Genomic DNA, 72089 nt, shown 5'->3' with positions numbered 1-72089 from the left:
GAGGAGAAGGTGAGAAGAATAATAATAAAGGAAAGGAACCAATGACTCTAGAAGATGAAGAAAGTGTGGCCTCTGAAAGCTACAATTGTGAACTTCCCGTGCTAGAGGATAGGCTAAATGAATATATGCAGGGATCACCGACGACTCTAGTGCCATCCTTGAATGAAAGTGAATATTATGTGGACCCTTTTTTCTGGATGAATGATGAAGATCTCCATTATTTGAATGAAAATGATTTCTCTTCCATTTTTTCAGAGAAAAACATGGAACCCTAATGAAGATTTGTCGTGGAGAAAATGTAGCAAAGCAGAACTGATCATGGGAGTGGAATAAGCTTGCATTCTTGCTACAACATATTGGTCAAATTTGTATGTTGCAATTAGTATTTCGTTTTAACTTGGATGTTTGTTTGGGAAGGATAAATAATTTTAGACGTTTTATTTATAGCTTCATGTGGAACTTTTCATGACCCTAATATGTTTTTTTTTTCACTCTTTTATTAAGAAACTACAAAATTTAAATCGTATTTTTTATATTTTTTTTTGTCTATAGGAAATATATTTTAGATATACACAAGCCCATATCTATTGAAGGTTGCACTAGATTTAAGTTCATCTATTTTTTTTATTACTTACTAAGTAGGTGTATGTCCAAATCTTTTTAAGATAATAATATTAATTTATTAGTTATTTAATGGTTAATTTGTTAAAACAATCTTTTATTGATCGTCTCAAACAAATAAAAAGTACATTAGTAGAATTGTAATGTAAAAATTACATATTATATCATAATATTATATATTGGGAGGATAAAAAAGAAAAATTATATAATTTTATTAAAGGCACACTACAATATTTTTTTCTCGAATTGCATAAAGGGCAATTTTTTTCATTAAAAATCATCTTTAACAATTTTTCTTAACAATATTTTCAACATTCACAACTAAATTTGCAACTAATCGTCAAACATTACAAATAGCACAGTTACAAATTTACAATATCTAATACAATACTTGTTTCATACTAAATTCAAATGTAATGCAAAAAAATTACTTTTATTTGAAATTCTAATTAACCATGGTTAATATAAGTATGAATTAAGTTTTGCAATTTTTTCTAAATAAACCAACTATTTTACCATAGAAATTATAATACGATAAATATTAAATAATAAAAATATATTCAATATAAATTGTAATACCTTATAAAATTACGTAATACAAGTACCTAATATAATGAATATATATGTAAATGAAGCAATAAAATTTGTAATTATTTATTCAACCATATCTACACTATCTATAATAAAAATATATTTAACATAAACTTATAAAATTAAGTAATACAATATTGTTTGTAATACCTTATAAAATTACATAAGTAATACAATTCACATTACTTATATTTATAATTTGCATTATTATTTGTAAATTTATCTGCAAATTTATTTGTAGTATTTGTTTTAAAATTTTATTTAAAATACCCAATATATTTTCGTATATTACAATAACTTTTACAATTATCTATTTTTAATCTTTGTAAGATATATCGCAATATTTATAATATTTATGTTATTGATCTGAAACCCTTTTCGCAATGTCACACGTAAAATTATATTATTGATAATACTGCAATATATTCATTGAATAATTATACAACTATGACTCCAATTATCTTATGATTCCCAAAATTATTGTATGATGTTGGACAACTATTTGGATCATATTGGATCAAAATCAAAATTTTTAAAAATAATAAAAAATTTTGAGTTCTTGAATTGGTCAAAACGAACAGTATGTTTTCTTGTTTTGTTACTAATAGTGTATATGTAGTATTAGTAATCTATTGAATAACTCCTTACACTTCAAAGCAACTTTAAAATCAAAAACCCAATTTTTAATCACAAATTATTTTAAACAAATTGATCATCATCAAGGTCGATTGATACATTAAGATGATGATTAACATGTTTCCGGGAGCTTTGTGAAGCTACCCAAACTCTTAGATCAAAGAATCCAAGCTAAAAAAATGAATTAAAAAATGAACCTTTGATGTTCTTGAGGACCAAGGCTTGTTAGCTTAGGACCAAGAGATCTGACCGAGGATCCTCAGTCCGGAAAAAAACCTAGGACCGATAATTTCAATAAGACCAAGAGATCCGACCGATGTTCTTGAGCTAAGAGCGTAAAATTTGACCGAGGATTTTTTCCTAAGACCGAGAGGTCCAACCTAGGACCAAGAATTCAAAGACCTAGAACTGAGGATTCTAAACTCAGGACCGAGACTTCTGAACCTTAGGAGTGAGAGGTCTAACTTTGGGACCGAGAATTCCAAACTTGGGACCGAGAGCTCCCAAACCCAAGCACCGAGGGACATAGCCCAAAGCTAGCCTAAGATCGAGAGGTTTATACACCTCGACCGAGGGACATATCCCAGAGCTAGCCCAATATTGATATTATTATACACCTAGACTGATAATCTCAGCCAAGGACCGAGAGTCCTTAGCACCCAGACCGAGTGTCTTCGGACCCCAACCGATAAAAACGAACCCAAGGCTTAGGACTCCATTCCTAAGGCCTGTTTGGTTCCACTTTTCAAAACCCAAAATTATGTTTATAATTTTGGGAACTCAAACCATTTTTTAAAAATACCGAAAAATTAGAAAATGATTCCAAAATATTTTGGGATATTTCCACAAAAATATTTTGACTAATGACTATTTGGTGTTTATTTTAAATCTTAACATCCTTAAAATGACTGATGTTCTTTATGTATAATCCTCCCTAATTATCATCAAAATAGGTACCAACATTTTAAATATTATTGTTACAATATTTTAAATAACGCTAAAACCTAAAAGCATGACTAGGATTGGAAGAATAATTGATTAAAATTCAAACGTTATTGTAAGCATGAAAATTTGACATACCATAATTTACAAATAATATTATTGTTTATAATAAAATTAAAATAATATTTTTAATTTTTTAAATTCCAAATAACTCAAAAAGAGATTAAAGATCAAATAAGGGTTAATTATTGTGATAATTAAACCCTAACTATGAAAATTAAATAAAAATGTAAAAATAATTTGAGGTTAAAATATTGTATTTATTTTACGCAAATTAAACCAAAGAAGGGGTTGAAATTATTTAATTATGACCCTAAACATAATTTATGGTTTAAAACAATTAAATAAATACCCAAAAATAAAATAATGGACATAATTTTTATTATGTATCTAGAAATAATTTTTGTGGAATTTTTTGGTGAAGAAAAACGCAAGAAAAGTATTAAGATTTGACTTCAAATAACCCTTTTATAATAAAATAAAACTGATAATCCTATGTATCCAAAATTATGTTTAATTGATGCAGTAGGATTATGACCATCGAATCAGCTCTGATTTTCATCCAGCGCTCAGGAATCAGCCACGCATACCCGTTGTAACAAAGCACACGCGCGCCTGATCCACACAGAAGAAAATAATGGGACATCACGCCTGTTAGTCCAGCCACTCAAACACAAACGAAATGCCACGAAACGCCTACCGACACATTTTGGTGGATCAAAACGACATTGTTTTGATCATCGTCGCGAGCTCCTACAAGCTACGACGATATCCGACGTTTGACTTCTGAACCTTAGGAGTGAGAGGTCTAACTTTGGGACCGAGAATTCCAAACTTGGGACCGAGAGCTCCCAAACCCAAGCACCGAGGGACATAGCCCAAAGCTAGCCTAAGATCGAGAGGTTTATACACCTCGACCGAGGGACATATCCCAGAGCTAGCCCAATATTGATATTATTATACACCTAGACTGATAATCTCAGCCAAGGACCGAGAGTCCTTAGCACCCAGACCGAGTGTCTTCGGACCCCAACCGATAAAAACGAACCCAAGGCTTAGGACTCCATTCCTAAGGCCTGTTTGGTTCCACTTTTCAAAACCCAAAATTATGTTTATAATTTTGGGAACTCAAACCATTTTTTAAAAATACCGAAAAATTAGAAAATGATTCCAAAATATTTTGGGATATTTCCACAAAAATATTTTGACTAATGACTATTTGGTGTTTATTTTAAATCTTAACATCCTTAAAATGACTGATGTTCTTTATGTATAATCCTCCCTAGTTATCATCAAAATAGGTACCAACATTTTAAATATTATTGTTACAATATTTTAAATAACGCTAAAACCTAAAAGCATGACTAGGATTGGAAGAATAATTGATTAAAATTCAAACGTTATTGTAAGCATGAAAATTTGACATACCATAATTTACAAATAATATTATTGTTTATAATAAAATTAAAATAATATTTTTAATTTTTTAAATTCCAAATAACTCAAAAAGAGATTAAAGATCAAATAAGGGTTAATTATTGTGATAATTAAACCCTAACTATGAAAATTAAATAAAAATGTAAAAATAATTTGAGGTTAAAATATTGTATTTATTTTACGCAAATTAAACCAAAGAAGGGGTTGAAATTATTTAATTATGACCCTAAACATAATTTATGGTTTAAAACAATTAAATAAATACCCAAAAATAAAATAATGGACATAATTTTTATTATGTATCTAGAAATAATTTTTGTGGAATTTTTGGTGAAGAAAAACGCAAGAAAAGTATTAAGATTTGACTTCAAATAACCCTTTTATAATAAAATAAAACTGATAATCCTATGTATCCAAAATTATGTTTAATTGATGCAGTAGGATTATGGACCATCGAATCAGCTCTGATTTTCATCCAGCGCTCAGGAATCAGCCACGCATACCCGTTGTAACAAAGCACACGCGCGCCTGATCCACACAGAAGAAAATAATGGGACATCACGCCTGTTAGTCCAGCCACTCAAACACAAACGAAATGCCACGAAACGCCTACCGACACATTTTGGTGGATCAAAACGACATTGTTTTGATCATCGTCGCGAGCTCCTACAAGCTACGACGATCTCCGACGTTTCTTCCAGAACTAGGCTGCCACAAATGAGGATATAATTAGGGATAGAACTTCCAATGATCAAGTTGGAATTGAAAAAGTTACTATAAATACTCCTTAGATGTTTCTATATCAATCCATTAAACAAACATCTCATATTATAATCGAAATCAAAGAATTCTAATTCCGGCCAAAACTAGTTTTTGTGAAAACCATCTCCGACAATCAAACCTTTGATCCAGGATTTTAGAAAGCTTCTAATACATCCAAGGAGTGTTCTACAATTGTTTGTAAGTATCAGATCCTTTGAAAATTAGTTTTTTTACCATGTTTGATCGGTTTGATCTGTTTTAGTTTTTAATTATGTGATTTCTTTGTTTAGAATCAATCCCTAGATGTTACATGAACTTTATGTTGAAATAGATTTGATCAAATTAACCTTAAACTAAAAAATTTGAATTGAAAATCTGGATTTTTTTTAAAATTCATGTTCTTGAGTTTTAATCTTAATTTTTTCATTCAAATAGTTGCTAAACATGTTAGGATGAATTCTAGATCACTGTAACATCATCCCGATCATGTTTGATCAAATTGTATTTTCGAAATATTTGAGTTTGAATTTCATCTTAAAAATTGTTACAGTGATGCTTTAATGTTCTTGTTTTGGTTGTGTTCAACTATATTAATCATTTCAAAGCTAATTGAGTAAAAATCACCTTGAAATGGACTAATATAAAAGATCCCAAATTTTGATCTAAAAATGGTTTTAAAATATTAATCTTTGTAAAGATCGAATGATTGTGATTAGGGTTATAACTTTTGTTCTCCATAATTATATGAATCATTTAAAACTTACAGATCATGATTCCATGATCTGTATCAAAAGTTATAGCTTTTTTAATTCATGACCAAATCAAGAACACTCGGTCCCCGACGACCGAGTCCTGTAGGACCGAGACTGAGAAACAAGACCGAGGATCTTCGGTCTGGACCAAGACCAAGGACCGATATTCTTGAGTTAGGACCTATACCGAGGACCGATGTTCTTGAGCTATGACCGATACTTAAGACTGGTGTTCATGAGCAAGGAACGAGAAATCTAACCGAAGTATCTAACCTCGGACCGAGAGGTCTGACCTGAGACTGAACCTCCCAAGTTATCGACCGAGAAAGCCTAGATTTGGGACCAAGCCTTCCAGACCTAGGACAGAACAAGCCTGAGTTTAGGACCGAGCCTCCTAAACCCTAGGACCGATCCCTCTGGTCCCTCGAACAAGTAGTCTAAGTTTGGGACCGAGCCTCCCGAATCCAGGACCTAGCCCTCCGGTATCTTGACCCATACTCCCGAACCCTCGTCCAGACCACTCCCATCTAGACCGAGCCTATCCGATCCCATATATTCCAAACTGGATCTAGACCCTAGGACTCCGGTCCTAAGGTCTGTTTGGTTTGCCTTTTAAAAACCCAAAATTATTTTTGTAATTTTGGGAAACCAATCCATTTTCAAAATTTTCCCGAAAGGTTAGAAAATGATATTTAAATATTTTCGGGATATTTCCTAAACAAATATTTTGGCTAAGGCCCCAATTGTAATTTATTTTTAAATTTTAACACTTTTGATAGATTAAAGTTGTTAATTAACTTAGGATAATTAATCAACATTATTAAAGTACCAGGTTTTGAATATTTATTTTAAATAATCAAAAATGAAGAAATTGTTGGATTAAAGTATGATAGGATGGGTGTAATCAATAAAGACGAGGGTCTAACTATTGATGACAACTTCTGGAAAATGGTATGATAGAAATCCTGTTAGGGATTAATATCACTTTTTATTCTTCACAAACCCTTGCAAACTCTTGAAGGTATTCAAATGCGGAAATGTTTGCTCAAGTTTGAAGCTAAGAATCAGTTCGAAAAGAGAAGACATAATATAAATAACACAACAAGTTGTTTATGGATGTTCAGAGCAAACTCTCATACGCCACCCATTATTCCAACCACTGGAAGGATTCACTATACTTCTTTGAATCAAATACAGTTTACTGGCTAGCTAATTGTATGAAAATCAGAACACACGTAAAACTTGTTGCTCTAGTGATAACTCTTGTAAAACTGGTACGTCGACCATTGTCCTTGAAGATCTATATACAGAAGACAAAAACCAATAGTCAAATATTCTAGATGTACACGTGGAAAACTCCCATTGGAGAGCTTCCATAGTACACGAGTACAACAGGCTCTGTGCACAAGGATCATGGCCGTACCGAACTGGTAGTGCGCCAGATATTCTTCTGAAAGTATCCTTTACTGAAAAAGTAGTGGGAGGAATATTCGCGTACGTGGTATTCTTTCATTGGGTGAAACTTGTTGTCGTACTGGACTGCAAAGATGAGTGGAGCAGGAGTAGCGTACACCTAGTTGATCGTGGGTAGACAGATGCTAACTTCAAGAAACTACTGAAGCGAGACATTAGACGTGCTTTGTTAAACTACCAAATCTAAGGAAGTTAGACGCCCACGTCTAATAGAGTGATCCATTAGACCACTAAGCCTAATGGAGTTAGACTGCACATCTAACTACGTATCTTTTAGACTGCACGTCTAACTACGTATCTGTTAGACTGCACGTCTAATTACGTATCTGTTAGACTGCACATCTAACTACGTATCTGTTAGACTGCACGTCTAACTACGTATCTGTTAGAATGCACGTCTAACTACGTATCTGTTAGAATGCACGTCTAACTACATATCTATTAGAAGGCACGTCGAACTACGTATCTGTTAGACTGCACGTCTAACTACGTATCTGTTAGACTGCACGTCTAACTACGTATCTGAACTACGTATCTGTTAGACTGCACGTCTAACTACGTATCTGTTAGATTGCACGTCTAACTAACAAGACGTCTAATTAGCCTGTTTCAAACTAAGTCTAACTTAGCATATTTTTGATGCACCTGCACAAAAATAATTAGACGACTTAACTTCATTCTTAATCAAAGTTTTACTAATACATCATTAAAACAACGTTAGTAAAATAATTTGACCCAACAAAGTATTTGATCAAATTTCAGTGTACAATAAAACTATTTTGTGTTATTGATTATGTTTAGTATCAAAGTGAAGAAAACCGAAACGGAAAGCTATCTGGTAACTGATCAAATTCGGTATTTGATCAACTTCGGTATTCTGCTAAGTGCATCCGGTATTATATCGAGATCGATTTTATATCAAAATCGGTATTGTGAAGATGCGCGCCCGGTTTTATATGGAGATTGGTTTTATATTGAGATCGGTTTTATATCGAGGTCGGTTTTATATGACTTCGATATTTTATAAGAGGTATTTCCGGTTTTATATTGAGTTCGGTATTTAGGAAGCGCATCCGATTTTAAAGAGAGATCAGTTTTATATCGAGATCGATTTTATATGACTTCGGTATTTTATAAGGAGCGCTTCTAGTTTTATATGACTTCGATAGTATATTGAAGAGCATTCGGTTTTATATTAAGTTCAGTTTTATCAGGCATTCCGGTATTTTACCAATTCGGAATTATATCAATATTCCGGTATTTTACCAGTTCTGTATTATATCAGTACACTTTATACCGAATTTGATGAAGTACCTAAAAAACTTCATAAAGCCGAACTCTTGTAAATACCAGAAGCGTGAGCAAGCATAAAGCCTGATAAGACCGAACTTAATATAAAACCGAATTTGATTAAGTACCGAAAAAACTTCATAAAGCCGAACTCTTGTAAATACCAGAAGCGTACTGTTATAATACCGAATTGGTAAAATACCGGAATGTTGATATAATAACGAACTGGTAAAATACTGGAACGCCTGATAAAACCGAACTTAATATAAAACCGGACGCGCTTCAATATAATACCGAAGTCATATAAAACTGGAAGTGCTCCTTATAAAATACCGAAGTCATATAAAACCGATCTCGATATAAAACCGATCTCTCTTTAATACCGGATGTGCTTCCTAAATACCGAACTTGATATAAAACCGAAAGCGCCTCTTATAAAATACATAAGTCATATAAAATTGATCTCGATATAAAATCGGACGCGCATCTTCATTATACTAATTATATAAAACCGATCTCGATATAAAACAGATCTCAATATAATACCGAATGCGATTAGCAGAATACCAAATTTGATCAACTAATGGACAACTTTCCGTTTCGGTTGTCTTCACTTTGATCCTACACATAATCAATAACACAAATCAGTTTTATTGATACACTGAAAATTGATAAAATACTTTAATCCAATTGTTAGGATCTAGGTAGCCGCTGGAGGACTGGGGTTGGGCCGATTAGCAGGTCTCACTCGAAGGGTGGTGATTAATCCTGTTAAAGATTAACACTGGGGTTTCAATACTACACAAACTGTCACAAACCCTTGAACTAGGTTCAAGCGCGGAAGAGGTTTGTTTCAGTTTGAAGCGGCACACTTGTATGATAGGCAGAACCGGTTTCGGATAATGAAGGTTTGAAAATTGATGGGTCGGTTTTTGTAACTTGGTGATCCGGTTTGGATAGAGTTAGGTAGATTAGAGCGGTGTAGGTAAGTTAGTGTAGGTCGGTTGGAGAATGGAACCGGCAGAAAGTAAATAACAAGACAGATTTTATGGATGTTCGGAGATAAAACTCCTACGTCACCCCTTCCTCTCGAAACCGCGAGAAGGCTATTCACTAAGGAATACAAATACAATCCGATCGAGGCTTATTTTCTGCTCGATAATACCCTTACAATTTACACCGAAATTGTAAAATACACACTTCAACTTTAGCCCTTAGGCTTTTTCTTAGAGATAGAATACAATCTTATCACTTGTGAATTAAATGCTCGCTGTATCACTTATGTCTCGCTGTGTGTCACGTATATCTCACTTGTCCCACGTATGTCCCCTGTTTACTCTTCCTCAGCTGCTCCTTTTATAGGTGAAATATGCCAACGGTCATATTTCACTTCCTTGAATCTGATTGGCTGAGCAGAGATTCAGTGATTCAGACCCTGCGGTCACTTTTTCAGACCTGTCGGTCATCTGTTCAGACCTGGCGGTCAACTCTGCAGGCTTTGCAGTCTGTTCTTCCGGTGTGTAAGACAAACCTGCTAGGTTTGTCTTTTACTCAATGTGGTAACTGTTGGCTAGACAGTTGTCTGTACTTGGAAGATTGCCTCTGATTTATCCTAAAAGTGGAAAGATCTTGTAGGCCTGTCTTTTGCAGCCTGCATACTTTCCTCAGACTTGTATGAATATGGAATGTTCAGTCTGTTCCTTTGGTATCATTCTCAACAGATACCCGAAATAACTTCTTGTACTGGTCGGTCATTTAACCGAATGGCTTCCGGTGTGATTGGTTTAACCGGACAGCTTCCGGTTATTCCTTTGCCTTGTAGCTGATCGGCTGTCTGATGTTTCCGTTTTTTTTTTGTTTTGGCCGATCCTTTCTTTGTGCGGTCATGTTCCGAATGTCCTGGTCGGTTTAATAACTTGACCGGTTTGTCTTCTTAGCCGGTTCATATGTTTGACCGGTCCAGTTCCTGCATGAAAGGTTTATTTGTTAAGTTCTGTGAACCGGTCCAATTTTATCTAACAATTTCTCCCTTTTTGATTATTTTATTTAAAATTATCAAAACTATGTAAGTTTGCAAATGTAGGCCGGTTCCGGATTTTTTTTTTGAAACTGACTTGGGAGAATTTTTCGAAAAATTTGAAGAAATTTTTTTGTAAAAGTCTTATCTTTTATCTTATCAATTTCTCCCTTTTTGATTATTTTATTTAAAATTATCAAAACCATGTAAAGATGCAAGTATATGCCAGTTTCAAAAATAACTTTATATATATATATATAGAAATAACCGAAAGAAAGGAAAATATTATGTAAACACTGAAATAAACATAGTTAAGGAAGGTAGGCCCCTAATCCGAGTCGGAGAAGTTGAAGGCGACCATCATGTCCTTGCTCCGTTTTCTCTTAACCGGTTGCGGTTGACTGGCCGTAGTGGAGACTCGTTGTCTTGTGGAACGGCCCACCAGATGTTCTTCATCTTCATCTTCGGTGTGAGTAGCCTGGTCCGGTTGACTTTCTATAACCGTGTCGGTGATCTCATCCAACAGCCCGACCATTTGAGCCTTTTTTGATGTTTTCCTTTTCCTTTTCGCCGGAACCGAAGGGGGAGGGGCCGCCGTTGTCTTCTTCTTGTGAGCGTTAGCAAAGTCTTCAAGTCTTTGTCTTTCATTATTTAGCCGCTTTGCATCCTTGGCCGCTTGAACCGCTATGGACTTTGCAAGGTTCGGATACTTAGCCGCTGTCCTTCGTTCGCGCTCGGCTCTTTCTTCTTCGGTGAGTTACGATGGCTCCTTTTCTCTTCTTGCTTCTTCGTCCAACGCATCCTGGACCTCCTTAGCCGCTCGTTTGTTTTCTTCCACAACCGCAATATCCGCATTCATTTTAGCCTTGAGTAATTCATCAACTTGTGCGGTAAGCGCCTTGAGGTCGGCCTCGAGTTTGTCGTTGCGGTCTTCAAGACCCGCATTCTTCTTTTCCAGTTCGGAGACCCTGTCAAGTGTTGTGCCGACCAGATCCTCAGTGACCTCTGTTAGTCGTTGATCGGTTTGCCTTTCCAACCGCTCCAAGTCATCCTTAATCTCTGAGGTCTCTTCTTCCAAGTCCTCGGTTCGCCGAAGAAGGTTGCTGCGCAAAACTGCTTCTTCCCGGTAGTCAGCTTCGACTTGTGAGATCCGGTCATCTTCCCTTAACAGAGTATGCCTTGTATTGTTGGCGAACCGGAGTGCCAGGTTTACGGTTTTCTTCATTTTCTCCTCTAGTGGGTGAACCGTTGAGTCTGCAAACTCTTGAAGGAGGACTTAACTCTTTCTTCTGTAATACCCGGTTCTGAAGCCCCAGTTTGCCCGGCGAGAGGAGTCGCCGTTCCTTCATTGGTTTCGTTTATCACCGAATCTGCCCGAGGAGGGGTTGCCCCATGATCGGTCTCAGAAGCTAGAGAGTGCTGTTTTCCTCGCTGTCCGCACACCGCTTCCAGCCGCATTATTTCTTCATCTAATTCTCCTCTCGCTTTCTCAAGTCTTTCTAACACCAAGAGCGTTAAGTTGGCCTCCGGTGTTCCCTCTTCGTACTTTTCCTTAATCTTCCGGATCCGTAAGGTCAACTTCTGTAGCCGGGCCCGCGGTCTTATGATGGCGGTTCGGCCCAAGGCTTCGTGAATAGTTTCGGCGTTTGTGAGGCTCATGACTATGTCCTCTATTTCCTTCAGCCTTTGGAAACATTCTTCGTCGGTCAGTTCCAGTAACATGTGTTTGTAAAATCTGTCGAATTGGTGCTCGTGCCACTCCTGGTATAATTCGCCAACCTTTTCAGCTCGCAGTGCAATGGTCTCCAGGATATTGCGCGCTATGATATCGGCCTTTTTCTGATCGTCCTCCTCCTCCTCTTCTTCACTGCCTTCTTCACCGGCTTCGGTGTTCTCAGGATTTGCGCACGTACCGGTATTATCGGGACTTGTACCCGAATGTTCTTCATCATTCGGTCTTTCTTCATCGGTTTTCTCCGAATCGGTTCGTTCAGACGTGGAAGCCGACTCTTCCTCATCCCTTGTCTGTGATGGCGGTTCCGAGAAGACTATCTTCTTCTTGCCCTTGCTTCCGGTCTTTTCTTTTGCCGGGGCCGATTTCTTGGCGGATTTCTTCTTTCGGCCACCTGTGGAACCGGGGGCCGGCTGCTTCCTCTCCAGGAAGTGTTTGGATCTTTTTAACCTTCCTGATCGGATAACAACACCGGGACCGGTGTTGATGTTGTGATGAACCAGGATTTTTCCAATAGGGATGGTGTATCCCCATGACCGGGTTGAATCCGGTTTCACGATATCCTTCAGGTTGTTGAATATTTCCTTCGCCCAATTTACTCTCGTACCTTCTATCAGGCCGACTAGCATTCCGATTTTGGCCTTGGTGAGGCTGTTGTATTTTCCACCTCTCGCCTGAACCGCCTTTGTGAAGATGTCACAAAGCGGTATGTACTCCGGTCGTAGTGTCGCTTTGTTACCGGATACTTTTACCGGTTCCTTGGTAGCTGAGAGAATCTGGCATGCTGCCTCGAACGTTGCTAGTTCTAGATCTGAAGTTGCATCTTGGACGTTTGTTGGAAGGCGTAGATTTTCCGCAACCGATTCTTCGGTTAATTCAAATTCAGTACCGCTGACAGTCGCGGTAATCTTGTCGCCGGATAGAGTTGCGGTGTTGAAGAATTCTTCAACCGCCTCTTTGTATAGGACATGGGGACCGCCGAGGAAATACTCAAGACCGGCTCCGGTTACCCGGTCAATGACTCCCTTTGCTGCAGGCGTGCCCTTCTGTCGGATTTCCTCGAAATCCACTTGAGTCATATGTTTGAACAAAGTCGAATCGCGCCCCATTTTAGATGATTGAGAGAGTTTGGAAGAACAAGAGTAAATAACCGCTGAGAGAATTTGAGAGCTTAGAGAGAGAAAGCTGTCTCGCGTGAGAGTAGAATGAAATGGTTAAGAGTCCCTTTTATAAGTGCGGTTTGGAAACCCAACCGTCCCATCATGATTTGGCGGAAGTTTTCCCTCCAAGCCGAAAGGGCGGCAAACCGTGGGCGGGAAGCCAAAGGGCGGTAATCAAAACGGCGGCAATTGAAAAGGCGGTAATTGAATGGGCGGTAAGCCAAGAGGTGGGAAGTTTGAGCGGGAGTTTTGGGCGGGAATTTTCCCTCCAAATTTATTGATTTCGACTTTGATGACGTAGTCTTTCTTTTGAAACAGTTTGATTCCGCGGTTTTCTTAACTTAACCGGATAGTATGGTTATCGAGAGTTAATCGGTTATTTTGAACAAGCAGACTATTTCCAATCTTTTTGAGTTTAAGCTGTTTTCTTTGAGACCGGATAGTAGTGCGGTTATTTGACAATGTTAACCGGTTACTCAAATAGATGTTTAAAACATTAAGAGTACTCGGTCATTTGGACTTAGAATAGAATTATATCAAAAGAACATTACAAGATAGAAACCGAAAAGAAGATCGGTGTGAAAAATAGACATACATAGGATGAGAAAATACGACTTATGTAATAACCATTTTAGAAAACTTGTCTTCCACCGCATCCTTGTCAAGAATGTTCGAGGGGGATGCCGATGTGCCCGGTCCAAATTTTGGCCGGTATTTGAGGATGAGCTTACTGATGTGAGGTGCATAACCGAGACCTTTCTTGGTTATCACCATGTTTTTCAGGCTTTGAAAGATGACCGTGGACCAGTTGATGGCCGTGTTGCTAACAATATGGGTCATCATGTTGTAAGTGTTCTTGGAGTACCGCTGATTTGGAGATTGACAGAGGATAGACCGAGTCACAATCTCAAGAAGGAGTTGGGTGTGACGACCGAGGCGGGTTTTTAACACATAGTTTTCCACCAGAACAATGGTTCCTGAGAAGTATAGTGAGTGATAATCTGCCGCACTTCCCTCCTGGGTTGGGAAGTAAGAAACCCCTTTGTGGGCAAATTGAATAGGGAGGCAAATTCGGCTTCATCAAGCCAGAAAGTGTGGTCTCTCACCGTAGAGACGATGTAATTACCCCTGATGCAAGCGCTTTGAAAGAAGGTCTTAACATCCTCAATCAGAATAGGACCGGATTCTTCGAGGAATGTTTGAAGTCCGGTGTCAATTAGAGATTCAAACATGATTTTCTTTGCATGATTTCCGTCCCATTGTTCCATACATGAGCCGAAGTTGATGCTCAAGAAATTTCCTAAGGTTCGGCTCGGCATGATTATGGCTTTTGCTAAGATGGGGAGGAAGGTTCAAGAGATTTCAAGAGACTTATGCGTTTCAGGATGTGTTGATTTGATTAGAGGATGGCCCTTTTTATAGGGTCGATTTTGGAGGGAAAATATGAGCATTGAATGTCAGTTTTGTCTCATTAAGGAAGAGAATATTTATGTTTCCAAAACGCATTGGGAAGGAGTTACTTTTAATTTATTGCGGAGCTCGAGGTAGGATTTGGTTAAAAGGTAACCAAGTTAGTTGGGTATTGATTACTTAGGTGGTTGGGGGTTACTTCATTAATTAAATATTACTTTTCATTAATGACACATTGAAAAGTTACCGATACACACCGAGGGTGACTAAAACCGCAAATAACATAGATAAAGCCGAATTATCATAAAGATGTTGAGCAAATATACACTCGGTGCGTGAAGCAAAATGACAAGGTGTAGGAAGGAGTGACCTAATGACCGCTGGAGGTGACCGCACCGTTGGGGTTGTTGCGACGGTTCCTCCTCCTCCAGTCCTTCTCGAACCGTTCATAGAAGGAGTCGGTTATTTCCTTTGTTAGCACTTGAGCTTGATTCAGACCTTCACTTGGACAGGTCGGTATGCCAAGCTCAAAAATCAGACAGCTCAGTTGGGGGATGAGTCCGACTGTTCGAACGCTAATCATCCAGATTAGAACGTCAAACAGTACTCTAGACCAGTTAACCGGGGTCCCGGTGGTGATGGCAGCCATCATATTGAAGGAGGCGGTGCAGTAAGTATTCGTCACGTTCCTTCCTAAGATGCTTCGACCTATGACATTATTGAGAAGCTGATATTCAGCCCTCAATAGTGATTTTGTCCCATGGTCATTGACAGGTTGGTCAGACCGGGCAAAGGTCAGAGAGATCTCAGCCTTTAGGTCGGCCGGAACGTTAAGATCTGTCAAACCTTGCTTTGGCAAGCCAAAGCACCTCCCAAAGTCGTTCTCCGTGAAGTCGAATACTATACCGCCCACCTTAGATTGGATATGGGTGTCCAAGTGCGGTGTGCCTCTGAAAACCCTTGCATTGTACAAGAATTCTAGAACAGATTCTGGATAGATGACATGTTTGTCATCCAAGAAGTATTGAAGACCTGTGTCTTCGAGTGATTTGATCATTTTGAACACATCATAGTGGTCAGTTCTCTTCGCAGATCTGAAGTCCACTTGGAAAATGTTTGAAAACTGAGCCATTTTTGTCTTAGTGAGAGAAGAGGTTATGACTTGTGATAGTTTTGATTAAGGTTTGTTCATCTTATATACTAGTGGAGAGAGAACCCTATTATCCAGGTATCACAGGAGGTGATGTCTATTATCCAGAGGGTAAAATGTTTTGCATAAAATAAGCATGTCTACAACCTAGGGGTGTTGGTCATAGACCTGGACCATGAAAGATATCAAATCTTCACGTCTTTTTAGGTGTGACCATTTTACTTTGAAAAGGAAATGTTGCAGAACAGATAAGCTTAAACATAGATAATTATTCCACTTTAGTTTGAAATTCAAATAATCTAAGATAACCTACTTCCGAACCGGTCAGTTATCAGTTGTTCGTTCCGAGGCGGTTATTTAGTGCATGCACTAAATAACCGGTCGGTTTACTTTCTCTGATATACCAGGCGGTTCTTCCATAGTTACCAAGAAAATTTGAAATCCAACAGTTTAGGAGGAACTACCAGTTTTGTCTGTCCGAGCCGGTTTCCTTTAAGCATCCTTAGGAAGGATCTGACTAACATCGGTTAAACCGAGAGTAAGTCTGAATTGAGAGAACTTAGCTTCCTGTAGAGGCTTGGTGAAGATATCGGCTACTTCTTGATCTGTAGGTACGTATTCCAGCCGGATATGCTTCAGCATGACATGTTCCCGAATGAAGTGGTGCCTTATGTCAATGTGCTTGGTTCTGGAGTGTAGAACCGGATTGTAGGTGATTGCTATGGCACTGGTGTTGTCACAAAAGATCGGAGACTCTTCGGCTATTACACCGAAGTCCGTTAGTTGTTGTTGGAGCCAAAGGAGTTGTGAGCAACAACTTTCGGCCGCCAGGTACTCAGCTTCTGCGGTGGATGTGGCCATTGATGTTTGTTTCTTGCTATGCCATGAAACAAGTCGGTCACCTAGGAACTGACATGTTCCGCTGGTACTTTTTCTATCAATCTTGCAACCTGCGTAATCTGCATCTGAATAGTTCGTTAGATTAAAGGATGAGTCCTTTGGATACCACAGGCCGACGTCAGGTGTTCCCTTTAGATATTTCAAGATCCTCTTTGCGGCTGTGTAGTGGGATTGTTTTGGATTTGCTTGGAATCTTCCACACACACCGACTGCAAATAGAATATTCGGTCTACTTGCTGTCAGGTATAGAAGAGAGCCGATGATGCCCCGGTAAGCTATCTGGTCTACCGATTGACCCTCATCATCCTTGTCTAATTTGACCGATGAGCTCATTGGAGTAGCCGCCGAGGAGCATGTGTCCATCCCAAACTTCTTTAGAAGCTCCTTGGTGTACTTGGGTTGACTAATGAACGTTCCTTCTTCGAGTTGTTTAACCTGAAGACCTAGGAAGAAACTTAGTTCTCCCATATACTCATTTCAAACTTGTTAGTCATTAGGTTTGAAAATTTGTCACACAACTTAGGATCGGTTGATCTGAAAATGATATCATCTACATAGATTTGAACAAATAAGATATGTCCCTTTTTCTCAAACTTGAAGAGTGTTTTGTCCACTGAACCGATGGTGAAGTCATGTTCTAGCAAAAATACGGTTAGTGTGTCATACCAGGCTCTAGGTGCTTGCTTTAGACCGTATAAAGCTTTGTTGAGCCGATACACATGGTTTGGGAATTCAACATTTTTGAAACCAGGTGGTTGTTCAACATACACTTCTTCACGTAGGTCAGCATTCAAAAATGCACTTTTGACATCCATTTGAAAAACCTTAAAGTTTTTGAAAGCAGCAAAAGCTAGAAAAATCCTAATAGCTTCAATTCTAGCTACAGGGGCAAATGATTCTTCAAAATCAATGCCTTCTTCCTATTTGTAACCTTGTGCCACTAATCTGACTTTGTTCCTTGTGACCAAACCGTCTTCATTGAGCTTATTTCTAAATACCCATCTTGTTCCTATAACCGGTTAATCTTTCGGTCTAGGGACTAGGTACCAGACTTTGTTACTCTCGAACTGGTTTAGCTCTTCTTGCATTCCTAAGATCCAATCCGGATCTGACAATGTTTCATCTATTCTTTTCGGCTCAATCTGGGATATATAAGCGGAATTAAAGTATTCCTCCAGAATTTGACGCCTAGTTCGAACAGGTTCCGAAGGGTCACCTATAATTTGCTTAGGAGGATGCTTAGTGTTCCTTTTGAAATTTGGTTCAGGGGTGTCTACCAAATTACCGTTTGCTTGTTCAGGGCTAGACATATCGGTAGGCTGAACAATATGGTCAGACCGACCGATTTCCTCGGTTTAGACCGAAGTGTCAGCTTCCTGTTGTGGAACAGCTTGATCCGGTTGGATTTCAATATTACCCATTTGGTCATTGACAAACCGCCTGAAAACCGGAGCTTCATCTTCACTATCAAAATGGATATTGGTATTTTCCAATCTGTTATGCAGATCAAAGTATGATGCAGTGTTACTTTCAACCGATTCATCGAAAACCACGTGAAATGATTCCTCCATGGTTAAAATTATATTATTATACACTTTATATGCTTTACTTACTGCTGAGTAACCTAACATGATTCCAGTATCGATTTTTGCATCAAAAGCAGAAAGATAGGTTTTACCATTTATATGAATGTAGCATTTACAGCCGAAAATCTTGAGATGTTTAAGGTTGGGAATTCTGTTAAAATAAACTTCATATGGTGTTTTGTTGTGAAATTTGTTAATCAAAGACCGGTTTTGTGTGTAACATGCAGTATTGATAGCCTCAGCCCAAAATTTCTGAGCAATACCCGAATCAGCTATCATAGACTGTACGACTTCCTTGAGAGTCCGATTTCTTCTCTCGGCCAGACCATTTTGTTGAGGAGTCCTAGCACTAGACAACTCGTGTCTAATACCAGATTCATCAAGAAATGCGGTTAAGGTACTATTGGTAAATTCGGTACTTCGATCACTTCTAATGCTATTGATGCGAGTTGATTTTTCATTTTGCAAACGTTTAAGTAGTGTGATCAAGTTTGATGTGGTTTCACGTTTGGATGGTAAGAATATTACCCATGTAAATCTAGAGTAATCATCAATAACTACCATGGTGTAAAGCATACCACCTAGGCTAATGACCTGAATCGGTCCAAATAAATCCATGTGAAGGAGATCTAAGCATCGACTAGATTGGATATTTCCTTTACTCTTAAAGGTTGACTTAGTCTGCTTACCCATTTGACATGCTGAACAAACCTTATCCTTGTTAAATACTATGTCAGGAATACCTTCAACTAGCTTTTTACCGCGAATGTAGTTTAAGGTTTTCATGTTTAGATGATTTAGTCTCTTATGCCATAACCAGGTTTGATCAGTCTTAGCTATCATGCATACAGGATATTCTACCTTAGTTTTCCAGTCTACCTTGTAGATGTTTCCTAGCCTATTTCCGGTTAGTAGTATGGTACCTTGGGAGTTCTTAACTAAGCATGCATGTTTAAGAAATTCTACCGTGTATCCAGCATCACACATTTGACTAATACTTAGTAAGTTAAAACGTAGGTTTTCTACTAAAAGCACATTATATTACCATGGACAATCTTACCCTTGCCCACAGTTCTACCTTTTGAGTTGTCACCGAAAGTGATTAGAGCACCGGTTTCTATTCTGATGTCGGTTAGCAGGTTGTTGTTCCCGGTCATATGCCTAGAGCAACCGCTATCCAAGTACCATTCAGAGTTTCCTAGCCGCTTCTTTAAATCCTGTAAAATGTACATATTTACAACTACTTAGTACCCACATTCACTTGGGTCCACATGCGATTAGTCCCTTGGGTATCCAAACCTTGACAAACCGGGCAGCCTTCTTTGCTAAGGTTTTAGCCGTTCTTTTGGCACTTGGTTTTGGGTGATTCAGTTTTTCTACAAAATTCTTAAATGAGGGTGATCTTTGTTTTGACCTATGCGGTTGACGATTGGCTTTCTTATTTTTGAGCAGGTCGGCTTTTCTTTTCTCAGGGTCTAGCCACTTCTCAGAGTCGGTTGGACCAACATAATTGTAGTTTAATCTTTCTTCCGTATAATATGCAGTCAACTCTTCTTCAGCGGTTAAGGAGCTTTTAATGAATCTTATAAGAGGAAGGTTACTCTTTGTAAACTTTAATTTCTCTACGGGTTTTTGGTCTTTGGATCCATCCTTTGTGTATCCTAGGCCGAACATGCAAAAAGGGTGTATGTAGTGACTACACATTTTCTTTACCATGTCACTGGATCTCTTATATGCGGCTATCTTATACTGGATTCGGGCATTTTCCTCCTCGGTCAGTTTTCTAGCTGGTTCACTAGACTGTTCGGTCTTAAGTGGTGGTTCAGATTCTAATTCGGTTTCTATGGTAGGAATTTCACCAGGTTCTATGATCTCTGGTTTGGATAGGACAGATATTTCTGGTTCTGTCGGAATGGGTATTATAGGGTCGGTTCTAAGGTTGAGTTGCTTAGGTAGTAAGGCTAACAGGTTCTTATACTCTTCTACCATATTATTTAATGCATTATATAAATTATCTTTAGTAAATTCTTCACAAGGAGAGTCAAATACCTGTTCCTCATTTGTCATGAGACATGTGAGTTCATCATCACTGTCACTGTGAGCCCATAGACTTCCTCCATCATCGGCTATCAGTGCTTTCTGAACCTCACTTCCTTCACCGGTTTGTTAATAGTTGTTTCGGTTATTTTGGTAATCCGGTTTCCGGTCATCCCTCCTCGGTTTTCTGCATTCCCACTTGAAATGTCCCAAATAGTTGCAGTTATAACACCTTATATTGGATTTATCACCATAGTTGTAGTTTGTCGGTTGGCTTCTTTTCATAAACCTTCCAAACTTTTGTGCAAGCATTGCCATGGCATCCTCGGTGAACTGTTCGGCGGTTCTGATCGGTGCAGGTGCTGGAGCAGGTGCAGCCGGTTCTGTGGACGTGATCAGTGCTTTGGTTGAGGTTGAGGCCGAGACTTCTTCTTTAGTCCTAGATCTCATTTCGAACTCATATGCCTTAAGATCTTCGAATACATCGTGTAGCTTCATCTTACCTAGGCAGTTTGATTCCCTCATCACCATTGTCTTTATGTCCCATGCACTTGGAAGAGATCTTAAAGCTTTCATGATAACCTCCTTGTTTTCATACCTCTTGCCAAGAGTTGCTAGCTCATCTAACACACCAGTGAACCGGTCACTATACTCCTTCATTGTTTCTCCTGGTTTCATCTTGATGCTTTCAAATTTCTGAGTAGCTACCATCACTTTGTTTTCCTTTGTTCTTTCATTTCCCTCAAATATCTGAATAACCGTGTCCCATGTCTACTTCGCGGTTTTGCAGTCTCTAATCTTGTAGTATGTGTTTCTATCCACACTGTTGGAGATCCGGTTTCTAGCATGGTTATCCAGGTTATTTCTTCTCCTATCTTCAGTTGTTCATTCCTTTCTGTCCTTATCAATGATAATCGGTCCTTCGGCCAGAATGGACTCCATCTCATCATCTAAGGTGATTAGGTGTAGGTGCATGCGTGCCTTCTAGTTGACGAAGTCATCACCTTCTAGCATTGGAGGCCTATCGAAAGACATGCTTGCTTGAGTATTGAAACTAAATGCTCTGATACCAATTGTTAGGATCTAGGTAGCCACTGGAGGACCGGGGTTGGGCCGGTTAGCGGGTCTCACTCGAAGGGTGGTGATTAATCCTGTTAGAGATTAACACCGGGGTTTCAATACTACACAAACTGTCACAAACCCTTGAACTAGGTTCAAGCGCGGAAGAGGTTTCTTTCAGTTTGAAGCGGCACACTTGTATGAAAGGCAGAACCGGTTTCGGATAATGAAGGTTTGAAAATCGATGGGTCGGTTTTTGTAACTTGGTGATCCGGTTTGGATAGAGTTAGGTAGATTAGAGCGGTGTAGGTAAGTTAGTGTAGGTCGGTTGGAGAATGGAACCGACAGAAAGTAAATAACAAGACAGATTTTATGGATGTTCGGAGATAAAACTCCTACGTCACCCATTCCTCTCGAAACCGCGAGAAGGCTATTCACTAAGGAATACAAATACAATCCGATCGAGGCTTATTTTCTGCTCGATAATACCCTTACAATTTACACCGAAATTGTAAAATACACACTTCAACTTTAGCCCTTAGGCTTTTTCTTAGAGATAGAATACAATCTTATCACTTGTGAATTAAATGCTCGCTGTATCACTTATGTCTCGCTGTGTGTCACGTATATCTCACTTGTCCCACGTATGTCCCCTGTTTACTCTTCCTCAGCTGCTCCTTTTATAGGTGAAATATGCCAACGGTCATATTTCACTTCCTTGAATCTGATTGGCTGAGCAGAGATTCAGTGATTCAGTGATTCAGACCCTACGGTCACTTTTTCAGACCTGCCGGTCAACTCTACAGGCTTTACAGACTGTTCTTCCGGTGTGTAAGACAAACCTGCTAGGTTTGTCTTTTACTCAATGTGGTAACTGTTGGCTAGACAGTTGTCTGTACTTGGAAGATTGCCTCTGATTTATCCTGAAAGTGGAAAGATCCTGTAGGACTGTCTTCTGCAGCCTGTATACTTTCCTCAGACTTGTATGAATATGGAATGTTCAGTCTGTTCCTTTGGTATCATTCTCAATAGATACCCGAAATAACTTCTTGTACTGGTCGGTCATTTAACCGAATGGCTTCCGGTGTGATTGGTTTAACCGGACAGTTTCCGGTTATTCCTTTGCCTTGTAGCTGATCGGCTGTCTGATGTTTCCGTTTTTTTTTTGTTTTGGCCGATCCTTTCTTTGTGCGGTCATGTTCCGAATGTCCTGGTCGGTTTAATAACTTGACCGGTTTGTCTTCTTAGCCGGTTCATATGTTTGACCGGTCCAGTTCCTTTGTTCCTGCATGAAAAAGGTTTATTGGTTAAGTTCTGTGAACCTGTCCAATTTTATCTAACACCAATAATTTCTCCATTTTTGATTATTTTAAATAAATATTCAAAACATGGTACTTTTATAATGTTGATTAATTATCCTAATTTAATTAACAACTTTAATCTAACAATTTCTCCCTCTTTGATTGTTTAGAATAAATTATCAAAGCCAGTGATTTATATCTAGAAATTTCTCCCTTTTTGATTATTTTATCATAAAATTATTAAAAACCAGCAATTGATCATATCTTAAACGTGTATCAATCAATTTTCCCTATTTGAAGAACAATTCAAGAAATGCAATTAATCAAGAGCAAAAATTTAACAAAAGTATTTCAAAGAGTTCATAGTAAATGGACAGTAAGTAGATGAATCTAGTATCTTGGTCACAAGGTTACCACTAGTTTGACCGCCAAAACTCCTTCCACGACCTCTTTCTATTTGAGAGCCATCGCATTTGGAAGCAGAGGATCAGGTACATGATAAATAAAAGGATTCTGAGTTGACCTGCGTTTGGAACGAGAGCTACGAGTGACAAGATTTTCTTGGTTTGCCATCGCTTACAATGCCATATTATTGAAGTTATCAGCATCGACATGTTGTTTAGTAGCCTCAACAACTATATCTTCTTCGTCTTGGAATCTTCGAGCGATTGCGTCAACTTCTTTTATTCTTTTCGCATCGGCAACATTGAAGGATTTAACTATCTCCATCATTTATGACGCAAGAATATCAATTGAAGACTTAGTCTCGCCATGAAGACTAAAGGTCTTGTTGAAGAAGGGTTCAATCTTGTTAAGTTGTTATCTCATCCGATACATCTCTTGAGTATTTTGTATGACATTTCTATCTGCGGACTTGTGAGCCTCAATAAGATCATTATGTGCATTTGAGGAAGATGCATACAAGTTCTCTATTCGATCCAATCTTGAGCTAAAGGATTGTAATGTTTCTCACCATGGAGCCATAATGTCATGTCCTAAAATCACACTTTTCTTGACCGAGGAATCTGCGGTCGTGACAGAGATCTACGACCATGGATGCTGGAACCCAGGGCCGAGTGGTCCGACCGATGATTCTGCAAACAAGGAATTATCAGGCAAGTATTTTTCTATACGTTTTCTAAAACCCACATAGTGCTATTTATTCATGTATTTTATATAAACGATGCATATGATTTCAAAGTATGTTTTCATTGTAAGTACATGGTTTTCTAAAGAAGGATGGTTTTAAGTTAAGGGCTATGGAATCTAAGAGATAATCATGGAGGAATTGACGGATACGAGAGGATGGCTACCACGATGAGCTCTGGTGGTCCGATGCTCTCAAAATATGGCTGGTGGAATTGAAGAAGGGATGCCCACCCTAGAGGATCAGCTCTCCGGGCTAAGGATCCCAAATATGTGCTTAGTATGCAACTATACATGATTGGCTGATGAGATACCCTTAAAAACCCTCATGAATGCAATGTCTTAAAAGTGTTCTTATAAAGGTTTGTTGGGTCCTTAGACTCAATATGCTTGTGTGGTGTAGGAATCCAGCCAACGGATTTTATGACAGGTGAAGGACGAGTTGGAGCAGAAGCGTGGTGTCGAAGATGTGTGTGGAAGGAGGGACCGAGACCGTATGACCGACTTTTATATCAACCTTTTCAATTACTGAGTTAAATAGGCACCCTAGATATTCCGCATTTATGTTCGAAGACACGTTGATTTAGGTGCATGAAAGTAGGAAATTAGGGCGTAACAACTTGGTATTAGAGCAACGGTTCCGAACCTTGGCACTTTCACACATATGCTCCTGCGGATGCATCTCCAAGGCCTTCATGTCTATAAATTGTTTTAAAATGATGTTTTTGCATGACATGAAATCGTTTTTCATAATGGTTGGAAATAATGTTTTTATCATGAAACCATTTTTCACAAACACACTATTTGTATTGCCTTTATGATCGAATTTCTGGGACGAAATTCATTATAAGGGTGGTAGTTTGTCACGCCCTAAAATCACACTTTTCTTGAACGAGGAATCTGCGGTCGTGACAGAGATCTACGACCGTGGATGCTGACACCCAAGGCCGAGTGGTCCGACCGATGATTCTACAAACAAGAAATTATCAGGCAAGTACTTTTCTATACGTTTTTTATAACCCACATAGTGCTATTTATTCATGTATTTTATATAAATGATGCATATGATTTCAAAGCATGTTTTCATTGCAAGTCCATGGTTTTCTAAAGAAGGATGGTTTTTAATTAAGGGCTATGGAATCTAAGAGACAATCATGGAGGAATTGACGGATACAAGAGGATGGCTACCAGGATGAACTCTGGTGGTCCGATGCTCTCAAAATATGACTGGTGGAATTGACGAAGGGATGCCCACCCTAGAGGATCAACTCTCCGGGCTAAGGATCCTGAATATGTGCTTAGTATGCAACTATACATGATTGGCTGATGAGATACCCTTAAAAACCCTCATGGATGCAATATCTTAAAAGTGTTCTTATAAATGTTTGCTGGGTCTTTAGACTCACTATGCTTGTGTGGTGTAGGAATCCAGCCAACGGATTTTATGACAGGTGAAGGAAGAGTTGGAGTGGAAGCGTGGTGTCGGAGATGTGTGTGGAAGGAGGGACCGAGACCGTAGGACCGACTTTTATATCAAGCTTTTCAATGACTGAGTCAAATAGGCACCCTAGAGCTTCCGCATTTATGTTCGAAATCACGTTGATTTAGGTGCATGAAAGTAGTAAATTAGGGCGTAACACATAGCCTCCATAACAACTTAACGAATATCCATTGTTTTAGGAGACTCTTCCTCGGAATGTGAATGAGTGGATAGATTGAATCCAACAGGGATGGACCAAATAGGGCGATGAGAACTTATCTGAATGGATGTCTATGGTTCTGCATTCTTAGTTAGAGCAGGAGGTGCATATATTATAGCGTGAGGACCGATCTCTTCTTCCAGAATTTCATTGCTGAGTTTACGAATACACGCCGAGAATTCTTTAGATTTTAGAGTCTTACCTGAAAGAGAGTGAGCTTGATGAGAAAAGGATGGGACCTTGTCAGCTACGGACGAGATTTTTGAGCAAGCTTGATCTTTTCCATCTTCTTTCTCACTTCCTTCAGACTCAAAGGAGGTAACATTGGTTGAGACTTCTCACCAGATAGTGACTCCTCTATTTGCAAAGCTTCCTGAAAACTCTCCATGTCTTGCTTAGGAACACGATACCGCTCTTTAATACATGGCCCCCTCACATCATAAATATGGAATATTTTATAACGTCGTTCTTTTGCAGAAGACCTCTCTTGCTCGATTACATATTTCTTCGATGTTCCTTCTTCTCCTTCGAACATTTGTTCAACTTAGTAGATATATCGAACATTGCCTTGAGGGAGTGGCACTTCAACAAATGGATCCATTGGTTCGTCCTCATCATAGTAGCATAAATCGGATCGAGAAGTAGAGGCACAAATTTGAGAGAAGTAGAGCAATATTCTTCCATTAACCCGCTAATATGCTTAACTACTTCCACATCCGTAGTAGCAGTTTCGACAAATAGATTGAAGTTGATTATGCATTTGGTGAAGATAGGGAATAAGGCACTACCTCTCGCAAAGGATGCCACAAATTCTTTTATCTTGTAACATTTTATTTTGTGTTTTATTTCATAAGAACATTAAAAATGAGTATAACATTAACGTTTATTCAATTTCGTGCATTTTAATTGTTAATTTGATTGTTTTTAAAAAAATAATAAAAATGAGTGCGACAGGAGAACTTCCCAGGGGGGTCACCCATCATATTAAAACTCTCACCCAATCAAGCTTAACTACGGAGTTCTGATAAGATCCGGTGCATTAGTGCTGTTATGATCGCAGTCGTTATATAATGAACAATTTATTTATTTGTACATCATAATTTAATTAAAAAAATGATTTTTCCACGAAATTCGAAATAGGCTAGTTTTAAACGCTGAAGGCCGTTTACGACCTTAATTTCTTCAAATTGATCCATATTCACGTTTTAATTTAGTGTTTTTTTTCATAAAAATTAATTTAAATATTCGTAATTAACGTATTAGTATTTTAAATCGTATGTTTTCACGCTTTTATTATGTGTTTTTTCGTTAAAATAACAAAAATTAATTAAAATATTTGAAACTAATGTGTTTTTTTTTAAATCGTACATTTTCACGCTTTTATTTTGTATTTTTTTCCGTAAAAACATCAAAAAATTCAAATTATATGTTTTTAAGATATTTTGTATGTTGTTTTATATATAAAACACAAAAATAAAATAAATAGTTCGAAATTAACTTTTTTTTAAATCGTTCGTTTTAAAGATTTTATTTTGTAATGCTTTTCCTAAAAATCATTTAAAATATTTGTAATTAAAATGTTTTTTTAAATCATACGTTTTCACACTTTTATTATGTATTTTTTTTATAAAATTATCAAAATTTAATTAAAATATTCGAAATTAATGTGTTTTTTAAATCGTTCATTTTCACGTTTTTATTTTGTGTTTTATTTCATAAGAACATTAAAAATGAGTGTAACATTAACGTTTATTCAATATTGTGAATTTTAATTGCTAATTTGGTTGTTTTTAAAAAAAATATAAAAAGGAGTGCGACAAGAGAACTTCTTATGGAGTCACCCATCATAGTAAAACTATAACCCAATCAAGCTTAACTACGGAGTTTAGATGAGATTTAGTGCATTAGTGCTGTTATGATCGCATCCGTTATATAATGATCAATTTATTTATTTATACATCATCATTTAATTAAAAAAATGATTTTTTTATAAAATTCGAAATAGGCTAGTTTTAAATGCTGAAGGCCGTTTACGACCTTAATTTCTTCAAATTGATCAATATTCACGTTTTTATTTAGTGTTTTCTTTCATAAAAATTAATTTAAATATTCAAAATTAACGTATTAGTTTTGTAAATCGTATGTTTTCACGCTTTTATTATGTGTTTTTTCGTTAAAACAACAAAAATTAATTAAAATATTTGAAATTAATGTGTTTTTTTTTTTAAATCGTACATTTTCACGCTTTTATTTTGTATTTTTTCATAAAAATATCAAAAAAATTCAAATGTATATGTTTTTAAGATATTTTGTATGTTCTTTTATATATAAAACACAAAAATCAAATAAATAATTTGAAATTAATTTTTTTTAAATCGTTCGTTTTCAAACTTTTATTTTGTACTTCTTTTCCTAAAAATCATTTAAAATATTTGTAATTAAAATGTTTTTTTAAATCGTACGTTTTCACACTTTTATTATGTGTTTTTTCTTAAAATTATCAAAATTTAATTAAAATATTCAAAATTAATGTGTTTTTTAAATCGTTCGTTTTCACGTTTTTATTTTGTGTTTTATTTAATAAGAACATTAAAAATGAGTGTAACATTAACGTTTATTCAATATTGTGAATTTTAATTGTTAATTTAGTTGTTTTTAAAAAAATTATAAAAAGCAGTGCGACAAGAGAACTTCCTAGGGAGTCACCCATCATAGTAAAACTCTCACCCAATCAAGCATAACTACGGTGTTTAGATGGGATCCGGTGCATTAGTGCTGTTATGATCGCATCCGTTATATAACGATCAATTTATTTATTTGAACATCATCATTTAATTAAAAAAAGGAATTTTTCACAAAATTCGAAATAGGCTAGTTTTAAATACTAAAGGCCGTTTACGACCTTAATTTCTTCAAATTGATTCTTAATCATGCTTTTATTTAGTATTTTTTTTCATAAAAATTAATTTAAATATTCGTAATTAATGTGTTAGTTTTTTAAATAGTATGTTTTCACGCTTTTATTATGTGTTTTTTTCGTAAAAACAACAAAAATTAATTAAAATATTCGAAATTAATGTATTTTTTTAAATTGTACGTTGTACGTTTTTATACTGTGTTTTTTTCGTAAAAACAATAAAATAAATTTAAATTGATATGTTTTCATGATATTTTTTTTTGTTGTTTTATATATAAAACACAAAAATCAAATAAATAGTTCGAAATTAACGTTTTTTTAAATCGTTGAAAACTTTTATTATGTATTTATATTCGTAAAATCATTTTAAATATTTGTAATTAATGTGTTTTTGTAAATCATACGTTTTCACACTTTTATTATGTGTATTTTCTTAAAAATATCAAAATTTAATTAAAATATTCGAAATTAATGTGTTTTTTAAAATTGTTCGTTTTCAACATTTTATTTTGTGTTTTATTTCATAAGAACATTAAAAATGAGTATAACATTAATGTTTATTCAATTTCGAGCATTTTAGATGTTAATTTAGTTGTTTTTAAAAAAAATAATAAAAAGGAGTGCGACAAGAGAACTTCCTTGGGGGTCACCCATCATAGTAAAACTCTCAACCAATCAAGCTTAACTACAGAGTTCTGATGGGATCCGGTGCATTAGTGCTGTTATGATCATAGTCTTTATATGATGAACAATTTATTTATTTGTACATCATCATTTAAGTAAAAAAATGATTTTTCTACAAAATTCGAAGTAGGCTTGTTTTAAATGCCGAAGGCCGTTTACGACCTTAATTTCTTCAAATTGATCCATATTCACGTTTTTATTTAGTGTTTTTTCATAAAAATTAATTTAAATATTCATAATTAACGTGTTGGTTTTTTAAATCGTACATTTTCACGCTTTTATTACGTGTTTTTTGTTAAAACAACACAAATTAATTAAAATATTCGAAATTAATGTGTTTTTTTTAAATCGTACATTTTCACGTTTTTATTTTGTGTTTTTTTTGTAAAAACAGTCAAACAAATTCAAATGTATATGTTTTCAAGATATTTTGTATGTTGTTTTATATATAAAACACAAAAATCAAATAAATAATTCGAAATTAACGTTTTTTTAAATCGTTCGTTTTCAAGATTTTATTTTGTATTTCTTTTCGTAAAAATCATTTAAAGTATTTGTAATTAAAATGTTTTTTTAATCGTACGTTTTCACACTTTTATCATGTGTTTTTTCTTAAAATTATCAAAATTTAATTAAAATATTCGAAATTAATGTGTTTTTTAAATCTTTCGTTTTCACGTTTTTATTTTGTGTTTTATTTCATAAGAACATTAAAAATGAGTGTAAAATTAACATTTATTCAATATTTTGCATTTTAATTGTTAATTTTTTGTTTTTAAAAAAATTATAAAAAGGAGTGCGACAAGAGAACTTCCTAGGGGGGTCACCCATCATAGTAAAACTTTCACCCAATCAAGCTTAACTACGGAGTTCTGATGAGATCCAGTGTATTAGTGCTATTTTGATCGCACCCGTTATATGATGATTAATTTATTTATTTGTACATCGTCATTTAAATAAAAAAATGATTTTCCAGAAAATTCCAAATAGGCAATTTGAAACGCTGAAGGCCGTTTACGAATTTTATTTCTTCAAATTGATCCATATTCACTCTTTTATTTAGTATTATTTTTCATAAAAAATAATGTAAATATTCGTAATTAACGTGTTAGATTTTTAAATCGTGCGTCTTCACGCTTTTACTATGTGTTTTTTTATTAAAACAACAAAAATTAATTAAAATATTCGAAATTAATGTGTTTTTTTAAATCGTACGTTTGCACGCTTTTATATTGTGTTTTTTTTCGTAAAAACAATAAAACAAATTCAAATTGATATGTTTTCATGATATTTTGTATGTTGTTTTATATAAAAAACAAAAATCAAATAAATAGTTCAAAATTAACGTTTTTTTAAATCGTTGAAAACTTTTATTATTTATTTATTTTTGTAAAAATCATTTAAAATATTTGTAATTAATGTGTTTTTTTAAATCATACGTTTTTACACTTTTATTATGTGTATTTTCTTAAAAATATCAAAATTTATTTAAAATATTCGAAATTAATGTGTTTTTTTAAATCGTCCGTTTTCAACATTTTATTTTGTGTTTTATTTCATAAGAACATTAAAAATTAGTATAACATTAACGTTTATTCAATTTCGTGCATTTTAATTGATAATTTGGTTGTTTGAAAAAATAATAATAAATAGGAGTGCGACAAGAGAACTTCTTAGGGGGTCACCCATCATAGTAAAACTCTCACCCAATCAAGCTTAACTACGAAGTTCTGATGTGATCCGGTCCATTAGTACTTTTATGATCGCAGTCGTTTTATGATGAACAATTTATTTATTTGTACATCATCATTTAATTAAAAAATTATTTTTCCACGAAATTAGAAATAGGCTAGTTTTAAACGCTTAAGGCCATTTACGACCTTAATTTCATCAAATTGATCCATATTCACGTTTTTATTTAGTATTTTTTTTAATAAAAATTAATTTAAATATTCGTAATTAACGTGTTAGTTTTTTAAATCGTACGTTTTCACGTTTTTATTACGTGTTTTTTTTGTTAAAACAACAAAAATTAATTAAAATATTCGAAATTAATGTGTTTTTTTTAAATCGTACATTTTCACGTTTTTATTTTGTGTTTTTTTCGTAAAACTAGTCAAACAAATTCAAATGTATATGTTTTCAAGATATTTTGTATGTTGTTTTATATATAATACACAAAAATCAAATAAATAGTTCGAAATTAACGTTTTTTTAAATCGTTCGTTTTCAAGCTTTTATTTTGTATTTATTTTCCTAAAAATCATTTAAAATATTTGTAATTAATGTGTTTTTTTAAATCGTACATTTTCACACTTTTATTATGTGTTTTTTCTTAAAAATATCAAAATTTAATTAAAATATTCGAAATTAATGTATTTTTTTAAATCGTCCATTTTCAACATTTTATTTTGTTTTTTATTTCATAAGAACATTAAAAACGAGTATAACATTAACGTTTATTAAATTTCTTGCATTTTAATTGTTAATTTGGTTGTTTTTTAAAAATAATAATAAAAAGGAGTGCGACAAGAGAACTTCCTACCCATCATAGTAAAATCTCACCCAATCAGGCTTAACTACGAAGTTCTGATGTGATCCGGTGCATTAGTGTTGTTATGATCGTAGTCGTTATATAATGAACAAATGATTTATTTGTATATCATCATTTAATTAAAAAAATGATTTTTCCACGAAATTCGAAATAGGTTAGTTTTAAACGCTGAAGGCTGTTTACGACCTTAATTTCTTCAAATTGATCCATATTCACGTTTTTATTTAGTATTTTTTTCATAAAAATTAATTTAAATATTCGTAATTAACGTGTTAGTTTTTTATATCGTACATTTTCACGCTTTTATTACGTGTTTTTTCGTGAAAACAACAAAAATTAATTAAAATATTCGAAATTAATATTTTTTTAAATCGTACGTTTGCACGCTTTTATATTGTATTTTTTTTTTTAAAAACAATAAAACAAATTCAAATTGATATTTTTTCAAGATATTTTGAATGTTGTTTTACATATAAAACACAAAAATCAAATAAATAGTTCAAAATTAACTTTTTTTTAAATCGTTGAAAACTTTTATTATGTATTTATTTTCGTAAAAATCATTTAAAATATTTGTAATTAATGTGTTTTTTTAAATCATACGTTTTCAGACTTTTATTATGTGTATTTTCTTAAAAATATCAAAATTTAATTAAAATATTCGAAATTAATGTGTTTTTTAAAATCGCCCGTTTTCAACATTTTATTTTGTGTTTTATTTCATAAGAACATTAAAAATGAATATAACATTAACGTTTATTCGATTTCGTTCATTTTAATTGTTAATTTAATTGTTTAAAATAAAAATAAAATAAAAAGGAGTGCGACAAGAGAACTTCCTAGGGGGTCACCCATCATAGTAAAACTCTCACCCAATCAAGCTTATAACTATGTTACCCTTTAGACCGCAGTTCTGATGTGATCCGGTGCATTAGTGCTGTTATGATCGCAGTCGTTATATGATGAATAATTTATTTATTTGTACATCATCATTTAATTAAAAAAATGATTTCACGTAAAAACAGTGAAAAAAATTCAAATCGATATATTTTCATTATATATTTTAATGTTATTTTATTTAGAAACACAAAAATCAAATAAGTAGTTGGAAATTGACGTTTTTTATAAATCGTTCGTTCACGCTTTTATTTTGTGTTTTTTTCATAAGAACATTAAAAATGAGCGTGACATTAACGTTTATTCAATTTGGTGCATTTTAATCGTTAATTTAGTTGTTTTAAACAATTATAAAAAGTAGTGTGACATGAAGACTTCCCAGGGGGTCACCTATCCTAGTACTACTTTTGCCCAAACACGCTTAGCTGTAGTGTTCAGATGGGATATGGTGTATTAGTGTTGCCTATTATATGATGAAAATTTATTCATTTGCTACATCATCATTTAATTAAAAAAGTGATTTTTTCACAAAATTCGAAATGGACGAGTTTTAAACGGCCATATGACCATCTATTTCTTCAAATTGATCCAATTTCACGCTTTTATTTGTGTTTTCTTCTCGTAAAAATCAATTTAAATATTCGTAATTAACGTGTTTTTTTAATCATATATTTTCACATTTTTATTATGTGTTTTTTTCATAAAAACATCAAAAATTACTTAAAATATTCGAAATTAATGTGTTTTTTTAAATCGTACGTTTTCACGCTTTTATTTTGTTTTTTTAAAACAATAAAATAAATTCAAATTGATATGTTTTCATGATATTTTATATGTTGTTTTAATTAGAAACACAAAAATCAAATAAATAGTTCGAAATTAATGTTTTTTTAAATTGTTTGTTTTCACGTTTTTATTTTGTGTTTTTTCATAAGAACATTAACAATGAGTGTGATATTAACGTTTATTCAATTTGGTGTATTTTAATCGTTAATTTGGTTGTTTTAAAAAATTAGAAGAAGTAGTGTGACACGAGAACTTCCCACAGGGTCACCCATCCTAGTACTACTCTCGTCCAAACATGCTTGATGCGGAGTTCAGATGGGATCCGGTGTATTAGTGCTAGTATGATCGCACCTGTTAAATGATGAACAATTTATTCATTTGATACATCATCATTTAATTAAAAAAGTGTTTTTTTTTTCACGAAATTCAAAATGGACTAGTTTTAAACAGCCGAAGGCCGTTTACGACCATCTATTTCTTCAAATTGATCCGATTTCACAATTTTATTTGTGTTTTTTTTCGTAAAAATAGTTGAAATATTCGTAATTAACATGTTTTTTTAAATCATACATTTTCACGCTTTTATTATGTGTTTTTTCATAAAAACATCAAAAATTACTTAAAATATTCGATATTAATTTATGTGTTTTTAAATTGTATGTTTCACGCTTTTATTTTGTGTTTTTGTCGTAAAAATAGTAAAATAAATTCAAATTGATATGTTTTATGATACTTTGTATGTCGTTTAATATATAAACACAAAAATCAAATAATTAGTTCAAAATTAACGTTTTTTTTAATCATTCGTTTTCACATTTTTATTTAGTATTGTTTTCATAAGAACATTAAAAATGGGTGTGACATTAACGTTTATTCAATTTGGTGCATTTTAATCGATATATTGATTTTTTTTAAATTATAAAAAGGTGTGCGACACGAGGACTTCCATGGGGTCACTCATCTTAGTACTACTCTCGCTAATGCCCGCTTAACTGCGGATTGGGATCCGATGCATTAGTACTGGTATGATCGCACTCATTATATGATAAACAATTTATTCCTTTGATACATCGTCGTATAATTAAAAAAAATGATTTTTTCAAAAAATTCAAAATGGACGAGTTTTAAACAGCCAAAGGCCGTTTACGACCTCGGTTTCTTCAAATTGATCTGTTTTCACGCTTTTATTTTGTGTTTTTTTTCGAAAAATCAATTAAAATATTCGTAATTAACGTGTTTTTTTATAATCGTACGTTTTCACATTTTATTATCTAATTTTTTCGTAAAAAAAATAAAAAATTAATTAAAATATTCGAAATTAATGTTTTTTTTAATCTTACATTTTCACACTTTTATTTTGTGTTTTTTTCTTAAAAATAGTCAAACAAATTCAAATTTATATATTTTCATGATATTTTGTAAGTTGTTTTATATATAAACACAAGAATCAAATAAATTGTTCAAAATTCACATTTTTTTAAATTGTTCGTTTTCACACTTACTTTTTGTATTTTTTTTCATAAGAACATTAAAAATGAGTGTGACGTTAACTTTTATTCAATTTGGGGAATTTTAATCGTTAATTTTGTTGTTTTTAAAAAAATTATAAAAATGAGTGCGACACGAGGACTTCCCAGGGGTCACCCATCCTAGTACTACTCTCGCCCAAGAAAGCTTGATTGTGGAGTTCTATGATCGCACCCATTATATGATGAACAATTTATTCATTTGATACATCATCATTTAATTAAAAAAATATTTTTTCACAAAATTCGAAATTGACAAGTTTTAAACTCCACCGTTTACGACCTCGATTTCTTCAAATTGATCCATTTTCATGTTTTTATTTTGTATTTTTTTCGTAAAAATAAATTAAAATATTCGTAATTAATGTGTTTTTTTAATCGTATGTTTCACGTTTTTATTATATATTTTTTCGTAAAAACATCAAAAATTAATTAAAATATTCGAAATTAATGATTTTTTTATAAATCGTACATTTTTACGCTTTTATTTTGTGTTTTTTCGTAAAACAATAAAACAAATTCAAATTGATATGTTTTCATGATATTTTGTATGTTGTTTTATATTTATACTTACAAATTTTATTCCGATTATTGACCCTTTCTCACACGTAACCAAACACCGAACTCATTATGAATCTCTAAATTTGGCACACATGCACCTAATTTATTTTCCTAATTAAAAATAATTAGATCACGACTCTTTAGTCATGAGGTTATAAAAATCAAATAGAAATTGAAAAGGCCTATAATGGACTTCCCATTAAAAATCTCAATCTCTTCCAGATTTGAAATGATGGTAATTTATGGAGTCATCTATAAAGCTTCGTATTCAAGAACCTAAATTTTCGATGAAATAAAATTGATTTTCTAACAAATTTGTCTAAAAATTTGAATCGACCTAGAAAATTCAAATATTTGTAGTGACGTTAAAACCGCGCATAATTTGTGTTAGTTAGAATCACTAATTTGGAGCACTACAACTCCCAAAAATCATTTTTTAGTGAAGGAGGGTCCCTTTTAAACTCGAAGTTCATGTTCGTGATGTCCTTTGATTTTCCTGGAAAATCTGTATATTGATTTGGATTTCAGTTTGAGTAGGATGGTAAATGATTCTCTTACCTTTACAACCTAACTGGAATCATTAATTTTGATCAAAGGATGAGTTCTATGTGATTTTTTAAAGGAAATGTCACCATGTTGATTTTTGTCAAACTTTAAATGACTAATTGAAGAACACACATGCCGTGTTCTTTTTTTTTTCCCAAAATTTGATTGAAGATCGGTGATCAACATATGACACAGGTTATGGCGTTGCTTCCCTCCGAAATTCAAATATTCTGCCTTCCTTCCGCTTCGTTGACCGAGCATGCACATTGACCTTCGGGTTAACTCGCTTGACTCGGCTCCAAACCAATCGATTTTACATGTTTTGACTTTAGTCGTAACATCTACCACTCCGGGTGCGTGGTCACCACTCTTTAGTGAACCTTTGGGTAAAAAAATTTAAATAAATACTCAAATTATACGATTAGACTCTGGAATATTTTTATAATAAACTTAAAAAACAATACTACTCAAATTTTACAATTTTTTGAGTTGGTCTTTATGAAGGTATTAGATTGCCCAAATTTTGAGTCATTTAAAAAAGTTGCGTTTGAATTCAAAGAATATGCCCGAGATGACTTTTTTCTTGTAATCGCAAAAGGTTTTATTATACAGAATAAACAATATGAGTGCAGAAAATTTATAGTTTTGAATCCATTTTAATTGTGATGACCAAAAATGTGTGATTTTGGCATGTTTTTCAAATATTTTCGATCACATCCTTTTGGTTCATCTTTAAACTTCAATTTTTCTAGGCTCAAAGGTTCAAAACAATATTTAAACACAATGAGTCCAAATTTTGCATCTTCGAATGGAATTTGGAAGGAATTGATCGATCATTATAGAAAATGGCCCCTTTTAGGTTAGTATTTGAGGTCAGTTTTTGTTTTTCTTGATCTTTCTCGATCAATCTTTTCTTGTTTATCATTAAATTTTGAATTCAAAATGGCAACTACTTTCACTCCTTCTTCATGACCCATGGTTAGAAGGGTCTAGGAGGGTCCATATGCTTTTCTAGGTTGGATCTTGACTTGAGTCTTTAATATCAAAAATTTCCCTTTGTTTTGTGGATACTAGCCTTTTCTTGAATTTAACATGGATTTTTTCCTTTATTGATCTTGAATTGGATATTGTCCTTCTTTCATCAATGATTCAAAATATTTGGTATCTTCAAAATCCCTATAAAAATGGAAAAATGATAATTAAGAAATTAATTATGGAGTTAAACAACTAACTCCTAACTAGTTTAACTAACTTTAAAAAAAATAAAAGCTCATTAAAGTTCTAAAATAAAAGCTAATGTAACTAACTTTCTAAAATAAAAAAGTTAACTAACTTTCCAAAATAGAATACTAAGTTTCTAATAAATGAACGAGAGAATGTCATGTCGTATACCCCTTAACAATTATAATTTTATTTAATCTAATCTAATTAATACAAATATAATTAGCATTAACTAATTAAAAACATGATTAGGAGAAGTTTTTACCTCAACATCCTCAATGATGAGATCGAAGATTAAATTGGCTTCTGATATGTTTTTCAGAGCATTCTTAGCAACATCTTTTCCTTTTCCTACTACTTCAACAGGTTTAGGAGCAGACACAGGCTCTCTAAAGAAGATTCCTCTATCCCGCGGGCTGCCCTCAAAATTTAAAAAGGTGAGGGAGCTTTTTGGAATTCACCTTTTGGAAGCTCGGTAAAAATACTAGTTGCTTTCTGAATTAGTGTTTCTTCATATGTCTCAATGATAGAGGCCACATCATATGTCTGAACAGGTACTTGTTCGGTAGTAACAACAGTAGGCGAAGGCACTACCACCTACTCTGTTTCAGTTGTAATAAAAATATTACCAGAAGTATATGCAGCTACTGGTTCATCAAGGAGACCAGACGTGTTTTTTGTGAATAAATTCATCATACTGACCAACTGGCTCAACAACTGGTCTTTCAGCTTTTTCTACCACTAGAACTTTAATATTGGGCACTACGACCATAGGAACAGAAGAAGTTACCTTAGATGACGTCTGATCATCTTTGGACGCCTTCCTTAGATTCTTGTTGACTTCCCTCTTATTAACATTAGGATCAGATGCCCTAGAATGCTTCTTCTTTGGACTGCTCGTTACGTTTGCTAAATGAGTCGGAGAGAGCGATGATAGAGGAATAGCAGCGATGGGGTTTTTCTCTTATCTTGCCCTTTTACAATCAGTCAACTTCTCTGGAATTCCTGACAGGAGCCCTCTTTAGGCTATTGGAGGACTCCATAACAGAAGACCTAGCCTTCTTTGAAGGAGTTTTTCGGTCAGAGAATGTCGGACGCTTGAAATGAGTGATCGACTAACCACTCGTCTGAGGAACAGAGGATTCAGTTCTAAGTTCCTTAGAGATTTTCATCCTTTCCAAGAATCCCTTCACATAAACTTCTGTAAAATTCGGCATGGGTTAACATTCGCACCCTTACTTATAGGAACACCCAGATGCTCCATGAGCCAGCCGAGTTGGACTGAAAAGTCCACACTCTACTTGCTCGATGGGGAAACCATTTGAAAGTGAGTTGAGAACAGAAGAGACACCTAGTTAACTGACATCTCTTTGGTTAACATCGCTATATACTCAAACCAGTCTTGAGTATAGACATCAAAGGACCTTGCCCTTGCTTGGAGAGACTTTGCGACAATATCGTTCAGAAGGTAGAAATGGAATTTTAAGGCTTTCTTCTTCCCGTTGATGTTAATCGGAATGTCGGTGTCCGAGAAGACGATTTGCATCTCTGAAATGATCTCAGCCAGAATTGCAATGTCAAAGACATGACCCTTAGAAGGAAGTTCGAAGAACTCGGCAAAAATGGCTTTAGAGAAAGAAATATTTGCGCCGTTCACCATTGCCTCGATAGAATCTTCAACCACTTTCCTTGTCTTGAAGAAGTCATGGACTACTTCTTCATATAGAACATAAGGATAGCTGAGAAATATTCTGAGGCCAGACGCCTCCAGAGATTTGAACATCTCCACAATATATTGTTGTACAAAAGAATAGACCGATTTAAAGTCTACCTGTAAGATATTGTGAGAGAGATAATTCTTTTAGCAGACATTTTTGAGTTTGAGAACGAGAGTAGACAAGTAGGATCAGGATTTCTTTTAGAGAAAAGGCAGAGATCAAACAAGGGTTTTAAGATTGTAAATAGCGTAAAAACCCTTTAGGCATGCAAGTCGTCCTTAAATAGAATTTGAACAGTCATGTGTTCAAAAGACATCACTCAAAATAAAATTGTCATTTAATTTAAAGGCATTTTCCCAAAAGTATTCATAATTAAATGTCTTTCACTAAATCCCTAATAAATGCAAAGTCGTGAAATAATTAACTGTCGGGTATTTTAATCATATTTTTAACATTGAAAGACACGTGTCTTTAAGTTATACGAAATTTAGAATATGACTGTTTTTACTGTTTGAGCAGGAAAAAAAATAACAGCGCATATTAATATGACAGTTTTCCTCGATTAGTCCGAAGATAAAACATCCAAAGGCACACGTAGTTAGATGTCTAACATGTCATCAACATTCCTTGCGTCTAAGTTGGGTAAACGTGTAGTTTATACCGCGTCTAACTACGCTTGTCTACAGACGCTTCAGACGTCTGTCTTACACATAGACTTCTAACCAAGCCTAAAATGCAAGTTGCTCAAGCAAAGAAACGTCTAAGTACATGATTTTCTTTAAACGACTAATCTAATCAGACCGATTAAGACCTCCGTCTACATACGTCTGTCTGATAATTTTAAACATCAAATTTTCCCCTCAATTTGTGCATGTTTTTAAAAATAAATTAATTGAGATCTACAAGCCCTAAAATATTTCTAAAGTGAGAAAACTTAGTCTTGGGAACTGGCTTCGTGAACACGTCTATCACTTGCTGATCTGTTAGAGCATATTCTTAGAAGAGTATGCTTCCGGATTCCTCCATGTAGCTGACATGTTGTACCTATAAAAATACATATTTACAACTTGGTACCCACATTCACTTGGGTCCTTGATCAATCAGTTGCTTAGGAATTCGTATTTGAGTTATCATTATGGATTTCCTATTTTGTGTTGTGATTAATGTGTATGATTTCGGCTTAGCAGATGTCTTCCTACTAACATCTGATCTGTTAACCTTAGAGGATAGTTTTTGTCTAAAACTCCTTGAGTTCCTGTCAAGTTTTGGTTTTCCAGACTTGTTGGCTGCTTATTTCCTAGGTTTCAGTCAGCTTATAGTTGACTTAACATAAATAATCTCATCCTTTAAGGTTAAGTCCTCACAGTTTGGATTAGTTCTTTTATCATTTAAACTCCCTCTAACAAAGTTTACTAGCTTAAACTTGTATGTTGCTAAGTTTAACTTTTAACAAGACTTATCTGGGCTAGCATTGTCAAATCCTAAACTGAATTTGCATCCGACAGGCCTCAAAATACTTATTTGATGTGTGATTGCTTCTTCAGACCTTATCCAGGAACTAACCATATATGTCAAACGTTGGTTTTCAGAAAACAGTGTTTGGACCTTTTCTTTGAGATTCTCATTCTCAGGTGAGAGCTCAGCCATTTTGTTTCCAAAATCTTTTAGTTCATAAGTTTGAGATGAAGGAGAGTTATCAGTTTCATATTTCAATCTCATTTCATTACAAGAGTCTGACAACTTCTTGCACTCCATGACCATATCATTAAGTGCAACGGTTAAGTCATCTATTGTAAATTCTTTAAAGGAGAAGTCAAATACCTTAGAATCTTTTACTTCTTCCATGAAGCAATTAACCTCTTCATCATCACTATCGCTGGATGATATATAGTCTGAGTCACTTTGGGCCCACTTGGCTTTGCTATCAGCCGCCATGAGAGCCTTCAACTCTTTCTTGTTATCCTTCTTCTTCTCATCTCGCTTTGGCTTCCTACACTCCGAATTGAAGTGTTCTAATTTATCACAGTTAAAACACTTTAAGTTATCCTTATAATTATTCTTATCATCATTTTTATTATTTGAAGAGCTTGAGTTAGGATTGATCTTCTTCGTGAATTTTTTGAATTTCTTCACGAAGAGAGCCATGACATCGCTGCTGATCTACTCGGCAGCAGTTTTTACATCAGTGGAAGTAGGTGGCTCCTCAGCAGTCACCAATTCCTTGGTTGCAATAACAGATATGGAAAGATACTATTCATTCATAGAGTTTATATCAAACTCATAGGCCTTCATATCGGCTAGCAAGTCAAAGAGCTCCATCTTGTTGAGATCTTTAAACTTCTTCATTGCCATTGTCTTGATATCCCACTCCTTAGACAGAGCACGCTTGACTTTGATTGGAACCTCTCTATTGTTGTAAGTCTTTCCTAAGGTTGAAATAGTGGTGATAATCTTGGTGAATCTCCCATCGAATTCAGTCATCGTCTCTCCAGGACGCATCTTAATGTTATCAAACTACTATGTGTCAACCATGAGTTTGTTCTCTTTAGTTTGCTCGTTGCCTTCAAAGAGTTGAGTCCACCTCTTCCAGATTTCTCTAGTAGAGTTGCATGATTTGATGTAGTTTAACATGTTGTCATCAAGTTTTGTACAAAATATCTTTGGCCATGTTGTCGAGGTTATTCTTCCTCTTGTCTTCACTGGTCCACTCAGATCTGTCCTTCTCAATCTTTATCGGGCCTTCGTTGATGACAAACCACATGTCATCATCTATGACAACAAGATGAGCGTGGACTCTCGTCTTCCACACGACATAGTTTTCTTTTGAGAACATGAGAACCTTGTTGGTGACAGCCTTAAACATTATTTAGATGTTGTTGGTGCTTGAGAATAGAAAACGAGGCTTTGATACCACTTGTTGAGATCAGTGTTGATAATAGAGACTGTGATCTAACTATTGTGAATAGCTTACGATAAATGATTCGATAATAATCTTGTAAGAGATTAGCATTTGTTTCTATTCATCGCAAATCTTCACAAACTCTTAAAACAGATTCAAGTGCAGAACTGTTTGTTAGATTTGAAGCTTTAGTCAACTAATCCAAATGGAAGAAATTAAAGAACACAGGGAGTTTTATGGATGTTCAGAAATAAAACTACTATGTCACTCCTTCTTCCACAACCGGAAGGATATCCACTAAGACTTTGATTCAAATACAACTCACTGAACTATTTAACTCTCTGTTAAACAGATCACCCTCTGTTCAATTACAACACTAATGTTTCTCACAGAAAAGACAGTATGCAATTACAATATGATCACATCTAGACAGTAAAATATTTTTGCTTTATCTTGAGAGACTTTATTAAAACGAATGTGTAAAGTAGTTTTTGTGATTCAGTTCTATCAAGCAGTTCTATGTGTAGTCATTTTTCGAGTGTCTAAAGTAATTCGACCGTTGTCCTTGAGCTTCTATTTATGGTTGAAGTGCACCAACGGTCGAATATTCTTTATGGACATGTGGCATGTGTTCGTTGGACGGTCGCCTATAGTACGAGAGTACAACACTCTCAGTTTTTAGATTGTGGTTGTACCAAACAAGTGGTGAGCCAAATATCCTCTAATCTTGTCTTGTACAGGGAATGCAATAGAGAGATATTCGCGTACGTGGAATTCATTCATTTGATAGAATCAGTTGGCTTGTCAGACTACAAAAGGTAGGAATATCAGATAGTTGAATGAACGTGATTAGACAAATGCTTTCTTCAGACAGCTGCTAAAGCAAGATAATAGACGTTTTTCATTAGACCGCATCTAAAGGAGTTAGACGTCGTCTAATTACATTTCCCTTTAGACCGCGTTTAAAGGAGTTAGATGACCTCGTCTAATTACGTATCCTTTTAGACCGCGTCTAAAAGAGTTAGACGACATCGTCTAACTTGGTATCCCTTTAGACCACGTCTAAAGGATTTAGAGGTCCTTATCTAACTATGTTACCCTTTAGACCGCATCTAAAGGAGTTAGACGTCCTCGTCTAACTACGTATCCCTTTAGACCGCATCTAAAGGAGTTAGACGTACTCGTCTAACTATGTTACCCTTTAGACTGCGTCTAAAAGAGTTAGAAAGCCTCGTCTAACTATGTATCCCTTTAGACCACGTCTAAAGGAGTTAGACGTCCTCGTCTATAACTACATATCCCTTTAGACCGCGTCTAAAGGATTTAGACGTCTTCGTCTAACTATGTTATCCTTTAGACAGTGTCTAAAGGAGTTAAACGACCTCGTCTAAATAGGTATCCCTTTACACCGTGTCTAAAGGAGTTAGACTTCCTCTTCTAACTATGTAAGATGTCAATCATTGTCTACTTCAGACCGCGTCTAAAGTAGCAAAGTCTTTTAGATTTGTGCTTGCACAGAACAAATAGACAACTTAGTCTTATTCAAACCACATCATAAAAATTATGTTTCAAACCATATTTTAAAAATTGTTTGTATCCTTTTAAGTTAATTAAATTATTTCTTTATTAATTAACTCTCTCTTCTTTGTTTTAATTTTTTCCAATAATACTTTCTTGTGCAAAGTTTGGAATATTTTGGTCCTGACAATTATTATTATATTTGTATCAATAACACTTCAAAATTCTTAATAGTGAATAAAACATCTACCTATATTTTAGTAGGATGAGATGTGTATTATAGACAAACTATAAAGCTATCACATTTTATATTTTAATTAGACTAAATTTTTATTATAATTATTAAATAAAAAATCAGGAGTAAATTCGCAGTACTAAAATTCATAATTATAAATATCTATTTTTCCAAGAATAAGAATATTAACTACGCTCGAACTTGATAATCCACTTATGAGATACGTAGACAACTAATCAATAAAAGTTCAACTATAAATTCATCATATTTTATCACACTCATATAAACGGAACTATGTTCAGACCTAGTTCTCCTTTTATGAGAATACGTAGGCAGTTGTCACAGACTTAGTCCAATAAATTCAAAAATTCAAAACCTCTACATCAATACTAGGGACATTTTTATTAATATAAAAATGATTAAAAAACAAAAACATCAAACAATGACGTTTTGTATTTTATTCTTATGTAAACTGACATAATATCTCATTGTTATGAGAGTATATAGGTAACCTCTCATGAGGTACGGTTAAAATAAAAATTAAGAAAAAGAAAACACGGCTTCAAAGAAGGACGACGACCCGTTAAATCCTCTATCCCAAAAGCGCATAGTGGAAAAAGACAAAACATGGAATAAAGATTCAAAAATTGAGCAAGGATACGGAAAATGCTATTTGTCCTATTGACTGTCTCTTGACGAGCCAATAAAACATCTAAGATTCAATCAAGATGCTCTCCAAATTGATCTTTATTAAGCTCTACATAAGTTTAAACTGTTGATGCTTAAGACGGAGCTCGTGGAAGATGAATGCCCAAACTCGAAACTATATTGTGAACGGTGGCGGTGTCTCGTCTTACACAAAGGTCAAGTGTAAGAACTTAAGTCCACAAACAAAATGAAAAATCATTATATCAAACAAGACTATGTTGGTTGATATAAGAAAATTCATATTTGTTTTTATCTAGACTCTTGTTCATTTTTCCAAAAGTAAGAATAAAGTGTTTTGAATCTATCAGATATACCTTGGTCATCAAGGATAGAGGAAAAAGAAAAAATAATAAGAATATTCAAAGAGGTTGAGATATTAAAATAATCATTTGTTGTTCATTTAGATCATTGACTAATTTGTGAATGCAAGAACAAAAATGTACTAATTTTATAAAAATATATACCGAGTATAAGAGAAAAGCCCAAAGGCTTTAAAGTTCTAAGCATGTTGACCTCTAAATCCAAGAAGTGAGACTAAATTCTTGTGGTGCATGGTAATCTAAACCTCAAAGGATGACGTTCGAGCAAACAAATCTCTCGAAGAAATCTCACGACAAAGCTTTGTGCAAGAGATCAGATCTAGAATTGATAGTGATTATCTTGAAGAACATCAATTGCATAGGGTCTCCTCTTTGAAAAATTTTGAGGAATGATGTACGAAACCAATTTTTAACATGATTCAATCTAATGTCAATGAATGTCAAAAATAGTGAAAAAACGCTAAAACCTAAAAGGTTAAAAAGGGTATGACTCCTTAATTGAACGCAAATGACGAAAATAACCAAAGACCCTAAGGGTATTTTAATAATGAAATAAAATGAATTATAAATAAAGAAAATGAACGAAGACCCCTACACCGATACTAGGGACATTATGTTTTCCACCTGTTGAGAATGCGTGAAAATAATCTTGTTGGGATTAAAACGAGTATGAACAGTTGAATGATTATCTTCTTTTTTCGATCCCCAAAGATATGAACATTCTTTTCTCCAACAATTTATGTTTCCAATAGTCTCAAATGTGACCATTGTGCATACTTAATCCGTAAATATCATCCCGAATGGTAAAGATCACCATATCGCATTACGTTATTCAAATTCACAAATATTGCCCCGAATAGTAAAGATTACATTTGTTATGCTTATAAATGAAATATCTTTTGAGCACGTTAATGTTGCATGGAGTAACGAACTCTTTACTATCGAACGTGGATAAGTGGACTAATCCTCGAGAGATGATTCTTTCGACCATAAATGGGCCTTCCCACTAGGGTTCAAATTTATTTATTTAGTCCAAATGTTCACAAGTTCTTTTGAGGGCCAAATCACCCTCCTTGAGTTTCTCGGTGTAACTTTCTTATTGAAATTGTTGAAGATCCACTTTTGATAAGTTGGGTCTTGCAAAAAGCATTCAATATTTTATCTTCCATTAGTACCAATTGATCATATAAAGATGTAACCATGTCTTCTTTGATAATGTGGTTTTCCAAGAGTACTCTAAAGTAGGAACTCAATTTTAATTGGTTGTATAACATCCATTCCGTAGACCAATGAGTAGGGATTTCATTATTCGATGTTCGAGATATTGATTGATAACCCCATAAAGAATAAGTCAATTTCTCATGTCAATCATTGTATGTGTTAGTCATTCTTTTGATGATCCTAATCACATTTTTATTTGCCACTTCAATTGCTCCATTGATTTACTGTCTGTCAGTGATGAATTATGGTGCTCTATTTTGAACTCATAAAGTACTCTTAACAATTCTCCTTAAGAGTGGCGTCCACTATCTAAGATGTTTTGGTGACTAGGCTCATTCTCCTTTTCATATATATCATTAAGTTCCTATCAATTTATATATTTAGGAGCTTCATGATACTATTTAATCCGTAAATTTTATAGTATAACCCGAATTCATTGTAATGATCTATCCATGTGGCCAGTGAGACATCATTTAGTATTGACATGATTTATAAATAGAACAAGTAAATGATGATATCATTTTATTTTGAAAAGAAGAATGTATTTGTAGATGTTAATTTTCTCTATAATACATATATAGTTGACACATAATAGTTTTGGTGACGTAGTTTTGATGTCTAATCGCGTCAAGCAAAGAGTTTAGATTATGTATTTGTAATTTTGTTACTAGGGAAATCATAAGAGATAATTTACGTACCAATAGTGGGGTAAGTTAATACCATCATAAATTAGGAAGTATAAACTCAATTGAGAATTTTCTCTCATTCTCCTAATGCATACATCCTCAATGACACCTCACTATTGGAGAGAAGGATCGATCATGTGTTTCCAATTCAATCTCTCTCAGCATCGGTTAGATGTGTCACACATTGTCGTTCCACGTCAACAAGCTTTTTCAAATAATCAATAAAGGTATAGAGCGTACCACACAGTACATCTCGTATACATTTGAAAACAATATATTTTTCTACCCTTTTGGTTAAATATTTCTAAGAAATTATTGGGATATAATTTTAAACATCATTAGGTGAAATACATTCCAATGTATCTATTATCTTGGGTTGACAAAGCAAAATTGTATTTTCTTAAATAACCAAAAAAATGTATATTTCGAGTTAAACAATTTAATTTCTCATGAGAGTCTCAACGAGAGTTGTAAAGTCTATTCACATAGTGTTCGTTTTTTTTTCAAAATTAAACCGCCTTTATTTATATATTAAAATTTTCTTTTCCCAATTCTTTTTTTTGTTTTTGGAAATATTTTATGATAATAAATTAAAATAAATCTTTTTATTTCTAAATGCTAACATTTATTATTTTTAGAGTAACCCATTGATGTTTAAAAAAAATTATGAAAATATTTTGCATGTAAACATAAATTTAAAAAAATATATGATTTGATTCACTATTTGTGATGATACTGGGGTAGGAGGGGTAATACTATGTCTTTCGTGCCATAGAAATTTGAGGAGATGACCCTAAAAAAGGAGGCAATTGCGGAAAGTGCAGAAATTAAAAAAACGTTGGTGACCCCTTTTACTATTTTTGGACGATTTTGCCCATGTCGGAGGTTGCGTGACGCGATTACGTGACGCAACTGGGGTTGCGTGACGCAACTGGGCCATTTTCTTCCAAAAAATTCATAATTAATTTTTTTTTTTAAAAACAATTGCGTCACGCAATCTCAGGTTGCGTGACGCAATAAGGGCATTTTCGTTAGAAAAAAATCGGGTCACCAGCGCTATTTAATTTATGCGCTGGTACTATCCATTTTTAGGGCTATCAGTGGGGTCATTTCCTCAAATTTCCCCTCGTTGCCATCACTATTTATATTTTAAAATTTTAGCTATTTTAGAAAACTAGATTTTTCATTTTATTTGACCAATTATTATTTTCTAAATTTTAAACCTATATTTAGGCTTGACATTTCAATTTTACAATGATGGAAATGAGTCCATACTTGCGATTAATGTCGAGGACTGTAGAAAGGGTACTTAAATAATATTAATAAAAGATGTTAGATTTAAAATAAATTTAAATAAATCCTAAATAAAATATTAATTTTTTATTATGTTTTCAAAATATTTTAAAAGCATTTTATATATTTTTTTTATTTTTTAACAATATTATAAAGTCTGTAAAATATTAAAAACATAAAATTAAGTGGTAAACAAATAAGGCCTAAAGGTCATTTGGACCATGTAAGAGTTTGGGCTGTTGGTTAGAGCATATGTAGCGCACAAGACCTCTGCACTCTTATTTTGTCAAATTAAAATTCCACCTCAGCAGAAAGCGGACACATGTTGTACTTGGGCAAAACACTCCAATGCTTCCGACCGCCCTCTTATCTAAATAATTTAAATGTGAATTTTATTTATACTATTTTAAATAAATAACTAATTTATACTATTATAACTAATATTCTTATATTATAGGAAAATTTGAGAATTTAAACCCTTAAAACGTGTTAATATAATTAATAAAAAAATATATTAATTTATTTAAAATATATATTTATTAATTAAATATATAAGTAATATTTCTATATTATATATATTATAGGAAAATTTGAGAATTTCACCCTTAAAACATGTTTATGTAATATTTCTATATTATAATAAAATATAAAATATTTTTATAATTTAAAATATATTAAAATATTTTTATAATTAAATATATAATTAATATTCCTATATTATAGAGTATATTATATTATATAATAATGAAAATGCAGAGTTGGGCATGACCAGCATAGAGGGCACTACCCTTCTTTTGTTTTTACCTACAGTGCAAAAAATGAAAAAACAAACAATGACCTGCCCTTTTTCACGCTGTCCGATGCGGGCACAGGTCATGCGTTGGAGATGCTTTTAGGGGCGCGGTTTGGACTGGAGTAAATAAATGTAATTCAAGGTCAACTCTAGAGGCCCTATCGATCGAGAAGTAGGTAATGCATACAAGGTTCTTGGTCGAGAAGCAGGCACTCAGTCCAGTGGAAGGCCTTCGGTCAGGAACGAGGCGGGTTTTGACACATGGGTGGACCAGGCAGGGTGCAAAACCAACTCAGGCACGTGGCTGAGTTTTTTTCGAGGTGAAGATCACCTTTAAATTCCAACTCTTAATTTTTTTTTTTATATTTTTTGTTTTTTTTTGTGTAAAGCCTCCAAACTAAAAACTAAATACATGAGAAGTTTTGTTTCATTACATAGAACATATATAAAGGATCATGAGAATGTCATTCAACCAACAAGGCCTCGACGGAAAACAATGATGTTTGTCGGAAAAACACTTTTCGCGATGTTTAATTCCAGATCATTTTTTAAGCTTATTGAAAGCTTTATTATGATCTTAGAAGTTAGAACTATAAAGCAATTACAAAGGAGAGCCTAACTTGGCTCATCATCGTTTTAAAAAACTCAAGCCTTTTATGAAATTTTTTGAACTTAAATAATTGGTCACCAAATCACTTGGAATTGATTTAAAAATAATCCTTTCACCATTTAGAAACTTTTAGGATACTTATTAAGTTGCTATTCTTGAGCTAGAACTCGAGAATAACAAACTAAATTTTTAAATTTTCAAACTAAAAATTAGGTCTTTCTTGTTTAAGTTAAATGAATCAAATTCAATTAAAATAGAAAGTTTATAAATAACCTTAGGATCAAACTACATCAAAAAATTAGACAATAGTGCCTTATTGAAGATCTCAAGAACTCAATTGTATGAATTTCAAATCTTGTTCATAGGTTAAGTTACAACATAAATGATATCTTACACTGAGTTGTACATTACTTTTAGGAAATTGATAGAGATTTTGGGTTGGATTGGAATCGAGCTTTAAACTTCTTTCGAAAATTAAAAAAAAAACTAAAGCTTGAATTTTTTTTTAATGGTGGTTTTTAGTATGAGGACTCTTGGGCTTGTTAGCTGATTTCATTGCGTTTTTCATCTTCTTAGGATCCCTTTTATAGCCAACCCGAGCCAAGAAAGTGTTTAAGGTGGTTGAATTTGGGACAAAAGTCATTAATGTCTTATCACATCTTCGACCGAAATCTATCTACTCTACAAATTCGACTATTGGGAATTTTGAAATGAAGATTACTTTTATGCTATAATCTAGCAATGTGAGATGGGTAAATGCACAGGTTATCCAAGTCTAAAATAGAAGATCAAGCACAGAACAAAACAACACTAGATTTACGTAGAAAACCCTCTCAACTTGGAGGGTAAAACACCACGGGGCCAACCAGCAAATTTCACTATAAGCAAGAAACATATACAAATGTTCTTCTCAACTTTAAACCCAAAGCTGAGGTATATAAACAGAGAAAACCAATTTCATTCAGACTTAAGCTAGTCTAGATATAAGACAACAAAAGATTTAAACCAGAAGGTGAAAATGTAAGAGATCTACTTCTCCTTCTCTTCTTCTTCCTTTGTTTCTTCTCCTCTGTTTCTTCTCTTCTTTTGCAGAAAGTCTTCTCTCTCTATAAGTGATAGAATAAGCAGCATTCTTAAGTTTTGCTTGTTTTATTAAATGCCTAATTGGGCTGGACCCAAAGGCCCAACAATCTCCCCCTCCAGCCCACGGAGAGAGGTACACCGATCTTCAAGTCATCACTTGGTATTCATGCCGACAAGCCGACAACAGAGCTCGAGCTTGTCTTTTTGAACAATCTTTGTAAACATGTCTGATGGGTTCTTATCCGTGTGGATTTTCTTCAGCTTGATCTGTTGGTTTTCTATTACATCTCTTAACCAATGAAACCTCACATCAATATGCTTAGTTCTGGAATGATATGTAGAATTCTTGCTCAAATCTATGGCACTTTGGCTATCACAGAAAACAATTGTATCTTCTTGTTGCATACCAAGCTCTAGGAGAAATCTTATCATCCATAATAACTCCTTACCATCTTCAGTTGCTGCAATGTATTCTACTTCTGTTGTTGATAAAGCCACACATTTCTGCAACTTAGATTGCCATGACACGGCTCCCCCTGCAAAAGTAAACACATAACCCGAAGTGGATTTTCTATGATCTAGATCTCCAGCCATATTAGCATCTGTGTAACCTTCTAACACAGCTTCACCATTTCCAAAACTCAAACACAAATTGGAAGTGCCTCTTAGATATCTAAGAATCCACTTCACTGTTTTCTAATGTTGTTTTCCTGGATTAGAGAGGAACCTACTTACCACACTGACTGCATGCGCTATATCTGGCCTAGTGCAAAACATTACATACATCAAACTCCCTACAGCTGAGGAGTATGGAACACTTGACATTTCATCATTTTCTTTCTCTGTTGATGGACACATCTTCTTGCTCAATTTAAAATGGATAGGAAGTGGACAACATACTTTCTTTGCTTCTTGCATGTTGAATCTTTTAAGCACCCTTTCAATGTACTTCTCTTGTGACAACCAAAGTCTCTTAGCCTTTCTGTCACGAGTAATCTGCATTCCCAATATCTGACGTGCTTGGCCCTTGTCCTTCATATCAAATGTCTTGGACATCTCCTTCTTCAACATTGCTATTTTCTCAGCATCATGTCCTACAATTAACATATCATCAACATAAAGTAAAAGGATCAGAAACTTCCCATTAGAAAATCTTTTGAAGTAAACACATGGATCTTCCTTGGTTCTCTGGTACCTATGACTCATCATAAAATAGTCAAATTTCTTGTACCACTGTCTCGGAGCTTGTTTCAAACCGTATAGACTCTTCTTCAATTTGCAAACCATGTTCTCATTTTCTTTCACTTCAAAACCCTCTAGTTGCACCATGTAGATCTCTTCTTCCAAGTTACCATGAAGAAATGCAGTTTTTACATCAAGTTGCTCAAGCTCAAGGTCTAAGTTAGCTACTAGACCTAACACTGTACGAATGGAAGTCATCTTTACCACTGGTGAGAAAATCTCCTCAAAGTCAATGCCCTGTTTTTGTCCAAAACCCTTTACAACAAGTCGAGTTTTGTACTTCATAATTTCTCCATTTTCATCTCTCTTTATCTTGAACACCCATTTGTTTCTCAATGCCTTTCGGCCCTTAGGAAGTTCCACCAGCTCATATGTGCCCATCTCTTACAATGACTTCATCTCATCTTTCATTGCATTCTGCCACTTAACTTTGTCTTTATGAATTTGTGCCTCCTGAAAACTTTTTGGCTCTCCTTCTTCTGTCAATAGTATATACTCTAAAGAAGGGTATCTTTTAGAAGGTTGGTGCTCTCTTTTAGACCTTCTTAATGGGGTCTCTTCTGGCTCCTCGTGATGGTGTTGCTCCCCTTGCTCAGGAACATCATAAACAGTCTCATCATCATTATTACCATTCATGTTAGAGGTTTCCTCAGTGGCTTCTTCATTATGTTCATCTTCATCTGTTACTATTGACTGTACATGTGAAGGAATTGGTATGAGTTCTATGGACTCATCAAATCTCTCTAACTTCTCAATAATTTCTGGATTTATCTCATTCTGACCCTCTAAGAACACAACATCTCTGCATCTAACAATTCTCTTCTTTTCTGGGTCCCATAATCTGTACCCAAATTCCTCATTTCCATACCCAAGGAAAATATATGGAATTGCTTTATCATCCAACTTGGATCTTTGCTCCTTTGAAATATGCACATATGCTCTGCATCCAAACACCCTTAGATGCGAGTATGAAATATTCTTCTTAGACCATTCTCTTTATGGTATTTCAAACTTCAAAGGAACAGAGGGTGACCTGTTTATGAGATAACAAGCTGTGCGAACTGCTTCTGCCCAATACTGTTTTGACAACTTTGACATCTTCAGCATGCATCTCACCTTTTCTACAATGGTGCGATTCATTCTCTCAGCCACACCATTGTGTTGTGGAGTTCCAGACACTGTTTTCTCATGTCGAATTCCATATTTTACACAATATGCTTTAAACTCCTTGGAAATATACTCTCCCCCGTTATCAGAGCGAAGACATTTCAGCTTATTGTCTGTCTCTCTTTCTACCATGACATGAAACTCATGAAAGAAATTAAATACCTAGTCTTTCGTTCTCATGAAATAAACCCACACCTTTCTAGATGCATCATCAATAAATGTTAGAAAGTATCGATTGCCACCCAATGACTCCTCCTCAAAAGGACCACACACATCAGAATAAACCAAGTCCAGCACATTCTGTTTTCTTTCTGATGTTTGACCAAAAGAGACTCTATGTTGCTTACCAAAAGGGCAGTAGTCGCATAGATCCAAAACCTCATCTTTGGTTGAGGGAATGTGAAGCTTCCTCACCAGAATTCGTAACCCTTTCTCACTCATGTGGCCGAGACGTTGATGCCACAGATTTAAAGAGCTTTCAGTTTGTACTGCATTCAACCCATTCTTAAGTATCTTCACATGGGTTCTGTATAAGGAGTTCCACGATTTCCCTTTTGCTACAATCATTGATCTCTTACTGAGCTTCCATTCTCCACTACCAAGATAATGCTTGAATCCATCTTTGTCCAATGCATCACCTGATATCAAGTTTAGACGCAAATCAGGAATATGTCGCACATCTTTCAGTGTTAACTGATGTCCCAGCTCTGTCTGCAAACAAATATCACCAATACCCACAATGCTCGAGTGACTAGTATTACCCATCTTCACTATACCAAGATCTCCATCCTTGTAAGTCATGAAGAACTCTCTATTTGGTGTAGCATGATAGCAAGCACCTGTATCAACTATCCACTCAACTCCTTGGTGACTTTCTACATGTAGATATTGTTCTTTTTCACAAGAAAGAATTACTACATCATCTGCAGTTACTGTGGCTGTGGTATTTTTGATCTCATCATCTTTCTTCTGATTTTTGTCTTCATTCTGAAGTCTTTTCCAGGCTCTACAATTTTTCTTTATGTGACCTTCTTTACCACAGTGATAACACTGTCTTCCCTTAGATTTTGATCTGCCTCTGGACTTGCTATGGCCTCTTAATTGTTGTCGGTATTCAGCAATTCCCCTGTTCTCCGTGACAAGGGCCTGTGCACTATTTGTATTAGTTGATTTCCTTCTTGTCTCCTCATTGAACAAGCTGCTAGTAACTATACTCATAGTAAGAACACCATTCGAAGCTGCATTACTGACTGTCACAACCAATGTCTCCCAACTGTCGGGCAATGATCACAAGAGAAATAAAGCTTGCAACTCATCTTCTAAGGTCATCTCCATCACTGACAATTGATTAATCAAGCTCTGGAACTCATTTAAATGCTCAACAACACCTGCACCTTCTCTGAATTTCATATTTACTAACTTTCGAATCAGAAACGCTTTGTTACCTGCTGTTTTCTGCTCATACAATGACTCCAGCTTCTTCCACAACTCATGTGCACTCTTCTCACGTGCTACATGGTGGTACACGTTATCATCAAGCCACTGTCTAATTGTGCCGACTACTTTCCGGTTCAATTTTGTCCAATCACTGTCAGACATATCTTTTGGCTTCGCACTATCTCCTTCAACCGGCTCATACAAGTCTTTACAGTAAAGGATATCCTCCATGTTGGATTTCCAAATCTTCCAGTTATTATTTGTCAACCTGATCATTGTGCTATTGCCTTCCATCTCAACCTACAAAAGCACTCTTCAAAATAAACCTAACAACTCTGATACCACTTGTTGGGAATTTTGAAATGAAGATTAGTTTTATACTATAATCTAGCAATGTGAGATGGGTAAATGCACAGGTTATCCAAGTCTAAAACAGAAGATCAAGCACAGAACAAAACAACACCAGATTTACGTGGAAAACCCTCTCAACCTGGAGGGTAAAAAACCACGGGGCAAACATCAAATTTCACTATAAGCAAGAAATAGATACAAATGTTCTTCTCAACTTTAAACCCAAAGTTGAGGTATACAAACAGAGAAAACCAATTTCATTCAGACTTAAGCTAGTCTAGATATAAGACAATAAGAGATTGAAAGCTGAAGGTGAAAATGTAAGAGATTTACTTCTCCTTCTCTTCTTCTTCCTCTGTTTCTTCTCCTCTGTTTCTTCTCTTCTTTTGCAGAAAGTCTTCTCTCTCTAGAAGTGATATAATAAGCAACATTCTTAAGTTTTGCTTGTTTTATTAAATGCCTAATTGGGCTGGACCCAAAGGCCCAACATGGACGGCCTAAGCTCGTAAGGGAAATGATCACGCGACTAATATAATCATTTTCATTTTCGAACATTAACTTTTGGTTGAGAAATAATGAAGTTTGACTTCATAATTTGGCCTCCGGCTATGTTGATGATGTCAGGAAGAAGATGACTCGGATAGCTAGACCGGGACGCTGGACCCAGCCCCGAGGGGGACACTGGTCCTTGGTCGCGTGGGATGACGTTTGGCGTAGGTGGACAAGGCCTTGTTGCAGTTGAGTATAGGAATGTATGTACTTTGGTTTTGCTGCCTGCATGGGCTGTGGTGCTTGGTTCTTCCGCAAAGGGGAAGGTCCAGTCTACTAAGATGTGCCCTGGCCTGTTTCCGTATTATTGGGTTGCGGTACTTTTATTTATTTAATTATTTGTGTTTTTGTTTTATTTAAATTAGTTTGAATTGTAATTATTTTGGAATTTAGTGGATAAAATATTATTTATAAATAAATTATTTATTTTTAATCGAATAAATTAATTATAATATTTTTGGAATTTTTGTGATGTATTAATTAAATATTTAGTCAAAATTATATATTCAGAATAGAAATAAAAAAAAAAAAGTAAACATAAAAATAATACACTTCTATATACAGAGTGAGAAAAAAGTTTACCAACATATCTACAAACATAGCTAGGAAATAAATTAAAAAGCCATTTATCATTTTTCAGAAAGATTAAACTAAAACATTAAATTCAAACCCAAATGTATTTTCACATGATTAATTTGCCCATAGAAAAAAATGAACTTATTTGCATGTATCGTCATACTTATGGAAAAGCACTCAAATTTCAAATAAATTAATTATTATATAACTAAAAAATTTAAATCTAAGAAAAAATAAATAATTAAAAACCTAAACCAAACATTTCCTATGTAAAATATTCAAAATTGATTTAAAAATGATTCCTTCTCTATTTCTCTCTCTCTTATTCTTATCTTTTTCATTAATATTTACTAAATCTGTTAAATATTTTACTTTTTGTAGTGTAGGCATGTTTGATTGTATTCTTTTTTAAGAATTATTATTATGATTTTTTAAATTTTCATTTAATTAAAGTTTGATTTTAAAAATGGTAGCTCAATAACAATAGTTATTTTAATTCATATTTAGATTTATTTTTAATTATATTTTATAAAATAAATTAATCTCAAAATCCACCTCTTTTAAACCAAATATGTATTTTGATATTTACTATTGTTTGTTAAATTTAGATTACAAAGATTTTTAAGTTGAATTAGCTGTATTTTAATCAGTATTTGGTATGTGGTAAAATATATTAAATAATTAATTAATTAATTATTTAAAGTGAATATGGGATAATTATTGTTGTGCGGAATGCAAGAAAATGATGAACAATGAAGTGTGAAAATAAACAGATGAAGAGAGATTTCTTATTGTCAAAAGATAAAAGATAAAACAGATTACAGCAAAAGAAATAAACTACGCCTATAAAAATGCTGAAAACAATAAACGTAAATACTAACTTAATTTTGCATAACTGTAGAATTAAATGTGATATTAATTCTTATACTAAAGGCAGATCGTTACAAATCTCCACCTTGCCTTAGTATCACCCAACATAAAGAGTCTGATCAAACTACTTCCAACTGTCAACATTTAGCAGGTTCAAACAATGGGTGAATTTGTTAAGTAGAACTGGCTTCGTGAACATGTCAGCAGGATTATGATGTGTGCTGATCTTCTTCACTTTGATTCTCTTCTCAGTACGAAGAAAATGATAACGAACATCAATATGTTTGGTTCTATCATGATGCACTTGATCTTTGGCCAAACAAATAGCACTTAAGCTATCACAAAAAACAATTGCCTGATCATGATGGATACCAAGGTCACTGATTAATCCTTTCAACCATATACCTTCCTTGGCTGCTTCAGTTAGCACCATATACTTAGCCTCGGTAGTGGACAACGTCACCGTCGACTGTAATGTTGCCTTCCAACTAACCACAGAGTCACCAAGGGTGTAAACATAACCAGTCATTGATCTTCTACCATCGATATCTGCAGCATAATCTGAGTCAGAATAACCAGTTACGAGACACTGGTTATTACTCCCATAAATGAGACCAACATCGGATGTGCCTCTCAGATAGCGAAATATTCTCTTTACCGCTTGCCAGTGTTCCTTACCAGGTCGAGACATAAACCTGCTAACAACACTAACTGAATAGGCAATATCAGGTCTAGTGCATACCATGACATACATTAAACTACTCACCGCACTAGCATACGGTACATTAGACATGTATAACTTCTCAGCTTCAGACTGGGGTGCGAATGTAGACAAATGATCAGTAACAGCTGCAGGAGTATTGAGAGTCTTTGCTGTACTTATCCCAAAACGAGACAACATTTTCAAAATATAACTCTTCTGTGAAAGAAATAGCTTCTTTTGAACTCGATCTCTTACTATTTCCATGCCCAGAATTTTTCGTGCTCCACCTAGATCTTTCATATATAACTCAGAACTAAGAAGGTCTTTCAGCTTTTGAATCTCCGACATCTTTTTGGCTGCGATTAACATGTCGTCTACATACATGAGTAAATAAATCAATGAACCATCACTGACTTTGTTGTGATAGACACAACAATCATATGCACTCCTATTGTAACCATGTTCAATCATGAAATTGTCAAACCGCTTATACCACTGTCGAGGAGACTGTTTAAGTCCATACAAAGACTTCTTCAGACTACAAACATGTGTTTCCTTACCAGGAACAAGAAATCCTTCAGGCTGACTCACCAGTATATCCTCTTCAATCTCACCATGTAAGAAAGCCGTCTTCACGTCTAATTGCTCGAGTTCCAGATCCTGATGTGCTACTATAGCTAGTAGTACCCTGATAGAAGTGTGTCGGACTACAGGTGAGAATATCTCATTATAGTCTACGCCTTCCTTTTGACTGAATCCCTTTGCAACTAATCGTGTTTTATATCTGGTCCCTTCAGCACTAGAGGTTCCATCTTTCCTTTTGAAAATCCATTTACACCCAATGACTCTTCTTCCCTTAGGTAAAGTAACCAGATCCCATGTATTATTCTTGTGAAGTGATTCCATCTCCTCACACATGGCAGCAATCCATTGCGCAGAATCAGCACCATTAACAGCTTCATTGTAAGAAGATGGCTCGTTATGTATGACATCTTCAGCTACCTGAAGTGCATAACTTACCATTTCTTCAGTATCATTTATAGAGGGACTGATTGTCCTACTTCCAGGACCAGTTGAGATCTTTCTTCCCTCGATTGAATGAATTAACCTGTCAGGAGCTTTAATTTGCCTTCTAGGTCGTGTTGCAATGTCAGATTGACTTTCAGGTGCTCCAAATTGATAAACTTCCTCAGATGGCTTATCAGTATCGTGTGTCATGTCAGTTGTCCCTTGAACTGGAGCCACCTCAAGCTCCACCTGTTTCTCGGTATTATTATTTTCTCCAGAAAGTGATGGCTTGATAGAGGAGTTAAGTATAAACTTCTCATTAAAGTTGACATCCCTGCTGAGGATTACTCTACCTTCAGAAGATAACCAGATTCTATATCCCTTGACTCCATCTCCATAGCCCATTAAAATACCCTGTTTTGCCCTTGGTTCCAACTTTCCTTCATTAACATGATAGTAAGATGTGCACCCAAAGACTTTCAAATGAGAATAATCAACGACATTACCAGACCATACCTCGTAAGGGATTCTGCAATCAATCCCAGTGTGTGGTACACGATTTATCAGATAGCAAGCTGTTAAGACAGCCTCGCTCCAGTACTTTCTAGTCAATCCCGCATTAGAGAACATGCTTCTAACTCTCTCTAATAATGTTTGATTCACCCTTTCTGCTACACCATTCTGCTGTGGTGTACCTCGGACAGTGTGATGTCTTGCAATCCCCATATCCCTGCAAAACTCATTAAACTCAGATGAACATAATTCAAGCCCATTATCTGTTCGCATCCTCTTAACCTTCTTTCCAGTTCGATTCTCCACCAGTGCCTTCCAATGTTTGAAGGTCTTAAATACCTCGCTCTTATGTCTCAGAAGATACAATCAGGTCATCCTTGAGTAATCATCTATGAATGTTACAAAATAGCTATAACCTCCTATACCTTCAACTTGAGCAGGACCCCAACAATCAGAGTGGATATAATCCAGTGTGCCCTTAGTTTTGTGAACTCCCTTACTGAACTTGCGGCGATGTTTTTTCCCGAAAATGCAGTGTTCACACAACTCAAGGTTGGTAACCTTGTAGCCAGATAGAAGATCTCGTTTGGACACAATTTGCATCCCCCTCTCCCCCATATGTCCAAGTCGCATATGCCACAACTTGGTTACATCAGGGTGTCGATTCACAGATTTGGATGCGACCGCAGCGGAACCTGTCAGCGTCTTACCTTGTAGTATATACAAGGTATTCTGTTTAATACCTTTCAGTATTAGTTTTGAACCTTTACTGATGCACAATGTTCCTTCTTCACCGCTAAACTTGAAACCTTTAGCATCTAAAATGCCTAAAGATATTAAGTTCTTCTTCAGCTGAGGAACATGCCGAATGCCAGTTAGGGTCCGTATCTTACCATCATCAGTCAGAATTTTGATAGTCCCAATACCCACCGTTTTACATATGGCATCATTTCCCATGACAACGTTTCCACCATCATAATCTTCATAGGTATCGAACCACTCTTTGTTCGGACTCATATGATATGAACACCCTGAATCCAACACCCACGTATCAATAGGGTGTAGAGAAGCGTTAGCTACAAGGGCAATGTCCTCCTCCGAGTCGGTGTCTCTGTCTTTATGTGCTATTGCAGCCGTAGAATATTTGTCCCCTTTCTTAGGACAATTATTCTTCCAGTGACAAGGTTCTTTACAATAATTGCAGATGTCTTTAGCATTAGGGCCCTTAGCTTTGTATTTCTGATCCTTCTTCTTTCCAGACCCTTTGTAGTTGACTGTGTTGGCAATCAACCCAGATGCTTGATTGTCTACAATTTCACCGCTCGCCTTATGACGCAGTTCTCTAGTATGAAGTGCTGACCGAACTTCCTCTAGAGTTACAGAGTCTTTACCCACAACGAACGATTGAACAAAATTTTCAAACGAGTTGGGTAAAGATACCAACAGAATTAATGCAGCATCTTCATCTTCGATCTTAACATCTATATTTCTCAATTCAAGTAATATAGTGTTTAACTTATCAAGATGTTCACGAAGAGACTTACCTTCAAACATACGAAGACTGAACAGACGTTGCTTCAATAACAACTTGTTAGTTAGTGACTTTGTCATGTACAAAGCCTCTAACTTCGACCACAGACCGATTGTGGTATCTTCATCTGATATCTCAGTAATCACTTCATCAGCCAGACAGAGTAAAATCGTTGAGTGTGCCTTCTCTTCCAAGACCTCAAGCTCAGCAGTGATTTTACCAGAGGAAGACTCCTTTGCAGGACCTGCAACTATCTTCGCCTTTTCCTTCGACAATGGTGCCCAGACGCCTTGTTGTTTAAGCAAGGCTCGCATTTTGATCTGCCATAGACCAAAACTGTTTCGCCCTGTAAATTTTTCGATTTTCAGATTCATTGAAGACATCCTCTCGCCAGAAAACAAAAGTGATAATCTGATCGGATCTAACCCGCTCTGATACCAATTGTTTTGCGGAATGCAAGAAAATGATGAATAATGAAGTGTGAAAATAAACAGATGAAGAGAGATTTTTTATTGTCAAAAGATAAAAGATAAAACAGATTACAGCAAAAGAAATAAACTACGCCTATAAAAATGCTGAAAACAATAAACGTAAATACTAACTTAATTTTGCATAACTGTAGAATTAAATGTGATATTAATTCATATACTAAAGGCAGATCGTTACAATTATGAAGAAGAAAATTATATTTATTATATATTTGGATGAAAATAGCATACTATATCACATATCTTATATATATATATATATATATAATATCATTGAGAGTAAAAATAAGAGAGAAAGACTTAAAAGGATCGAACCTGGAGTTATATTTGTGAGTCTTTCTTAATCTCTTATATCATTTCATGGTTAAACTTTGTAAATATACACTAGATTGAACTTCTAATTTTCTACATTTTTCTAATTTGGTTTTAACTTCATTTTCTATTTCATTCTTTTATTTTATGGTCATATATTATTTCATCCATCGTTACTCTAAAACATAATTTAGAGATAAATAAAAGAGATAGGAAATAAATATGAAGGACGAATGTTTAGTTGATTTTATTTACTATATTTAATTACAGAAAATTAGAAAATGAATGGTTGTTTCTCAATTAGATCTGAATTTGAATTAAAATATATTCAAAATTATGTTTATATATGTATATATGAATACACTAACAGTAGAGATTGAGTGAAAGAAATGCTAGAATCAATTTTAAATGAGAAATGTTAGGTTTCTTTTATAAATTAGGGTGTTTTTAACATATTTTTCTTAACTCTGTTGATGGTTTGGATTTAAAATTTAGCATCTTATTGGATCTCATCAATAAATAGTAGTGTAGAATGTATTAATTATGTGTAATCGATTATATTCATTACTAATAATATTTTGTATGCATTCAATTTATATGTAACTTGATTATGTATGTATGGTTGTACTATTTTTTTAACATCGTCTTGTCGTATTCTCTTAATTAGAATTGGTTAATGTATCGTTTTGTCGTATTCTCTTAATTAGAGTTTCTTAATAAAAAATTATATTGCATAACTAATAAAAGGATGTATTATGTCAAATTATAAATTTTTATGTATACTTTTATGAAATCTTATGAATAAGGTCTAATTGGTTTTGTTTAAAAAGAATTTGAATGAATAAATATTAATTGTGGTTTCATGTTTCTAGAAAGTATTTAAAATGGATGCAAACAACTATTTTCCTTCTAAGAAGTCCAACAATTGTTCATCTGTCAACATTAACTCATCATCAATCGTTTTGACAAAAGAGATAACTGTATCTGATATGTATACACATCCTTTTACCAATGAAAACTCGACAATATCCCTACCATCCACCTTACAATGCAGCCCAAATCTTATTTGTAATGAATGTGGTCCTTTGGAGATAACAACATCTTATGTTAATGGGGAAGCAATGAGTCCTAAAGATGTCGAGCAGAACATTGATGTCGTCCCCGGGCCAAGTAACAAAAAGCCCTTCCCTATCACAACTTATCAATCCCCTAACCTATTCAACTATACTCCTAATCAGAAGACCAAATATAGAGCATGTACAAGGTAAGTAGTTCATCCACTTTCTTTATACATTTCTCATATAAGTAGTTCTTCCACTTTCTGAATTTTTTAATGAAAACTAAATGCAGGTTATTTTCTCCTAATACTGAGTCATCCATAAGGACGAAAACTAGTCTCTTAGGAAGGAAAGGTAAATTGATATTTCTATTTTATTAGTTCAATAAAAATATCATTGACATTTGTAAGATAGGGTGATTATCTAATAATATGTTATCTTCAAACATTGTGAAAATATTATGTACTTTTCTTGATTTCTTCAGATGATGGAACCTTGTATGAAGACATAATAGGAAGTGGTTCTAAGGTAAGCATTTTCATCTTCTTTCAATTTTGTTCATTAAATCTCAATAATAGAATATGATGTGGAAATGAAATGAGAGATTTGATATTATTGTGAGCTAGCTAGTATTAAGTTTAAGATTTGATTTCTTAACTAGCATGTAAATAAATTTTCATCTTCATTATCTTTTGTTCATATGAATAAAGTGTAAATGGTTGCTCCAACAAAGTTTGAATACCTGAATATTGATTGTCGTTTTCATGCTTTTACTAGATACCCAAAACAGATGCAAACAACTATCCTCTTGCCAACAACTTGAACAACTGTCTTTCTGTCAACAAATCTTCATCAATCACTCCAACAAAAAGTAAAACCCCAATTGAGTGTGATGTATCTGACTTGTCTAAGACCCCTCTTACCATTCCCCTGTCATCTAATTTCAATAGCCGTCCCAAATATATTTCATATGAATATGGTCCTTCGGGGATAACGACATCTTATGTTAGTGGGGGTGCAACGGACCCTACATGGGTTGAGCAGAACATTGATGTTGTTCCATGGTCAAGTAACAAAAGGTCCTTCCTTACGACCACTTACCAATCTCATAACCTATTTAACTACACTTCTAATCAGAACACCAAGAATCAAGCATTTACAATGTAAGAAATTCATACACTTTCTTAATACATTTCTCAGATAATTGAGGGTTTTATGATTTGTAAAACTTAAAACAAAATGCATGCAGGCCTTTTTTGCCTAATACTGAGCCATCATTCAGCATGAAAACCGGTCTCGTAGGAAAGAAAGGTAAACTGGTATTTCAATTTTACATCATTGGCATTGGTAAGACATGGTATTGGGAAAATGTTATGTACTTTTTTTAATTTTTTCAGATGGTGGAGCCTTGGATGATGAGACAGTAGGGAGTTGGCGTATGCATTTGTGTTTCTATTAAATTTTATTCAATTAATCTCAATATTGAAAGATGATGTAGAACTGAAATGAGAGGTTAATTGGATTTCCAATTTAGATACAGTATTAAATTATGTTAGCTGAAATAAAACATAGATCCATGGAATAATGTGTTTTGCTTCTATTGATAGTTTGAAGGTGTTAATCAAGTATCCTATAAGTGTTTGCCTCTAGGTGGTGTCGACAATAGGTAAGTTTCAAATTCCAATTATGATGATGTTTTTGTGGAAAAAATAAATAACATCTATCTTGGCTTATGAGTGAAATCTTAGTTGCAGCAAAACCAACATGCTTAAAGATGATGCTACCGAACAACAAAAAGTACAGTTGATGTTACAGAATTCATGCTCAAGAAAAGGTATAATTATTATCTAGCATTAGTGTGCATATTTATTAGAAAAATACATTATCCATTTTCATTGTTTACTTCCATAGTTAATCAAGACAACCTTTTGGACTCTGGCTCTAGTAGTGCTATATGTCATAAAGACGACATCTTCAGTTCCTTGATTAATATCCCACCTATGCCAATCTCAGATGAAAGTTTTTATTCGCATTTCTTGCCAATCTACAGAGATATATTGGTTTCTAAGGATAATTTTAAAGAACAAAGTTTACTTACGAACATTAGAGGAGATGAAAATCTGAAGAAAAGTCACAAGGGAAAGAAATCATTGAATTTAGAAATCGAAGAAATGACGGACACTAAAAGCCTTGATCGTGAAGATTTGGTGTTGGAAGAGAAGCAAAATTTATATAAGCCGGAATCATCAACTACTCCAGTGCAACTAATGGTTGGAAATGAATTTCACGTGGACCCTCTTGATTTGTTCGAAAAATAAATATTTGTCATTTATGTATGAATATATTTCTTGCAAAAAAAACAAGGCAGGGATCCAATTTGTGTCATTCACTTTTATTTTTATTCTGGCTGTTTTTTTTTTATTTTGATTTTGTTGATTCATTTATTTTTTGCAAAGTCTTGTTTTGCTTGAATTCTAAACATTTGTAATCCTTTACCTTTTTGGTCTTTTATTTAATTTTATTTAATGACATTATATTATGTCGTTTTCTAAAAATAAAAGGTAGTCAATTAAGTTGGAATGCTTGTGCAATAATATTGATGTGGATTCATATTTATTATGTGAATGTAAAACTAAGACCATGTAATAATTTTGTTTACACTTTTAATTTTGGAATATGAATAAAGTCTAGCTAGTACTTCGAAAAGAATTTGCATGCATAAATATTGATGTGGTTTTCATGATTTTAGAAAATATTTAAAATGGAACCGTATATAACCAATCCGGATCTTCTGCTACCGATTCCCGTGTTCCCCTGTTGCGGACCAATCAAATTGCAGTATTATTATTATATTAATAAATCAATCGAGGTAGGAGAGGGAGGAGGGAGAATCCGGAATCCGGGTTTTATTCCGGGTTCACCCCAGACGCCGTTAACGGAATGGCCAGTTAACGTACGAAATTAATATATTATTCATATGCTCCAGCGAAGATCACTTCTCTCCGGGCCCCATGTGAGAAGGAAGGGTGAGAAGCGAAGGGAGCGATGATTTCCTCGCCCAGGATCCCTGTCCTTCATGTAAACCCCCCAACCCACCCATGAGAAGACCGTTTGCCTGTCATGGAAATACACTTACCCTTGTATGTAATCACCAAAATTAACATGAATTTTATATTTCTTTTTATTAAATATTAATTCAATTTATTAAAAATGACATGCAACGATGAAATCTTCGCTTCAATTACTTCACTCTTATTTTTAATTTTTTTATTAAATTTTTTTTACAGGGAAACACTAAGGAGCGAAGAAATCTTCGCTTAAATTATTTTTAACCTGACCTTCATGTAAAACCCCCTACCCTCCCATGAGAAGACCGTTTACCTCTCATGTAAGTACACTGACTCATGTATGTAAAGACCAAAATTACCATGAATTTAATATTTCCATTTATTAAATATTAATTCAATTAAATAAAAATGACATGCAGCGAAGAAATCTTCGCTCAAATTACTTCATTCTTATTTTTAATTTTTATTAAATTTTTATTTACGGGGAGATTATTTAAAGCGAAGAATTTTTTTGCTTCAATTAATTCATTTTTATAGAGAATACCCCTTCGCCCAGGTTCAATGGAATGAATAGACGCTTTGTGAGAGAAGATTTCTTCGCCTAGACTAGGTGCCATGTAAAATGTAGTGATTAGACGCTTTTCGAGAGAATACTTATTCGCCCCTGGTCCAGGTGTCATGTGAAATGGAATGAATAATCGTTTTTCGAGAGAAGACTTGTTCGCCCAAGTTCCATGAATATATATACACCTTAATATGATTATTTTATAATCATTTTCGCCCGATTCATCTCTCTCTCTCTCTTCAAGCCTGCCTCCTTTCACGGCGATTCACATCCGGCTCCCCGTCGACTAGACTAGAAGCAAGATCTTCACATCTCCACAATGGTACGTACACCTAAATAGTAAACTTTTCATATTTAGGATTATGAAACCACTAAACCCTAGATTATGTTATGGGATGTCGTTGTCTCGTTAATCTTTAGGAAACCCTACTCTCAAAATGTCACGTTCAATGAAAATCCATCGTATTTAGGAAAACATACATAGTGTTAGGGTTTTGTATATTATTTCCACGAAACCCTAGTAAATACTAACAAAGACTGTTTTTTTTCATGTATGTGCATGCAACCGACAATACATCCGTCCAAAACTTTGGCAAAGACTGGATTTTATGTCCAAATCAATTAACAAGTGAAGATATAGTACTATTCTTGACATATATCCCTTTTTTCCATATTATGTAAGTTTTCATCATGTTTATCTGAAATATTTATTATTGTTCTTACACAGCACTTGATGCAACAATATGCTAACACATGTGGTGCCACGGTAACAATGAGGTGGCGAGACGATGTAACCCACATCATAGCATCCACCGATGTTAATGGTGGATGTGGTCGAATTATCAAAGTATTGAAGGCAATATTGAACGGGAGTTGGGTCCTTACCATTGATTGTGAGACTCTATTATTCTTAACTCTTAACTGTTAACGCAATATTCATTTTCACATATATGAAACTAAAAATACCAATTGCTTTTGTACAGGGATAAAATCATCAATGAGATCAAAATGTTACATTGACGAGGAACCGTACGAGGCGCAACGAGATAATCATGGGACTGTGGGCAGTCCAAGAGCTGGAAGAATCCGGTATTTTAACAATGTAAGTTTTGTCTGATTCCTCCTCCTCCTCCTCCATATCTTCAATTCTCCATGATAACTGAAAATGTTTTGTATTTTATTTTAGCTGTCGAAACTGTTCGACAGTTACACCTTTATGTTTGCAGGGGAATTCATCCCGGCTTACAAACATGATCTGATGGGGTTTGTAATTGTTGGAGGAGGTACGACTAAAGAAATGGAGAATCCATTTGTTGAGCCCGAGGACGACAAAACTATAGTTGTATACGACGAGTCTCGGCACGATGTTAATGAACTGGTTTGGGTATTTGAGGCAGTGAATCCTTTGACGACATACTTGAATGTATTTTGTGTTCCTCACACAAGCTTGCTTGAATCCATTGCTGCTTGTGATTTGCAGTCTTTGTTTACATAGACATGTGTTGGTTGAATTTGTTACTGAATATTTGAATATTTGGCATTCTTGAATTTGTTAATGTTATTTGTGATTTCAGATTTTAGATTTCGCTTTTTTGTTCTTAGTATTGTATTTTTTTAAACAGCAAAATTATCATAAACGAAATCTTTAAACATGAAATAATGTATAACTTAAAGTAAAGTATAAATTTGTATTAATTTATTAATACATAGCAATTTATGTAATAAGCGCCCCTTGTGTATTTACAAATCTCACCTAAATGTGATAAATTTATATATGTTTTTCAATTGTCAAATAATATTGTGAAGCAATCTTTGCTTTCTGATGAAGCGCTTGATTGATTAATATTAATTCATAATAATGTTATTCATTTAATTATTAAAATCAAATATATTTTTTATCAAGTCACCTCACCGCCACCTAACACCACCTTTTCATTAAATGCTGCCATGCAGCCATGCTGCTAGATTTGTACTATTTTCTCTCTCACCTGTCTGTGAAGCAGTCGACCATTTCTTCGCCGGATTTATACTCCATGGTCTACCATCGACCTTTCATTCGCCGGAGTTATAGTTCATTATAATATCAATCCATTTTCCTAAATTAAAATGGTACGTTTTTGAATGTCATCTTCCTTCTATACTTTTCTTCACAACGTTTTTTATGTTTTTTGAATACTTGACATGAAATGTTCTGTTCTTGTTGATTATCAGGAAGGAATACACATGAACGAGAATGATATGAACGAGAATGATATTAATGATTTAAGTTACGAAGATATGGGTACAAGAAGACAACTTCGTTTCTGAATTTAAAAATATGGGTACAAGAAGACATAAGAAGATATCTTCGTTTTTGAATTTGAAAATATATAGTTAAGAAGATATCTTCGTTTATGAATTTGAAAACATATAGTTACGAAGATATCTTCGTTTCTGAATTTAAAAATATTGGTACAAGAAGACATAAGAAACATCAATAAATTAATTAAGTTATAATTCCATAAAGTACATTAATACACTAATGTCAATTGACCAGTTACACATAAGAATTTCTGTATAAGTATAATTCCGTATAACACATACAAATCTCTAAAATCTTGATCTAATTGCCTTCTTTAACTTAAACCTATTGACATTGTGCTCAGACATAAGAATTCTGTATAAATATTTGATCCTCAATGTACTCAAAGCTTCTTCGGCCTTCAAAAGAACAAGAGAAAGTATAAGAACATATATAATTTTTAAATGTCATAGACAAACATATGGTATAACACTTAAATTTTCTTCGTTGATGTCAATATCCCAATCCTTCACCGCTCCTCTATATGATTCCATATGTCTCATTAAATATACACCACAGTCTGTCTTGTTTGTACTGTCCCGCCATTTCAGCTTTGGGGCCGTTATCCTGTATTTTTTAATTTTCGGAGGAGGTTTTTCTAGGCCTTGCCTTTCCAAGAAAATCCCAAAACTATCGACGTGTTTCTTCAAATTGGTATACTTGTCCAGAATTTTCATGTTATGCGGACGACCGGAGTTGTCTAGTATATCGATTCGGGAAGCGGAAGTATTCACACATACAAGAAATAAATGACGGGAATGGACGACAGGTAGGAATATCTGTAAAAAGAACACAAACATTTATTATTTGATTGCATACTCGTTACATGGAATTGAGGGATATGTACATACCATGTCAGCGAAAATTAGGTCTTCTTTTGTGACATCGAAGTTTCTCATGTCTTCTTCAAGGTCTTGGCAAAATTCGAAGCAAGTAAACTGCAGACTAACCTGCAAAATAAGTCTAGAGTATCAAAGTCAAGTACATTGAAGAATACATAGCACAAAAACAAGAGAAGCACTTGCATGTGATATTGATGAAAAACAAATTATTCCTTTTTCATGCCTTGGAAACCTTCTGAATTTGGAGTGCAAAAGTATGGCCCAAGCGTCCACCACTTCGCTCGCAATTTCTTCCTTCAGTTTCATTGCTAGAAATAGTTGACGGGGAATATTACCCGGAGGACCTTCGTACAGAACGTCACTGCAAAATAGATTCATTTAAAAGAACATAACTACTTTCATATTTCAAATTTCTAAAAGCATGCTAAGTAACTTACCTTTCAGCCAGGTCTTCAGAAAACACAAAATCGGCCAATCTCTGTTCCTTGTTGGTTATTTTGTGGTCCAACTTCTCCGCAACCTCTTTCATGTAAGGGGATCGAAGGTGCACTAGAATTTTTGTAATCTTTCTCTTAGGATAGTCTCTAATGTTGACGCGTCTCCCCCATCATCTTCATCTTCATCTTCAGAAGATTCATCAGCTTTAGAAGCCTCACCCTCTTCCTTCCCTTCACCCTTATCATTTGGTTCAATACTGGGTGACTGAGCTTTGTTTTCCTCACCCTCTTCCTTCCGTTCACCCTTATCATTTGGTTCAACAAGGGGTGACTGAGCTTTGTTGGGCAGAATTGCATCCTCAAGATCTTTCTGTTGAACAGGGAGTGATTGATCTTCATGGTGCAGAACTGCATCCTCAAGATCTTTCGGTTGAACAGGGAGTGACTGATCTTCATTGTGCAGAACTGCATCCTCAAGATCTTTCGGTTGAACAGGGAGTGACTGATTATCTTCATTGTGCTCAACTGAATCCTCAAAATCATTCGGTGTTGCACGGGGTGATGGATTATCTTGATTCTCCTCACCTGCATTCTCACAGGTGTATTCAACCAGGGGACTACTGATTTTCAAGTCCGCACTCTCTAAAGTGTCCCCAAGTGCCTCACTTGGAAGATCTTCCCCACTTACACGAACCTCAGCATCATTCACCACCTTCAAGTGTTTCATGAACCCTTCAGACAATCTTAGGTTCAGGAAACCAGCCTAAAAAAAAGGCTTCGGATTGATGTTGCGTTTCTCCAACTCCCCTGATAGGTAATTAAGCTGTTGGGCTGTATCTTTAAAAGTTTACAGGATTTTGGATGTCAACATCTGTAGATTATGAAAAACATATTTTATTAGTCTCAAAAACAAGAAACTATAGACAAATGTGAGTCAATTTCTTGTTTCCACATACCTCATCATCGTCTTCATTTACTTCCACCAAATGAACTGGATTCTCCGGTTCTTTATCTGCTAGGCGCGCCCTTGCCCAGCCCAGCCCAAAACCCCCGGCACGAGCTTCTAAGGTGGTAAACTCTAACAATGTGACGTCATCCCAACAAGAGATGAATGAAAATTTCCTTTCATAAGGCTGACGTACACCTTCCACAAAAACACCATCTAGGTAGCAAATCTGGAGTAAAGGAATGGGAAACATGTTAGTAAATATTTGATACCTATAATTATAAATCATATACAAGAGAGGAATTATTTACCAATAAAAGGGTTAGAGGTTCATCAAAATATGGATTTTTATCTTTACTTTCTTTTTCTTTCCAACTTCTTACACTTTCAACCAATCGTTGTAGTGTGAAGTGACACCAGTTCATCTCCTTTATGTTATCAACATCCATTAAGGATTTGAGAATTTTGAACCTGAAATGAATAAAATACATGTGTGAGTAATCACAAATACAATTAGATATATAATAGGTTTGAATACATGTTTACCTAACTCGTGAATTTTGAACTAGACATAAAAAACTTGAGACAACAAAGACAACAAAGTCGATTTTGAAATAGTTGTCTGCACTTGTGTTACTTAATATCTTGGGTATCATAGAAAGTGTTTCAGGAGCTTTTGACTCTTCCCCGGTCCATCTGGTCTTCCAATCCCTCAAGAAATTAAAAAAATCAGGGTCCTTAGTCTTGTCCCCCCAGCGAACTTAACTACGTTCATTGGCCCTCTCGGGAGGTTCATCACGAGCTGGACGAGATCTTCATCGATAAGGATCTCCATACCATTGTCCAATACCAGAGAACTCTTATCCGTGTCAAAAGATCTGATTACGTGTCTCGAAAAATGCCCCGGGCAAGTGGAGACACCCAATGTAAGAAGAGAACCAAACCCGATTTGCTTCACAGTTTCCCTCTGTTCTATGCTCAATTTAGGAATCATTTGATAAAGGCCATGAGGGGATGATCTTGTTAGAAATGCCACTTTCCTTTTTTTGATGGTTTTGGTTTTTGGGGAGATGGTGGTAAATCTTCATCGACTGGTGTAGTAGATGGAGCAATATTAGTGGTTTCTAGGGTGGTGCTGGTAACTCTTCATCGACTAGTGTAGTGGATGTAGCAATAACATTGGTTTTGTTTTGGGGGGGGGGGGAGGTGGTAGTAAAATCTCATCAACATGTGTAGTACCTGCAGCAATATCAGTAGCTTCGATAGCAACTGTGGAAACTGATTTATCAGTCGACGACTTCGTATTCGTATTCGTCTTCGTGTTCGTCTTCGTATTTCTTTTCCTCTTCCTTTCATATTTAAGCAAGTGAAACCTCGAAGTCATTATTTTCGGTGGAATAACATAAATCAGTATTCAACTAAATAAATGGAATCAAAGGGTGTAAAATTAGTAGAAAATATATAAACACAATAAGATTAACCTACCTCTCTGGTTTATTGCCGGAATTGACGTTGGATACAGGATTAGGGGCGGTTTCGTTTTCGTA

The 72089-nt window shown here is 34.7% G+C and overlaps 4 pseudogenes; all 4 read right to left on the bottom strand.

Moving 5' to 3' along the window:
- Window positions 1–26704: 26704 nt before the first annotated feature.
- Window positions 26705–26824, bottom strand: LOC124940870 (annotated as a pseudogene).
- A 2472-nt stretch (window positions 26825–29296) lies between these two features.
- LOC124940859 lies at window positions 29297–29415 on the bottom strand (annotated as a pseudogene).
- Window positions 29416–30156: 741 nt separating this feature from the next.
- Window positions 30157–30276, bottom strand: LOC124940869 (annotated as a pseudogene).
- Window positions 30277–33835: 3559 nt separating this feature from the next.
- LOC124940773 lies at window positions 33836–33953 on the bottom strand (annotated as a pseudogene).
- Window positions 33954–72089: the final 38136 nt, after the last annotated feature.

This window comes from Impatiens glandulifera, chromosome 5, assembly GCF_907164915.1.
Source record: "Impatiens glandulifera chromosome 5, dImpGla2.1, whole genome shotgun sequence".
NCBI classification, from domain to species: domain Eukaryota; kingdom Viridiplantae; phylum Streptophyta; class Magnoliopsida; order Ericales; family Balsaminaceae; genus Impatiens; species Impatiens glandulifera.
This window is presented reverse-complemented; position numbering and strand designations above follow the sequence as displayed.